At 53.8% G+C, this 67,531-nt stretch overlaps 5 protein-coding genes across 12 annotated transcripts; 2 read left to right on the top strand and 3 right to left on the bottom strand.

Moving 5' to 3' along the window:
* The first annotated feature begins 25,839 nt into the window (after window positions 1-25,839).
* On the top strand, window positions 25,840-31,425 carry ACHE (acetylcholinesterase (Yt blood group)). 2 transcript variants are annotated; one of them, XM_082670779.1, is made up of 5 exons: window positions 25,840-25,896; window positions 27,486-28,572; window positions 28,933-29,417; window positions 30,186-30,355; window positions 31,248-31,425. In XM_082670779.1, exons 2-5 carry the CDS (start codon window positions 27,508-27,510, stop codon window positions 31,367-31,369), a joined length of 1,842 nt encoding a protein of 613 aa, XP_082526905.1. In that variant the 5' UTR covers window positions 25,840-25,896; window positions 27,486-27,507; the 3' UTR covers window positions 31,370-31,425. The 2 variants fall into 2 exon arrangements, with proteins under 2 accessions (XP_082526905.1, XP_082526904.1); XM_082670778.1 differs by lacking the exon at window positions 31,248-31,425 and adding an exon at window positions 30,468-30,707.
* A 719-nt stretch (window positions 31,426-32,144) lies between these two features.
* Window positions 32,145-32,798, top strand: UFSP1 (UFM1 specific peptidase 1). The gene has a single exon (XM_082669454.1). The coding sequence runs from the start codon at window positions 32,262-32,264 to the stop codon at window positions 32,688-32,690; it is 429 nt and encodes a 142-aa protein (XP_082525580.1). The 5' UTR covers window positions 32,145-32,261; the 3' UTR covers window positions 32,691-32,798.
* An 88-nt stretch (window positions 32,799-32,886) lies between these two features.
* Window positions 32,887-46,585, bottom strand: SRRT (serrate, RNA effector molecule). 5 transcript variants are annotated; one of them, XM_082670594.1, is made up of 20 exons: window positions 46,353-46,585; window positions 45,941-46,080; window positions 40,634-40,762; window positions 40,226-40,372; window positions 39,779-39,967; window positions 37,764-37,933; window positions 37,448-37,632; window positions 37,163-37,261; window positions 36,964-37,081; window positions 36,610-36,767; window positions 36,212-36,273; window positions 36,021-36,099; window positions 35,533-35,721; window positions 35,012-35,185; window positions 34,759-34,912; window positions 34,410-34,603; window positions 34,057-34,213; window positions 33,422-33,523; window positions 33,183-33,309; window positions 32,887-33,081 (listed from the first exon to the last, which is right to left on the bottom strand). In XM_082670594.1, exons 2-20 carry the CDS (start codon window positions 46,060-46,062, stop codon window positions 33,006-33,008), a joined length of 2,631 nt encoding a protein of 876 aa, XP_082526720.1. In that variant the 5' UTR covers window positions 46,063-46,080; window positions 46,353-46,585; the 3' UTR covers window positions 32,887-33,005. The 5 variants fall into 5 exon arrangements, with proteins under 5 accessions (XP_082526720.1, XP_082526719.1, XP_082526723.1 ...); XM_082670593.1 differs by having other exon boundaries at window positions 46,427-46,585; XM_082670597.1 differs by having other exon boundaries at window positions 32,887-33,025; window positions 46,427-46,585.
* Window positions 46,586-47,683: 1,098 nt separating this feature from the next.
* Window positions 47,684-51,620, bottom strand: TRIP6 (thyroid hormone receptor interactor 6). Of its 3 annotated transcripts, none has more exons than XM_082669997.1 (9): window positions 51,386-51,620; window positions 50,968-51,095; window positions 50,753-50,878; window positions 50,070-50,456; window positions 49,662-49,755; window positions 49,375-49,544; window positions 48,449-48,627; window positions 48,055-48,175; window positions 47,684-47,940 (listed from the first exon to the last, which is right to left on the bottom strand). In XM_082669997.1, the coding sequence occupies exons 1-9, from the start codon at window positions 51,492-51,494 to the stop codon at window positions 47,809-47,811; spliced, it is 1,446 nt and encodes a 481-aa protein (XP_082526123.1). In that variant the 5' UTR covers window positions 51,495-51,620; the 3' UTR covers window positions 47,684-47,808. The 3 variants fall into 3 exon arrangements, with proteins under 3 accessions (XP_082526123.1, XP_082526125.1, XP_082526124.1); XM_082669999.1 differs by having other exon boundaries at window positions 50,968-51,045; window positions 51,386-51,423; XM_082669998.1 differs by lacking the exon at window positions 50,753-50,878.
* A 391-nt stretch (window positions 51,621-52,011) lies between these two features.
* On the bottom strand, window positions 52,012-61,428 carry SLC12A9 (solute carrier family 12 member 9). Its single transcript, XM_082671335.1, has 14 exons — window positions 61,334-61,428; window positions 60,365-60,587; window positions 60,073-60,207; window positions 59,471-59,602; window positions 58,750-59,058; window positions 57,752-57,859; window positions 57,519-57,630; window positions 56,791-56,948; window positions 56,600-56,682; window positions 56,294-56,418; window positions 55,955-56,147; window positions 55,576-55,750; window positions 55,206-55,352; window positions 52,012-53,265 (listed from the first exon to the last, which is right to left on the bottom strand). Exons 2-14 carry the CDS (start codon window positions 60,543-60,545, stop codon window positions 52,373-52,375), a joined length of 2,751 nt encoding a protein of 916 aa, XP_082527461.1. The 5' UTR covers window positions 60,546-60,587; window positions 61,334-61,428; the 3' UTR covers window positions 52,012-52,372.
* Window positions 61,429-67,531: the final 6,103 nt, after the last annotated feature.

Here is a 67,531-nt window from a genome sequence, read left to right as displayed (position 1 = left end):
GGTGGCGGGTGTCGTTGATGTGGGTGTCGTTACTGTATCTGTGGTAGCAGTCTTGGTTATTTGTGTTGTTGAGGTGATGGGCAATCCTGTTGTTTCCGAGGTGGCGGGTGTCGTTGATGTGGGTGTCGTTACTGTATCTGTGGTAGCAGTCTTGGTTATTTGTGTTGTTGAGGTGATGGGCAATCCTGTTGTTTCCGAGGTGGCGGGTGTCGTTGATGTGGGTGTCGTTACTGTATCTGTGGTAGCAGTCTTGGTTATTTGTGTTGTTGAGGTGATGGGCAATCCTGTTGTTTCCGAGGTGGCGGGTGTCGTTGATGTGGGTGTCGTTACTGTATCTGTGGTAGCAGTCTTGGTTATTTGTGTTGTTGAGGTGATGGGCAATCCTGTTGTTTCCGAGGTGGCGGGTGTCATTGATGTGGGTGTCGTTACTGTATCTGTGGTAGCAGTCTTGGTTATTTGTGTTGTTGAGGTGATGGGCAATCCTGTTGTTTCCGAGGTGGCGGGTGTCGTTGATGTGGGTGTCGTTACTGTATCTGTGGTAGCAGTCTTGGTTATTTGTGTTGTTGAGGTGATGGGCAATCCTGTTGTTTCCGAGGTGGCGGGTGTCGTTGATGTGGGTGTCGTTACTGTATCTGTGGTAGCAGTCTTGGTTATTTGTGTTGTTGAGGTGATGGGCAATCCTGTTGTTTCCGAGGTGGCGGGTGTCGTTGATGTGGGTGTCGTTACTGTATCTGTGGTAGCAGTCTTGGTTATTTGTGTTGTTGAGGTGATGGGCAATCCTGTTGTTTCCGAGGTGGCGGGTGTCGTTGATGTGGGTGTCGTTACTGTATCTGTGGTAGCAGTCTTGGTTATTTGTGTTGTTGAGGTGATGGGCAATCCTGTTGTTTCCGAGGTGGCGGGTGTCGTTGATGTGGGTGTCGTTACTGTATCTGTGGTAGCAGTCTTGGTTATTTGTGTTGTTGAGGTGATGGGCAATCCTGTTGTTTCCGAGGTGGCGGGTGTCGTTGATGTGGGTGTCGTTACTGTATCTGTGGTAGCAGTCTTGGTTATTTGTGTTGTTGAGGTGATGGGCAATCCTGTTGTTTCCGAGGTGGCGGGTGTCGTTGATGTGGGTGTCGTTACTGTATCTGTGGTAGCAGTCTTGGTTATTCGTGTTGTTGAGGTGACGGACAATCCTGTTGTTTCCGAGGTGGCGGGTGTCGTTGATGTGGGTGTCGTTACTGTATCTGTGGTAGCAGTCTTGGTTATTTGTGTTGTTGAGGTGACGGGCAATCCTGTCGTTTCCGAGGTGGCGGGTGTCGTTGATGTGGGTGTCGTTACTGTATCTGTGGTAGCAGTCTTGGTTATTTGTGTTGTTGAGGTGACGGGCAATCCTGTCGTTTCCGAGGTGGCGGGTGTCGTTGATGTGGGTGTCGTTACTGTATCTGTGGTAGCAGTCTTGGTTATTTGTGTTGTTGAGGTGACGGGCAATCCTGTTGTTTCTGAGGTGGCAGGTGTCGTTGATGTGGGTGTCGTTACTGTATCTGTGGTAGCAGTCTTGGTTATTTGTGTTGTTGAGGTGATGGGCAATACTGTTGTTTTCGAGGTGGCAACAGATACAACTTGTGTTGTAGGTGTTGTTAATATATCATTTGAAGTAGGTGATTGAGTGATAGCTGTGGATGTCTGAGAGGTACTGACCATGTCTGGAAATGAAGTGATGGTTGTAATCAAGGTGCTACGGGTGCTGAGTGTTGTTAACAAGGTTTTCCTAGTAGTTAGAGAAGGGGTAGTAGCAGAGGTAGACACAATTGTTGGGGTTGGAGACTGGGTTGTGTGGGTACTTGCAGCGGTAGGGATAGCCCTTTGTGTGGTACCAGTCACAGAGGAGATTGGAGTGTCTAGAGTTGTGTGGGTTGTTGGGACAAAGGAAGGGGGCGGGGTCATGGTTGTGGGAGATTTCCCTGGAGTGGTGGTACTGGGAGAATTGGTCACGGCTGAAGTGACTCTCTTGGTAGTTGTCACGGGATAAGTACTGGTAATGGTTGTCCGTGGCTTCTCTGTCACAGGAGTGGTGGTGTAAGAGCTGGTGAGGGACACTTGGGTCTGTGTCATGCAGGTGGTGGTGGGGTAAGTGGTAGTGATTACAAGGTTCGTTGGATTGATGCACTCTGTCGTGCCCATATAGACAATCACGGTTGGTGGAGTGGTCTCAACCTTGAAGACAAACTTGGACATGGGGATTGTTGAGGTGTTGGAATTGATTGGCGATTTGAGCAACGTTTCAGAAATGGATTTCAAGTGGGGGGAGGTGGTGATAGTCATAGGTATGTGTTCCCTACTATCTGGAGTGGGAGAAATTTCAGAGGTACTCAGTGGCCGCCTTGCTGGGCCTTGAGAGTGTGGGGAGTTGCTGAGAGCCGCGTGCAAAAGCGCATTAGAGGTGGATGTGGCCACGGCTGAAGCCCCTGTATTGGCGGTAGAACAGAGGAATTCATTGGTAGGTCGTTTTGTCGCCATAACACCACATACCCCATTTTCCAGATACATGCCACAGAGGTAGGACGTGCCACCAGTTCCTCCCGAATCAGAGGCAGTTTGGGGCTGGGGTCTTTCAAGGTTCTAAAGGCCAACATATGTCTTCCCCCCTGGGCAGCCTCTCCAAGGGGCATTGGGTTGGGGGCGCGCTTAATCCCTTGCCCACCTGTCTGAGTACTGACCTTGCAGCCCTGGGATGGCCGAGCTGAGCACGCAGGTTCAGCAGAAGGTCCCGTCTCCTCCCATCGGTACTCCCATTCCTTCTTCCTCACACACCCCAAAGTCCTTGTCCCTTCCGGTTCTCTGTGCCACCCCCGCCCCCTCTGGCCCACCTCTGCCCATCTCCCTGTGACCCACTGCTGTCTGGGCTGACTCTCCTCTTTAGAGAGAGAGAGAGAACCCAGCCAATCCTGGGCTGAGGGTGGGGACACATCATGGACTTTGGGAGACGAGGGGTCAGAGAGCAGAAAGTTGCAAAGAGAATAAAAAAGGGAAAAGCAGAGATTGAAGCTCAGACTTCATTGAGTTTGAGGACAAGGAGAGAGGATCACACACAGGCTGAGGAACAGGACAGAAAAGGAAATTTCCAGAAAGAGATACCTTGGCAGGCAGGCGTAAGTCCTGAAGACCTTAAGGTGTAGCAGTGAGTGTCAATAATAAAAATAGCTATATTTTCCATCACCTATTCTATTTCGGCCAAGGAATTAATTAGTTTACAAATATGAGCCCCTCCCTCTACAGATGTTGTCATCCCCATCTTACAGGTGATACAAGTGAGAGTCAAAGATCTCACAATGCTGAGGGTGACCGGCAGCCACGGCAGCTGCTGGCAGGAAGCACCCAGACCTCTGTCCACTCGGGGGCAGCTTTCTCAACTCAGACTCAGCACATCTTTGCTCTGAGAGCTGGGGTTTCACTACTCAGCTTAGCTGGGGTGTCAGGGAGATAGGGGAGGGGAACATGAAGGTTCCTGGCCCAGAGCCCTTATAGCCAGGAGGTGGCCCTGGAGATAAGTGAGAGGGTGGACCAGAGGACCTCTATGTTGGGAAGGTCTAAGGTTGGGGTTCAGGAGCAGACACTGGGGGGCAGAGGGAAGGGAAGGGAAGAGGAATTCCGAGGTTCCAAAGGGGTGGGAGAGAGAAAGGACCCCACACCAGGTGGTCTCAGAACCACCCTTTGGGAGCCATCAGGCTCTCCCCGCACAGCCCTGCCAATGACAGCTGTGCCCAGAAACATAGGCTAGGTCGGGGTGGGAGAGTTAGGGGCAGGACTGGAGGAGGGGGCACCGGGACCAAAGAGAGAGGAGGGGGCCCCAGGGGCAGAGCCAGGGACTCTCAGGAGGGCTGAACCGATGGAAGTAAAGGGAGGGATAGAATCCAGGGCGGACGAAGCATCAGTGCTGGGGAGCAGGGGCAACAAGAGGAAGGGGGCTCAGAAAACTGAGTCAAAGTGGGAAGAGCACTCTTTCAGAAACAGGTTATCCCACCCTTTTGATGCACGCGCGGACTCGGTCCCAGGTGTAGAGCAGCACCGCTGGACCCAGCTTCCCTCTCCTCCCCCTGCCTACAGCTCTCCCTGCACAAAGAGCTCTGAGAGGCCCCTCCTCAGCCTCCCCTTAGATCTCAGAGCCACCGCCCCACACACACACCCCTGTCCTGGAACATCAGGAGGGTCTCCCCAACCCTCCCCCACCTCGCTCCCTCACCTGTGGCCCCCAGGGAGACCTTGAGCATCCAGAGGAGGCAGAGGACCCTGAGCAGCTGCATGGGTCTGGTGCAGAGCAGGCTGGAAGCAGGACCAGCGCCAGCGCACGGGGTATAGCAGTGCAGAGCCAGCCAGCACGATGTGCGCAGTAGCACCCAGCTGGAAGTTATCTGCCCTGCTGGGTGTGAGGGCTGAGCATAGGTAGCTTTACCTTTGTACCGCCCTTTGCCCCGCTGTTCCCCCCTTCTCCCTGTATCTGGCACTGCTGCAGGAAGAAAGGACTTTCTAGAAGATAAGACAAGCCCAGGAAGTGTCAGCCCGGAAGAGCTCCACCCGCAGCCTGCCTGGCCCACTCACAGCAGTTCCCAGGACATTGCCCTGCTCTGCCCTTCCCTTGCCCCCAGCCAAGAACTAGAAAAACTGGACAGAGAATACGCTTGGCCAAGACCTTGGACGCTGGACTCTGGGGCCTCTCCTTAGTTTCATTCCCAGCTGCAGGGGGCGGGGAGAGATGAAAACTTGTTCTTCTTCACTCCCTCTGCCACTCACTCTTCCCCGTCTCCATCCTGCCCTTAGCATGACTCTGGGGCTATGACCCCACCACCAATACCAGGGAACAATGCAGAATTCCATCAGAAGTCATTTCAATATCTGAGGACTTGGGCCAGGTCCCAGAAAAGGAAACACAGATGGCTAGTGGAAACAATCAAACAAAATGACTAGCTTGGACCAGCAGATGAGCAAGTATTAGGAACTTTGATTCTATCCAGTGTTGGGAAAAGTGGAAAAATAAACACTCTTACCCAGCTGGTGGGAGTGTAAAGGGGTTGTGCTGGTTTAAAAAGGCAATTTGGGGACTTACCTTGTGGTCCAGTGGTTAAGACTCTGAGCTCCCAATGCAGGGGGCCCAGGTTCGAACCCTGGGCAGGGAACTAGATCCGGCATGGCACAACTAAGAGCCTGCATGCAGTAAACTAAATGGTCTACAGTCCACAACTAAAGATCCCACACGCCGCACCGAAGATCCCACGTGCCACAACTAAGACCTGGCACGGCCAAATAAATAAATTTTTTTTTTAAAGAAAGGCAATTTGGTGGCATCTGTTAAAATTTTAAATGCATGTTCGAGGACCCAGTAATTCCACCTTTCCGTCTCTGTGTTCAAGAAGCACTTCAAGGAGGCATTCATGAGAGTGTTTATTGCCATCCAGTTTGTCGCATTTCTGATAGAAATTGGAAACACCCCAAATTGCCCTCCATAGGAAACTAGAATGACTATGGACAAATCACACTATAGGCTACCACGTTCAAATAAAAAATAATGGTACCATCATGGCAAGACTCTTGGAACGTCTTGTTCAGTGAAACCGGTAGAAACAGCTTTCTTAAAACGCACACACGTATGTCTCCTATGAATACACACACACACACACACACACACACACACACACACACACACATACATACGTAAGTGCATTCAAACTTTGGAAGGAGGCCCACCTACTCCAATAACAGGGGTAAGTTTAGCTCAGAGAAGCATGAATGAATTAAGGTTGGGAATGATTGTCAGGCCACTTTGGCTGTATCTGTAGTTTTTCCTTTTTTCCTTTGACAAACATTATCTCCTTGACCAAACCCTAGCCTGGCTCCTCTGAGTCCCCCTTCTCACTAAGCCTCAACCCTGAACTATAAAGACTTGAACAGATACTACCATAGTTTCTAACCGCTCAAGGCCCCATCCCTATGATGACCCCAGCCCTCCTTAAAGTGCTTGCCTAAGAAAACTCAAGGCTGTCAGAAGACCTTACTCTTTGTTCCAGCCAACACCTGAAGACAGGGCTCCTGTCTCCTAGCCTTTATGGAGGGTAGGAGCCTAAATTTATAAGTGCCAGGTAGCAAATCGGGATGGGTTTCATGTGGACCACTCACCTCTTTTTGTAATTTTTCACTTTCCCAACACTGCTGAGCCCTTGCCTGACCTCTTGCCTACACCCTTACTCTCCCTTTAAAATGTCACTTCTGTGCAACTCGAAGTAGAGTTCACTTTATGCTGGACTCTTTTTCCTATGGCAATAGTATATTATGGATTAAAATCTGTCCTTACCCCTTTAATGTCTGGCTTTGTTTACCTTTGACAACTTGGAGACTATGTGATGTTTTTTTGTTTGTTTGTTTGGGGGTTTTTTTGCGGTACGCGGGCCTCTCACTGTTGCGGCCCCTCCCGCTGCGGAGCACAGGCTCCGGACGCGCAGGCTCAGCGGCCACGGCTCACGGGCCCAGCCGCTCCGCGGCATGTGGGATCTTCCCGGACCGGGGCACGAACCCGTGTCCCCTGCATCGGCAGGTGGACTCTCAACCACTGCGCCACCAGGGAAGCCCTATATGATGGTTTTTGAAGGTAATTAAAAAATAATTTAGAGGAGGATTCTGGGGAGGTTGTGGGCTAGGACACACCAGGAATCCATCTCCCCACCAAGACAACAATTGCATTAGCAGAATCTGTCTGATGTAACTATTTCAGAATTCTAGAGTCTGTTGAAGACTTGAAACTTCCAGGGGAAGACCTGGATGGTAAATTGCAAATTTCAGTTAATTTTGGTCAATTTTAGCACAGTAGCAGGTACCCATTCAACACCTCCAGCCACATAGCAGGTAGCTATGCATGTGTTCCAGGAGTTGCTTGCACATAGCTTGTGGTAGGCAAAAAGGACTATGTACAAATATCAGGGATCTATGTTCTAATTCACGGATTGCTGCTTCTGATCACATAAGTGCAGGAAAACAGGTAGATAGCCACTGTAGTTGCACCTCCCCCTCCATTCTTGCAAGAACTTCCCCCTCCATCTGAAATGACTTCTGGGTGATTTAAAGGGCCAACACCCCTCTCCCCCTTCATTTTTTGCCTTCTCCCCTTTTGGGATTCGGACATTAAAGACTAGGACATTCAGAAACTACTGCATATATGGAGAAAATTAGAAAGTGGCCATGCATGCCCAGGGGAAGGATTAAAAAAGACCTGAGAAGACCTTAATCTGCACATTATTCTGATCCTTGGCACAGACACAGACCACAATGATCAAAAAATAAACAAAAACAAAACAAAAAACCCGGCAGACTCTAGGGAAGGAGAATCTGATTTCCGGAGTTGCCACACTATCAGATTCAAATGTTTATTGTTCAACGAATAAGAAACAAAATGTTAGCAAACCAAATTCAACATTACATTAAAAGTACCACACACCATGATAAAGTGGGATTTATTCTAGGGATGCAAGAATGGTTCAATATCTGCAAATCAACATGATACACCACATTAACAAAATGAAAGATAAAAATCATATGGTCATCTCATTAGACGCAGGAAAAGCACTTGACAAAACTCAACAACTTAAGAGTTTTTAAAAACCTCTCAACAAGGGCTTCCCTGGTGGCGCAGTGGTTGAGAGTCCGCCTGCCGATGCAGGGGACACGGGTTCGTGCCCTGGTCCGGGAAGATCCCACATGCCGCGGAGCGGCTGGGCCCGTGACCCATGGCCGCTGAGCCTGCGCGTCCGGAGCCTGTGCTCCGCAGCGGGAGGGGCCACAACAGTGAGAGGCCCGCGTACCGCAAAAAAAAAAAAAGTTCATACTACCTGAAGCAATGTGCAGATTCAGTGCAATCCCTGTCAAAACCCCAACGATGTTTTCCACAAAATAGAACCAAAAGTTCTAAAATTTATAAGGAACTACACCAATCTGTTCTCTGTTTCAGTGAGCTTTGGTTTTGTTTTAGATTCCACATATAAGTGAGATCATACAGTACTTGTCATTTTCTGTCTGAGTTATTTCACTTAGCATAATGCCCTCGAGGTCCATCCACGTTGTTACAAATGTTGGGATTCCCTTCTTTGTATGGCTGAATAATATTAGATTGTGTATATATATACCACGTTTCCTTTTCCATTCATCCACTGATGGACATTCAGTTTCTTTCCATGTCTTGGCTATTGTAAATAATGCTGCAATGAATATGAGGGTGCAGGTACCTTTTCAAGTTAGTGGGTTTTTTTCCTTTGATAAATACCCAACAGTGGAAATGCTAGATCCACTAGATCCATTTACTATGGTAGACCTACTTTTGATTTTTTGAGGATCCTCCATACTGTTTTCCATAGTGATTGCACCAATTTACATTCCCACCAAGAGTGCACAGGGGATCCCTCTTCTCCACATCCTCTCCAACACTTGTTGTTTCTTGTCTTTTTGATAATAGCCATTATAGCAGGTGTGAAGTGGTATCTCATTGTGGTTCGGATTTGCATTTTCCTGATGGTAAGTGATGTTGAACACGTTTTCATGTACCTGTTGGCTATCTGTGTGTCTGTAGTATGTTTATGATACAGGAATGTCATGGGTAAAATGTTTTCAATATAGTTTTTGAAACTTCTGTTTCCATGTGAAATTTGTTCCTTGTGAAGTTTTTTCCATTAAGTAATATCCCCCTCCGTCAGCCCCGCTCATCTCTCCTTCCTTGTTTGTTTCACGTATCCATAGTGATTCCTAGGATAGAATCGAGTGCCTAGCTCACACTATTCAGGAATCTAAGATCATAAGATGCCATTTCAAGTGGCAGCCAGTTCTGTTCTTAACTTTCATTTTGACAGTTTTATTTTATTACCACCGTTTCTATAAATCCATTATAAGGTTTATGATTTAATGCAAACACTAGCCTGAGAAAAGAAAGTGTGGGGTGGGGGAGGGAGGGAGAGAACAAGAATTTGCCAGTTTCTGTGTGCAGTATGACTTGATATTATTGCTTTCTTATGAGGACTAACACCCTATTTAATTTAAGTATGGGATTTATCCTCTTAGGAGGAATGCTCACCTTAAGTTAGAGAAATGAATGCCACCATTTATAGATTTATGAGTTAAAAAAAAGACTCACAGGGCTTCCCTGGTGGCGCAGTGGTTGGGAGTCCGCCTGCCGATGCAGGGGACGCGGGTTCGTGCCCTGGTCCGGGAGGATCCCACACGCCGCGGAGCGGCTGGGCCCGTGAGCCATGGCCGCTGAGCCTGCGCGTCCGGGGCCTGTGCTCCGCAATGGGAGAGGCCACAGCAGTGAGAGGCCCGCGTACCGCAGAAACAAAAACAAAAACAAAACAAAAAATCAAAAAACTCACAGAAAGCTTGTACAGATATTTCTCACGTGGCAATAGATTTCTGAGGATTGCATATGAGGAAGACCAGGTCAGCTTGAGGACATGTCTGAAGGTTCAACAAAATGATATCAACTCAAGGAAACTGGATCTCGCTTTTCCCTGGCATTTATTTCTTCTTTTACTCAGTCTTCTTCCTAAAGTCTGTTATATTAGGAAGTTCTGTTAACACTAGTCTACCCCATACAGTCAGGCCAGGAACAACTATTGCTTTCCTATAAATACAGAGGGTGCTACTGGCCTGCTACTTATAATGCCAACAGAATACTGAACAGTAAACACTCACCTAAAACATGATTGAAGCTTTGGGCCACAGCTAATGGAACTGAAAGAACTATTTGTTGAGTTTCTCAGACCACAAGCTGTCACTCAGTTTTCACTTCCTGTTAGTTATACTCTTGCTGCTTCCAAGCTCTTGGTTTTTTGGGGTTTTTTTGGTTTTTTGGTTTTTTGTCTTTGTTTTCTGGTTGGAAAAGTTGCTTTTGTAAGAGTATGTATTTATAAGTACAAATTTGCTCTTAAGGTTTATTTGTTTTTGTTCATCTGTTTAAGAAATTAATGCACAAGTCTTCTTTTGGCTTTGGAGAACTTCAGTTCTTGCTGAGTTTCAATCCTGATATCTAGATCAACTTCCACCTCGAACCATGCTAGTAAATGTTTTTGGCTCCAAACCTTAGGAATGTTTTAGAAATTAAAACTGGTTTTTCCCTGTTGGTGACCTTAAAGACTATGCTTAGGAGTTTTAATAGTTCTATTCTCTAACTACAGTTTTAAGTAGCTACAGCATGACTTGTCTTGGTGAATTTGTTAAAGTGTGCATTTTATTCAAAAGTAAAATTTAAGACAAAACATATACTAAACACACAGATGTCTAGAAAACTTGGCTTGTGGTACATATGATGGATTACTAAATAACTGTTATAGGTAGCTTTTGTGTCACACTTTTCATTCCTGGGTATTGTTTTTACAATTCAGTTCCACTTTTATGATGTGAATGAATACCATATTTAAAAAATATTACTAGGCCAGTACCATTCTTATACTTTATACTACAGGAAATTTAATTTAATGAGTTTAAAATGAGTCCATTGTTGATGAGACTATAAAAAGCAAACTACTTCTTCTCAAGTTTACATGGAACATTCGCCAAGATAGACTACATCCTGGGCAATACAACACACCTGAACAAATTTAAAATAGAAATCTTACAATGTCTGCTCTCAGATGACAATGGAATTAAAGTAGAAATCACTAATAGAAAGATAACTGGAAAAACATCAAACTATGTGGAGATTAAACAACACACTCCTACATAACACAAGACAAAGAAGAAATCTCAAGAGAAACTTTAAAATATTTTGAACTAAATGAAAATGAAAACACAAATTTTCAAAATTTGTGGAATGCAGTGAAAGCAGTGCTTAGGTGGAAATGTATAGCATTGAATGCATATATTAGAAAAGAAGATCTAAAATTAGTCATCTAAGTTTCCACCTTAGGAAGCTAAAAAAAAAAAAAGAGCAAATTAAATCCAGAGTCAGAGGAAGAAAAGAAACAATAAGAATTAAAGAAGTCAATGAAATTGACAACAGGAAATCAAGAGAGAAAAATCAGGAATTCCCTCGTGGCACAGTGGTTAAGAATCCGCCTGCCAATGCAGGGGACACGGGTTCGATCCCTGGTCCAGGAAGATCCCACATGCTGCGGAGCAACTAAGCTCATGCGCCACAACTACTGAGCCTGCGCTCTAGAGCCCGCGAGCCACAACTACTGAAGATCGCACGCCCTAGGGCCCACGCGCCACAACTACTGGAGCCGGCATGTTGCAACTACTGAAGCCCTCACACCTAGAGCCCGTGCTCTGCAACAAGAGAAGCCACCACAATGAGAAGCCCGTGCACCACAACGAAGATTAGCGCCTGCTCACCACAACTAGAGAAAGCCCAGGCGCAGCAACGAAGACCCAACGCAGCCAAGGATATAAAAAATAAATTAAAATTTTTAAAAAGAGAGAAAAACCAATGTAACCAAAATCTAGTTCTTTGAAAAGATCAATCAAATCGATAAGACTCTAGCCTGGCTCACTAAGAAAAAAAGAGAAAGGACACAAGCTACTAACATAGAAACGAAAGAGGGGACATCACTACAGATCCCCTGGACATTAAAAAGATTATAAAGGAATACTAAGAACAACTCTATGCCCACAAATTTGATAACCCAGATGAAATGGACCAGTTTTCTTTTTGGTTCGAAAATTAACCCCCATACACGCAGGGCAAGGAGAGACTGAAGAAAGAGGCAGACCACTCCAGATTGGTAGGTGGCAGTTCTAATGAGCAAGGGAACTTACCAGGCTTGTGTTGGGCTGCTCACAAGATGAGTAGTTTTCTGCACCCACTTGCCAAATCTTAAAAGTTTCTATACAGGCCTTACCTGGGTTCAGTCACTGTCTAGATGGTCTCAACAGCATATTGCTCTCTCAAGGTTGCATCCTTGAAAACGGCTCCCACTTTGAGCACAGTGGGGAGAGTGTATATTCCAAGCACAGGTTGGGGGTGGGGTGGGTGAGGAGCTTCTGATTGTCCAGGTCCAGATCTTGGGTCAAAACACAAAGAACCCCATGATCTAAACCACTGATTTACTAAGTCCCCTAGGTTGGGGGGTCGGATCACTCAGGATGTTCACTTGTGTCTTCATGTGATTTAATAAGACGGCACACTGGCAGGCTCACTAGGTATGAACACACGATGTTCTGTTCGGATAATGGCACAGATGCCTCCTTGTAAGGCAGTAATAATGTTCAAGACCCTTCTTTTTTGGAGGACAGCCTTTCTCTTTAGAGATGTTTCAGCGTTCAGTAAGGACAAGCTTTGTTTGCTGTCACTTAAGCCTTGCTGGGTGAATTCAGTAAGGACTATAATGTCCTCCAGGACCATGGAGGGAACAAAGTCAGCAGCCAAATGATTCTATGTGTAGGAAACAGAACGTGCCCACCTGGTCTTGAGGGGAGGGAGGCTGGCAGCTTTAGGAACTTGACCTGGTTGTACATACCGTACAAGTTGGGTGGGGGAGGCAGCACTGTCAGATGGGCTGGGGGCCGGATATGCCAGACCAGGACCCCCACCTTCTCCCCTCAGTGGTGTGTGTTCCATTCCAGGTACTGAGAGTTTCAACAGGTCCAGCTTGTAGCAGGACAATGGGATCCCAGTGGAGACTGAGTAGTTGCTCCTCCCCCAAGGGTGTGAAGTAATTCACCCATCCTGGTGGGATATCTCATCGCAAATTCCAGTAGATAATGCCTTTCCCAGGCATGATGCCGCTTGGTATTCTCTACAGCATAGCACATTGATCCACGGTGACAGTCAGGGCAATGCCTGTCTCCCACCACTTTCACCCCTTTACCGTGTTGGGTGTCTTGACAGGGGTCCCCACTCTGGCATGTGGGGCATCGGGCCTTACTGGTTGATCATTTCAATATGTAAAATCATTTAAATGTATTAACTGATTAAACAGTACTTTAGTCCACCCAGCCAAGGTGGTTTTTACCTGTTAGTAATTTAATCTGCTACTTATTAAATATTAATTTCATTATTTTTACCAACCCTGCTACTTGCAGGTTATAGGGGAGATGGATCCTCCATTCAACGTTACGTTCTTTCGCCCAGTCTTCCACATCATGACCTTTGAAACGTGACTCCCGATCACTGTCTGTTCAACAAGGGTGTCCATACATGGCACTCAGCTTCTCTAATCCACTAATGGTGGCACCTGGTTTGCAAGGAGACAGGGAAAACTTGGGTTAAGCCAGACACAGTGTGCATACAAACCAGGGCAGGTTTAGAGCCCCCACTCGGAGGGAGAAGGCTGATATAATCATTTTGCCAATCCCTCACCAACTGGAATTCTAGTGGTGGCCCCAGACTCTTTTGGTGGTTGCCTTGGGTGTTGTTTAGAACTCTCAGGATATGCTGTTACTGCATTATCCAAGTCACTGTATTTCAAGGGCAATCCAGCATCCTTGATGATACACCACCCCACCTGCACTGAGGTGGCCACTCTTGCTGCTGTGGTACCCAATCTACTGTATCTACTGAAGTGTCAGTTGCTAGGGCTCATATCCAAGCTAGGGCATCAGCTTCATGATTGCCAGGGTGTGTCAATGCCTTAGGAGCTGGGATGTAGGAAACAGTGAGGACTGCCTCAGGCTCTTGCAGGTGAACCAAAATGTCCCTCCACACATCCTGACCCCATAAGTGCCCACTCATGAATCATCCACCCCTTGGCTTCCCCTTGCCCAAGCCACAGGGTTAATCTCTTTAGAGCAGCCCAGCACAAAGGGCTAACAACCAGGGCTCATGGTCACCAGTCAAACTACTCTGAGTTCCGGCCATTGGCGGCTGCGGTTTAGTCCCCGAGAGATCCACCTGGAGGAGCATGTGTACGCTGCTAGGAGCTGCTGCTCTGTGGGGGTATATGGGGTTTCTGCCCCCTTCCAGAGCTGGGACCAAAATCCTAGGGGCACTATCCCCTTCCCTTGTCTCTGCCCCAGTGTCTGACCCATGCCTTCTGGTGTCACAGACACATCTAACTCAAATGACCGCCCTACTCAGGCGATACCCAGAGCTACTTCACTAGTATTTTGCCTTCTCAAAACTGGTTTGCTGGGCTTCCCTGGTGGCGCAGTGGTTGAGAGTCCGCCTGCCGATGCAGGGGACACGGGTTCGTGCCCTGGTCCGGGAAGATCCCACATGCTGCAGAGCGGCTGGGCCCGTGAGCCATGGCTGCTGAGCCTGCACGTCCAGAGCCTGTGCTCCACAACTGGAGAGGCCACAACAGCGAGAGGCCCGCGTACCGCAAAAAAAAAAAAAAAAAAAGTAGTTTGCTGCTCGGATCCCCAGTCCCATGCGTACCTTTCTTTACCTGGAAGCATAGAGGTGGAGGCACTGTGCCAGGTGGGGAATAAAAGTCCTCTTAAAACCCCCAAATCCCTGCAAAGCCTCACATCTCCTTTATATTCTTAGGGGTTGTATAGGCTTGCATCTTACCCAACACAGCTTCTGGGACAACACGCCTCTCACTCGACCGAACGACTCCAAAACCTTACAGCTGTGCTTGGGCCTTGAATTTTCTGTGGGTTCACTGCCCAACTCCCTCACAGGTGTTCCAACAAAGCCTGCAGAGTGTCCTGCACCGGAGGCAAGTCTCCACATGTTAACATTAACCATCCATGTAATGGGCCCATTTTACTGGGGTGGGGAAGGAGAACAGGGACAGGTTTGGGGCTACCATCCCATGACATATGTGCAGGTAGCCTCGGGGAGCACTTGAAAGGTTCCCTGTTGTCCCTCCCAGGTGAAGACAAATTGATCTTGTGACTCAGTGGCCAGGGGAGAACTGATAAAGGCATTTGATAAGTACTCATTTACCACGTGTACTGGACTCCTGTACAGTGCATACTGTCCATGCTACTGTCCATGCACTCCCGGGACCATGGCCAAGGTGTCTAGGATGGTGGTGATGTGAGGCTCAGCCCCACAGATGGGAAGCGCTACCTTGTTCAATTCTCGGTTGTCCAGCGTCATCCACGTGAACTATCTGGCTTTTTTACCAGGCATCCTGGGTGGCTGAAAGCACTATGGGCGGGGCGTAAAATACCCAGGCAGTGCGGTTTATGGACATCTTCTCCTATCTCCTTATGCCCCCCCTCCCCAGGCAACTCCCAATGCAGGGGGCATGGGTTCGATCCCTGGCAGGGGACCTAAGATCCCGCATGCCTCACAGTGTGGCCAAAAAAAAAAAATTTTTTTTTCTTTAAATAAATATCTTGTGCCACAACTGGGCTCAGCATGGCTATCCCATCCCACTCCAGGTGGTGGGGGCAGACGAGAGCATCTTAACTCATTCCTGCAGTGAATGTGGCTCAATCAGGGCCTTCAAAGACAGGGGCATAGACTGCCTGTCTCATTCCCAACTCCCTAAGAATTTGTTGTACCTCATCTATACATTTCCAGGGTCCCATATGCCCAGTCATTGGGCAAGCCTCCCCGCAGGAGAGAATAAGCCAATCTATAAGGGAGTGAGGACCTGGACCCTCCCGCCAAGCCCAGCACCACGCAGGCGCTGTCGAAGGGTAGAGTGTCTGATGTTGTTCATCTTCTCTGCTTCCTGCCCAGTCAAAGAAACCATAGCTGCTCATATCCCACGGCTGCACCAACCGTGCCTGGTAACTTTCCCTGGCCTTTGGCTGGAATTTAGCACCTATATCCATAAGCTCAGCGGGTGTGTATTCTTTCATCATGAACCTTTCCTGGATTGGGGGCTCCTGTCCCTAACCCTGGCCGGGGTTGCTGTGGCTGTGCTTTTGTTTTCCTTTGTATGTGATTGGAGTCATAGTTACACAACTTTGTGAATCTACTAAAAACTACTGAATTGTACACTTTAAAAAGGTGAATTGGGTAGTACCTCTCAATAAATAAATGTTTTTAAAAACTAGTGAAGATTGGGTAGGGGTGGGGGTGAGGAAAAAACTAGAAAATATTGTTCTCATGAGCCTTTTATGAAAATAAAAAATACTAAAATAAAAAAGTCAGCCAACCAAGAGATGAGTGGACAAACTACTAACTCTGATCACTGAATCTCTCTAACTGATGAAGTAAAACTAAAAACAATATGAGGATTATAGTTAAAAGATAATGAATACATTATAAAATCTAACGACGTAAAAATACGTATTGTTCATTGGGAGGGAAAAGGAAGTTCAGGTATGATTTCCTTACCTTCTGCAGGTGGAGACTTACACACATCATTGAAAACTGATTAACCAGTAAGGAGCTTATAAAACTACTGAACAGTACAAAGGTAAATATTAAGAAAGATAATAAGATAAACAACAAGGTACTACTGTATAGCACAAGGAACTACATTCAATATCTTGAAAACGAATGTGAAAAAGACTATATGTATGACTGAATCACTTTGCTATACACCAGACTCAACACTGTAAATCAACTACACTAAAAAATTAAAAACAAAAAGATAATAAGTACAAACAAAGGGAGTGAAGGACGGGAAGGCAGAAGAAGAAAAGTATATTGATCTAATTATTGCTCACAGCAGGGAATTCATTCCTAAAGAAACAGAATTACAGCTACTGTATAAGTTACATATTCTATAACAGTAACCATAGTAAAATAATTTAATATTCCAAATTATCAGAAGAAACGAACACAAAAGAAAGAAGAGCCCAAACAATAAAAGTGTTTTTAAGTTATAAAGCGTGGGGTGGGGGGGGAATGTGAGGAAAAAAAAAAAAAGCTGTCATATAAAGAAAATGAATTAAGCTCACTTACTTTTTAAAAAGACTTTAACAAAAAGGAAAACCCAACTCTACTGCATACAAAAGACACATCCCAAAGTGATTCAGAAACTTTTTTAATATTTTAATTATATTAGAGTGTAGTTGATTTACAATGTTGTGTTAGTTTCAGGTATACAGCAAAGTGATTCAATTATAAATACATATACTTATATCATTCTTTTTTAGATTCTTTTCTTGATTCAGAAACTTTTGATGGCCAAAAGTTTCCTAGGCAAATGCAAACAAGAAAGTGAAGGTCATAATATTGAGTTGTTCTTTTTGTATTATAATAGTGTTCTTTTATTCCTTACTTCCTTTCTATAAATTTTTATTATCTTTCTTTGGAAGATCTGCCAAGGCATCCGAGGCTCACAGTTTTGGCAATCTGTGTGCCAGCAATTAGAGCACAGTGTTCTGAAAATAGCAAAGATCCGGTATGTGGATTCACAGACATAGCTGCAATACAAAGGGAAAGAGGAAAAATCCAAGGACTGAACTATATCCTGGTTTCAGTCCTTACATTAAAATTACATTGAGGTATAATATTGTACAACTTCATCTTTAACCTTATTTGCCACGCCTTAGAATCTTTTCTAACTAAAAATGAAACAGAAATCCCACAGAAGAATATTGTTTGGTGTTGCTCTGGTAACCCATGCAATTTGTGTGCAGGCCTATAAATTATTAATCTGAATTTATAATTTTATATTTCAAGATGCCTCCACCTATCACTCATCTCAGATTAAATGAAACCGAAAATAAACATGCAAAGCTTCCCCATCCAAACTGAGATCATAGAGTAACTCATAAAGTATATAAAGTATCAAATCCAAACATTTTAATGTTGTACTGTGTGCATTCCCCAATTATAGTGTATAATTCCTACTATACTTCTCATTTTTGTTGAAAAATGCAGTAAGTATCCATTTTAAAATATACCAAAAAGGGCTTCCCTGGTGGCGCAGTGGTTGAGAGTCCGCCTGCCAATGCAGGGGACACAGGTTTGTGCCCCTGTCCGGGAAGATCTCACATGCCGCGGAGCGGCTGGGCCCGTGAGCCATGGCCACTGAACCTGTGCGTCCGGAGCCTGTGCTCTGCAACGGGAGAGGCCACAACAGTGAGAGGCCCGCGTACCGCAAACAAACAAACAAATTATCATACAGTAAAATTGACTTTTTGGTGTACAATGCAATGAATTTTAACACTGGTCTAGATTCACGCAGCCACCACTACAATCAGAACACAAAACAATTCTCCCAGTCCAGAAACCTCCCTCCGTGCTCTCTTTGCTGTCACAACCTCTTCCCACCCCTAACTTCTGAAAACTCCTGATCTGTCCACTATCCCTGAGCTTTGTGAGAACGTCACATAAATGGATCTTTTGAGATTGGCTTCTTCCTCTCAGCATAATGCCTTTGAGATTCATCCAAGTTATTGGTGTATCAATAGCAGTTCTTTCATTTTTATCGCTGACTTAGTCCATGGTATGGATATACCAGTTTATTTACTCATTCACCGCTGGAGGGCCATTTGGATTGTTTCCAGTGTGTGACATTTCTGCATGAACTGAAAATTTCACTTTGCTAGTGCAAACACCCAAGAGAGGGCTTGATGGGTCATATGGTGAGTGGATATTTACTTGGTAAGAAACTACCAAACTTCTCCAGAGCGGCTGCACCATCGAGCACTCCCGGCAGCAAGGTACATTTGCTCACCGGTCCCATCAGCACTTTACCCAGTGTCAGTGCTTTTTGAAGTTTAGCCATTCTCATAGGCGTGTAATGGTGTTTCACTGGGGTTTCAATTTGCATTTCCTTAATGACTAGCAGTGAGGAACATCTTTTGATATTCTTATTTACCATTTATATATCCTCTTTGGTGAAGTATCTGTTCAAGTCTTATTCACTTTTCAGTTGAGTTCTTTGTTTTCTTACAGTTGAATTTTGAGAGTTTTTTTATAAATTCTGAATACAAGTCCCTTTTCAGACGTGTGATTTGCAAATATGTTCTCCCAGTCTGTAGTTTATTTCATTCTCTTAGCAGTGTCTCTCACAGAGCAAAAGTTTTTAATTTTGACAAAATCCAATTTATCCATTTGTTTCCTTCTATAGACGGTGCTTTGGGTACCACAAAAGACACTTTCTAATGGCAGGGTGTACAATTCACAATGAAGATATGAAAGTTATGAACATCTGTGCACCAATTTGCAAAGCATCAACATTTTTTGAGCTACACTTATACAAAATATAAGAAGAAACAGACGGAAGCATGTAATAGAAAACTAATTCATTTCTCTTAGCCCAGGATAAATCAAGTGGGCCAAAAAAGAAATGAATGTAGAAAGGGTTTAATAGAATATAAAAAGCCTGAATAACATACTAAGGCAAATCCGACTGATCTATATAATGAATACTGTATGCTGAAAACAGAGAACAGATCTCTTTTGCAGGTGCCAATGGAACATTCTAATGCAGACTTTACCATGCATTAGACCAAAGGAAGAAAACACATCCCCAAAAGAATTATACAGTATTTCATCAGTGGTCAGGGAAGAGTCAGAGAGATGGGGCCTGGGGTTGCACTGGGCTGTGGGTCCTGAGAGCGACTCAGAAAGCACTAACCTCCCCATGCCCTCAGGCCCTGTCCAGGCTGAGGAGGGTGGCATCCTGCTGTAGGGAGAGGCCTCTGGGTGTGGGAGTGGAGTGGAGTGGAGGTGTGAGGTCCCAAATTGTGAGGAGGAAGCATCCCTGGAAACTGCAGAGACCATCACCTGTCCTTCTCCCCCAGAGTTTATCCTGCTTCTGCTCTTGCCCCTCAGAACGCTGGGGCAATACCCTAGCACCTCTCACCCGGACCCCGTCATCTTAATGGTCCAAGATAGCTAGAAGGTCTGACAGGCAGAATCCCAGGAGGGAGAGAGCAACGGAGGGAGGGAGGGAGGGACAGTAGGCAGGAAGGGAGGAGGGGAGAGTGGGAGGCAAGTAGGAAGCTGTCCCTGGAAGCGGGGCACCCACCCCCATCCCTTTTCATTTCTCAGACTCTAGGAGTTAACTTTCTGGAAGTCACAGAAGAGGTGACTGGCTCTGAAGCACAACACCATCTCAGGACAGAGTTCCTGTCCAAAATCCAGGGCCTCCACTTACCAGCTGATGAAAGTAAGAAAAAGCTTAACCTCTCTGTGTGTCAGTTTCAGTTTCCTGACTGTTAACGTGTAAGGATTACAGGGTGTATCCCTTTGGAATGTTGTGAGTGAGAATGAAATAGGGTGATGCTTTGCCACATGATCAGTCCAGCAGCTGGCAAACAAGCCCCCAGTAAATGCTAATGTGGAAGTAACGCTGAGTCTGGGCTACTCACCAACCCCACTCTGGCGTCCCCATGTTGTAGGCATTCACCTTGGGTCTACAGCTGTCCACAGGACCACTGGCCACGCGGCTAACCATGCAGTCAGCCCCAGACAGGCCCTGCTGGCCTCTGCACCACTCCTGGATCCAATGCCTGGTGTCCCTGGACCACAGCCAGGTTCATTCAAGGAACCTCTGCTTTGGGATGGCTCTCATTGGCTGGCTGATACCTGCAGGGCAGCCAGGAGCAGCTGGGAACATTTACAGGAGCTCCCTGGGTGTCATAGATAGTATTTAGTTCAACCTTGCCAGCTGTTCCCAAGAAGTCATCCAAGGTACACTGCTAACCTTTAAACCAAAACCATCATCAGAGTTGGCTGGGGCCTGTGTGAAACCAGGATCCGAGCGAGCAACAGTTCAGCGCTCCAGGATCCCTCAGGTGGGTGCTGGGTCACACTCCTGGATCCTGAGTTCCTTCAGGGTTCTGACACAGAGCAGATAAATGATAACACAGGGCTAAGTGCACTCACTGTGAATTAAATTACACTTTTCATTTCTTTCAGAACCATTACAGCTTATGGATGGAAACCAACCCCAGAAGGGTCCTGATTAATCAGTCCGGGTCACAGGGATATGAAACCCCCGCTCCACCCTGTCCTCAGCTAGAAAAGGGGAGAAAATAAAGGATGTTTGATGAACTGCATGGGAAAAACTGTGAACTGGTTAAATATTTAACAGAACTGTGAAAATAAAATTAGACTATCCAGAGACTGGCTTAAAAATGTGTGAAATACTCAAAACTAGCAAAAGAGGGGAAAGGTAAAAACAGGATGGACGGATGAGTCCAAGGAGGAATCATATGAAATGATGAAACTTGGATCAAGTATGAATGTTAGGCCAACCTTCAGGAGGGGTCACAGGGAGGGGTGGGGAGAGGGGAGGAAAGCCTCTCGCATGGCTCAGGCTCCCAACTCTGCAGATCAACAACCTGGCTTAACGTGGATTGTAGCAGGGGTCACATCAGGCGCCCTCCAGCCCTAGGTGGGGGCAGTCCTGCAGAATATCCTTGGCCCTCACCCTTCCACCCCCAGAGCGCTCACCCCCCCCCCCCCACGCCTAGTCGGTCCCTCCTCCGGGAGCGCGCGCAACGGAGACGCTCGGCGCTACCTGCAGCGGCAGAGCCGGGGCCCGGCCAGGCCCACGCCCAGCGCCCTCCAGCGGATGACCACCTCGCAGCGCCCGAGAACCAGTGCGTGTCCGTGGAGAAGCAGCTGGGGACAGCAGAGGTCCCAAGTCACAGAAATCGCAGGGTGGGGACGTTCACGAAAGAAAGGGGGTGGGCGGGATTCCCTGGCGGTCCAGTGCTTAGGCCTCCGCGCTTTCACTGCGGTGAGCCCGGGGTTCAATCCCTGGTTGGCAAACTAAGATACCGCAAGCCGCAGGGTGCGGCCGGAAAAAAAAGAAAAGAAAAAAAAGGAGCGGGGAAGGCGGGTACCGGGGTGGGGGACATCATCCCTGAATTGAAACATTTTAGAAGTGTGTTTCAGTCTTGCACTGATGAGGCAAAGGAAGCCTTCATGCGGTTTGGCAAACGTCTGCTATCCCCAGTATCTGCCCCACCTTCTTCCTTAGTATTAGGACAGCCAAGGTTTAGATGAGTAACCTGTCATCCAGAACTTCCTGTATAGCCAGTTATGACTTTAGGATTAAGTTCTGACCAGTGGGATAGAAACTGAAGTGCTGTGTCTGTGATTTCCAAGAAATGTCCTTAAAGGGAGGAGTGATGCCCTTCTTCAGTCCTTCCTCCTTCCTGCTGGCTGGGAATGTAGATGTGATGGCTGAGGCTCCAGCAACCATATTACACCATGCAGTGGAAGCTACATACTGAAGACAGTTAAGTAACAAAATTCTCTGTAAAGGAACGAGGTCCCCGATATCAAGGGCACCCTGCCAACCCTGCATGGCCTACTTATGGGTCCCTTTTATCTAAGAGAGAAATACATTTCCATTACATTTCATTCAAGCCATTACTGTGTGGTTTTCTGTCTCACATAGCTGAACTGAATCCTAACCAATAAACAGAGGAGATAAGAATCCTTTTTGTTGGCAGAGGTAGGCAAGGACTGTAATGGAAGTAGGGGTTCCCCGTGTTAGCAAAGGTGGGAGACAGAGATGCAAGGAAAGTATCAATAGAATTGGCAGCACTGGTGATAGAAGTCAGATTGATTACTGGATAAACAGACATGGTGAAGGAAGAAATGGATCAAGGATATCTCTGTAGTGGCAGCTGTGTAGGGTGGGGTCACAGAGGACATTGGGGAGGTTAACATGTTGGACTATGTAGGGACAGGTGTCATGGCTAGACAGGTGAGGTCCCTGTGTTGACAAAGGTTGGAGAGAGGCTAAAGGTAAAAAGAGGAATTGTTCCTGGAAGTTCTATCCATTTTAAAGAACGAGTTCAAGTCCCTGTCCATCTCCCTTGGTGGCCAGAGGCGTCCCTGTTAGTTCTTGTATCCGCTGACTGCCCACAGCACCTCCCGCTGACCCACACAGCCTGTTGATCCAGAGGAGGTCAGTTTGGCCTGACTGTGAGGGCAACTCATCCAGCATTTCTCCTCATGTAGTCCTCAGACCACCCTCATGGGACTGCCCTGACGACCTGTTAAAAACACAGACTTAAGAACTCCACTCAATACCAGATGGATCAGCCCCTCTAAACAGCCCCATGATTCTGACGTATACTCAAGTCCAATCCACCTTTTTTTTTTTTTTTTTTTTTTGCAGTACGCGGGCCTCTCACTGCTGTGGCCTCTCCCGTTGCGGAGCACAGGCTCCGGACGCGCAGGCTCAGCGGCCATGGCTCACGGGCCCAGCCGCTCCGCGGCATGCGGGATCCTCCCGGACCGGGGCACGAACCCGTGTCCCCTGCATCGGCAGGCGGACTCCCAAACACTGCACCACCAGAGGAGCCCCACCTTTTTATATGTCAGGAAACAGAGGCCCAGACAACGAGTATGGCCCCTCCAGAGGTCTCCCTGCCCGTCAGCAGAACACTGAGAACCCAGTCCAGGGCTTGCTCCAATGCCCTGTGGATCTCCCAACACCTGCACCCTTTATCTTGGCTCTCTCCAGTGGTCAGCTGCTAATTTTAAAACTCTCTGAGATGGGGACACAATCTGCATGATCTCCTCCATGCTCACAATCCTGGGACAAACTGCCGGCTGAGGACACACCGTGTCTCCTCGGCGCATCTCCCAGAGCTGTGTGCAGCTGCAGAGCCCTGGCCTCCTTCTGCAGCACCTCCCGAGCAGGCACAGGGCCTGCATGCCCTAGGACTCCACGCAGACTTGCAGATGCTTCTGGCTGGACATTCAACTGACCCCTCCCTGACCCAGGGCCTGGGGAAGCACAGTAGGGGCTCCAAGATCAGAATACCCTCCCCAGATCCCAACCTAACCCCCTACCGGGCCTGCCTGCCCTTCCTCCCATCTCCCTAGTGCAGCCCTGCCCCTGCCTTCCCCATGCCTGCGGAAGGCGGAGAAGGGTATTGACATAACTGGCTGCATCCCCTTTCTGCCCCAGAATCTGAAGCATCTTCATGTGCAACTTCCCCTTCCCTCTCCTACTGGCTGACCTTCCATATTCCACCCCCAGCTCCACCGCACCCCACCCCCGCCAAAATAAAGTTCTGACTGGCTTCGGAAGACTCCACAAATCTAGAAAAAAGGTACAGATGAACCAGTTTGCAAGGCACAGAGACACAGATGTAGAGAACAAAGGTACGGACACCAAGGGAGGAAAGCGGGGGTGGGGGTGGGGGGATGAATTGAGAGATTGGGATTGACATGTATACACCAACATGTATAAAACAGAGAATAAGAACCTGCTGCATAAAAAACTAAATTAAATTGAATTAAAAAAAAAGAAATCTCCACAACCAGCCTTGCCCTTACCTGCCATGGATTCCCCCACAGGTACTGCCCCACTGATGCCATTTCCAAGCGCAGGAGCCAGCACTCACCTCTCCGAGGAGGTCTCTGCTGGGCCAACTCCTAGAACATGCCCTGTCTTTTCACCTTCTAAGCTATCACTAGTTCATGACAACCCCAGGCTATAAGCTGTCCCTGACCTCGCTATCTCCGTGGTCCGGGCCTAGGACTTCATGACTACAGCAGTCAGGTGAGGCGACCGCGTGGCACAGCCCGTTCAGGAGAGTGACAAGGAGGCAAGCCCCCATCACCCCCAAGACCTTTATGGGCCATCCCAGTTTCCAAGGCTGGAGCGGCTGCCTTCGGCGCCACCTGGCGGCCGCCGCCAGAAAGCGGAGAGTGGACCCAGCGCGGGCCGGTTCCCGCGGGACGGGTGGGTAGGCTGGAGGGGGGTCGCCCACCTTATAGAGCCGAGACCAAGCGGCCCAGGGCCTGGCACGTCTCTGGATTCCCGCGGATCCCGCGGTCCTCGCGAGACCCCGAGACCCGGTGCCACCCGGCCCCTAGCGGCGGCGGACGGCCTCGTCGGACGCTGCGGGGCGCTCGGCGGCCGAGTGAGCGTGCGCGCACGCGCCCGCCCCACGCATCGCCCCGCACCGCCGCGCGCTCGCACGCACGCACACCCCGACGCTCGCCCGCGCCGGGCGGTCTCCCACGCGGTGAGCTGGTAGCAAGCTCCCGAGCCAGCTACCCCGGGAGAGGAAGGCGCTTACGCGCGGCGAGCTAGAGCGGGCACACCAAGACCCATTTTTTCCCACCTCACTTCGCGCGCGTGGGGACGCCGCCGTGGCCGCACCGTCCTCATGGGTGACCCCCTCAGGGCGGGACCTGGGGGTCCGTGCGGCCCAGGCCCTTCCGACCAGGCTGCGCGAGCCCAGACCAGGCCGCTCCCACCGGCCGGCCGCGGCGGCCAATGAGAGCCTGGCGTGGTGATGTCATGCCCCGACCGGATCCTGGTGACGAGAAGTCCGAGGTCACCCGTCAGGGAACCAGCGCACACCCACCCGCGGGGGTTCCGGAAGTTTCCACTGCGGCGGCGGCCTCACCCCGCAGCCTCGCGCGTGCCACCACGTTGGCCTTCCTTGTCTGGTGTCCCGGAGTCACCTCTCCCTCCCCCCGGGGGTCTCCTCCCTCTTCGGGGGTCCCCTTCGTGTCCCCTCGTGATCTCATGTTCACATCCTCATTCTCACAGGTGTCACCTTTTCTCCACCGGTGCCACTCGGGCCCCTGAGGGGGTCCTCAACCGCATTTTCACGTACCGGTCCTCCCATGCCACCCCTGCTCTGTCGTGGCCAGGGACGCTCATTTATTCGGCCCCCAGCCCCGACTTGTCAATGTGTCCAAGTGTGTCCGTCCGTCTGTGAATGTCGGTCACTGCGTTTGTCTCTGGCTGACACTGCATGAGACTGTCCGTCTGCATGTGTCTGTCTCCGCGGGCTTCTGTCCTTCTATCTGTCCCTGTGGGTGTCTGCTCCGCCGCTGAGGGTCTTTCTGTCGTGTCTGTCACTGCGTGTCTGTCCGTCTGTCGGCGTCTGTCACTGGAGTGCGTCTGGGCCCCGGGGTCTCTGGGTCTGGGCTCCGAGAGAGGGAGAGGGAGAGGAGGTGGCAGCCCGGGGAGGCGGGGAGGGGCGGGGGCGGAGACAGTGGGCGGGGGCGGGCGGGGGCGCCGAGCGGCCCGGAGGGGGTGTGTGCGGGGGGCCGGAGGCGGCGGCTGTCAGAGTCGGCTCAGCCTGCGCTGGGGAACATCGGCCGCCTCCAGCTCCCGGCGCGGCCCGGCCCGGCCGCCTCAGGTGAGTCTCCCGCCCCGCCCAGGACCCTCCTCCGGCCCGCGGCCCATTCCGCATCCTGGGAACGGTGCGCGCCCCGAGGGACCCAGGCTCCCAGACAGGACGCCCACCGCGCCCCGGGGCCTGCCCAGCGACGCCCCCCGACGCCCCACACTCACCCTTAACTCTTCCCTCACCGCCGCATACTTAACGATTGCCCGCGCGGGAGACAGCATCCCGCAGGGCCAGCTGCCGCCTCTGCTCTCGAATTCCTGTGGGGACCCCCGAGCGCCGCTGCCCCTGCTCGCCCCCAAGTCTGGGGCCACTGGAAGATGCCCCCTGCTTGGGGGCGGAATCCAAGCTGCGCAGGTTCCTGGAGCCCGGCTGGGCCCTCCGGGATCCCGCGACCCCAGCGCCCCTGCGCAGCTCCCAGCCGAAGCCCCCTCCCAGGCCCAGGCGTCCCCCTCCCGCGGGGACTCCGTCTCTATTTTAGGGGAAGGGGAGGCTTAGCGGAAGCCCCGAGTTATAATTAGCCCCACTCGGGTTTCCTAGTTAATCTCCATCACCACCACCCCAGCTCAGGGCGGCGAGGGCTGGGTGAGGGGTGACCGGCGGGAGAGGGGGGAGTTCCGACCCGGGGAATTTTGATCCCTTGGCTGGAGATGCCGGAACCGCAGCAGCTGCTGCCCCAAAATAGCGCCCCTGCCCCTTCAGCCGGGGATCTCCGGAGCTCCGAGAACGCAGGCGTCCCGCCTCGCCCTTCAGACCCCTTGGCAATGCCCGCGAGCCCCCAGACCCCCGCCCCAAGTTCCCGGCTCCTGGACTCGGGGCGGGGAGCGCCGTCCTTTTCTCAGTCTTTACTGCCCCCCGCTGGCGGCAGCGTGCACCGCAGCATCGGATGGATGGGGGACTCGAGTCCTGTGGGGCCAGGGCTAGCGAGCCTGTTGGCTGAGGCTAGGCGAGGGGGGTGCGCAGTTGACGGGCATTCGCGGGTACCAACGCGCTGTGTCAGACAGTGGATGAGGCGGGGCTGGGTGGGGCAGGGTGTGGAGTAGGCAGGATTTGGGGTACCCCGGGAACTGCGACTCCCACACCCTGAATGCCCAACCCACACCCTCCCAGGGTACGGCCCTGGCCAACTGCATGAGAGGCTGAGCCTTCACGCCACCTCAAGCTCCCCCGTCGGCGCCTCCCGTCAGTGAGGGCCCCGCCCCTGTCGGGTGGACTGTGCGTGGCCTTCGGCCTCTGGTGCTGGTGCCCCGCACTGCTCAAACTGGGCCCAAGGCAGTCCACCCAGCTGGGGGAAGGAAGTGAGGGCGGTGGGTCTTCTGCGGGGCAGGGGAGGGTATTGCTTGGCAGGTCTGTCTCTGTTCCCTGCATTTGTCCGTCTGGGTGTATGTGTGTGTGCCTGATCTCTGTCCCCTCTTGCTTCTCCCTGTCTGTGTCCTTGTCTCTGCCTGTCTCCCTCCCTCCCTCCATTTCTCTCCTTTCTGCCAACCTGCCCCACCTCCTCTGCAGCTCAGTGATAACCCCTGGGCAAGAGTGTTACCTAATCATCTCCTCCCTCCTGGCAGCTTTGAGCCTTCACCCTCTGCCTTTCTTTCTCCCAGCAGACGCCTGCCTGCCCTGGCAGCCATGAGGCCCCCGTGGTGTCCCCTGCACACGCCCTCCCTGGCTTCCCCGCTCCTTCTCCTCCTCTTCCTCCTGGGAGGAGGGGCAGAGGCTGAGGGCCCAGAGGACCCAGAGCTGCTGGTGACTGTGCGTGGGGGCCGGCTACGGGGCTTCCGCCTAATGGCCCCTGGGGGCCCTGTCTCTGCTTTTCTGGGCATCCCCTTCGCAGAGCCACCTGTGGGCCCCCGTCGCTTTCTGCCACCAGAGCCCAAGCGGCCCTGGCCAGGGGTGCTGAATGCCACAGCCTTCCAAAGAGTCTGCTACCAATATGTAGACACCTTGTACCCCGGCTTTGAGGGCACCGAGATGTGGAACCCCAACCGTGAGCTGAGCGAGGACTGCCTCTACCTCAATGTGTGGACACCGTACCCCCGGCCTGCGTCCCCCACCCCTGTCCTCGTCTGGATCTACGGGGGTGGCTTCTACAGCGGGGCCTCCTCCCTGGACGTGTATGATGGTCGCTTCCTGGCCCAGGCCGAGGGGACTGTGCTGGTGTCCATGAACTACCGGGTGGGAGCCTTTGGCTTCTTGGCCCTGCCGGGGAGCCGGGAAGCCCCAGGCAATGTGGGTCTACTGGATCAGAGGCTGGCACTGCAGTGGGTGCAGGAGAACGTAGCAGCCTTCGGGGGGGATCCAACGTCAGTGACTCTGTTTGGGGAAAGCGCAGGTGCCGCCTCCGTGGGCATGCACCTGCTGTCCCCACCCAGCCGGGGCCTGTTCCACAGGGCCGTGCTGCAGAGCGGGGCACCCAATGGGCCCTGGGCCACAGTGGGTGTGGGAGAGGCCCGCCGCAGGGCCACGCTGCTGGCCCGCCTCGTGGGCTGTCCGCCTGGTGGGGCTGGTGGCAATGACACAGACCTGGTGGCCTGCCTGCGGACACGGCCGTCTCAGGATCTGGTGGACCACGAGTGGCATGTGCTGCCTCAGGAAAGCGTCTTCCGCTTCTCCTTCGTGCCTGTGGTGGATGGAGACTTCCTCAGTGACACGCCTGAAGCCCTCATCAATGCCGGAGACTTCCATGGCCTGCAGGTGACTAGTGGCTGGAGGGGGTGGAGCTGCTTCCTCTAGGCCTGTTCTTCACCTGCCCCTCCCCGTGGGGACCCAGGCATGAGGGGTCCTCAAAACCCACTCCCAAAGGCCCAGGCTTCTGGGCCCCATGGCCCACTCCTCTCCCCTGAGGGCTCAATCCCAGGGTGGTCCGTGGGACAGAGAGGAAAGGAAATGTGGGTGTATTTTCTCTTTCTCTCTTTCCCTTCCCCCATCTCGAACTCTCTTCCTCCCTGGTCCTGGGTCTATAACTGTTCACCTCTCTGGCTCTTTGTCCATCTGTTTCTGTCTGCCTGTCTGTCTGTGCTTCCCCTCCCCCATCCCTCCGTCCTGTCCCCTCAGGTGCTGGTGGGTGTGGTGAAGGATGAGGGATCCTATTTTCTGGTTTACGGGGCCCCAGGCTTCAGCAAAGACAACGAGTCTCTCATCAGCCGGGCCCAGTTCCTGGCCGGGGTGCGGGTCGGGGTCCCCCAGGCAAGTGACCTGGCTGCCGAGGCTGTGGTCCTGCATTACACAGACTGGCTGCACCCTGAGGACCCGGCACGCCTGAGGGAGGCCATGAGTGATGTGGTGGGCGACCACAACGTCGTGTGCCCCGTAGCCCAGCTGGCTGGGCGACTGGCCGCCCAAGGCGCTCGCGTCTATGCCTACATCTTTGAACACCGTGCATCCACGCTCTCCTGGCCCCTCTGGATGGGGGTGCCCCACGGCTACGAGATCGAGTTTATCTTCGGGCTCCCCCTGGAACCCTCGCTAAACTACACTGTCGAGGAGAGAACCTTTGCCCAACGACTGATGAGATACTGGGCCAACTTCGCCCGCACAGGGTCAGCGGGGCTGAGGGGAGGAGGGCCTCCAGGAGCCAGGGAGGCAAGGGGCGGGGGGGAACAGACAGAGAGGGAGGGAGACAAGCAGAAAGGGCGGGGGGGGGGGCGAGTTCACAAAGGAAAGGAGACAAAGGGGGAGAGAGAGAATGACAAAGGAGACCCCAAGAGAAGGGAAGGAGGGAGGAAGGCAAGGTGGCAGATCCTGATGAGACAAGGACAGAGCTGAGGGAGGCAAAGAGAAGAGACAGACAAGGAGAGACAGACAAAGGAGTTACCAGAGCAGTTAGGAGTGTGGATTGTAGAACTGGATCAATTGGACCAGTGATGATTTTTTTAGCTGTGACACACACGAATGCACACACACGCACACAGTTTACCTGTCTGAAGAAGGGGACCATAAATATCCCATCATATGGGTGTCCGCAGAAGTAAACATGATGTTTGTAGAGATAGGAGTGGGCCTGAGTATATAGTAAGGGCTCAGTAAGTCATAGCAATTTTTTAAATGGGAGAAACAAAGATGGAGCAGAAAAATTGAGGGAAAAAAAGGAACAACAGAAAGAGGGAGGGCAGGAGGAAGGGGAAGACTCCGGAGGACGGAGCATATTGGAAAAGAGAAAGGATGAAGGAGAATGTGGGAGGGAGGAGACGGGGCTCTCCCTGGAGCCTAAGAGGGAACGGCATGGGTCAGGAAGCAGCCTGCCTCCTCCTACTCTCCATCTCCATTCCCCAGCCCCCAGGGGCTGAGCTTTCCCTTTCCTTCCGCAGGGACCCCAATGACCCCCGAGACCCCAAAGCCCCGCAGTGGCCACCATACACGGCGGGAGCGCAGCAGTACGTGAGCCTGAACCTGCGGCCACTAGAGGTGCGGCGGGGGCTGCGCGCCCAGGCCTGCGCCTTCTGGAACCGCTTCCTACCCAAATTGCTCAGCGCCACCGGTACGCAGGGGCCAGCGGGCAGGGACTGGGAGGAGGCGGGGGAGAAAAGGGGCGCGGAGAGAGAGAGGGAACTGGGAGCCGGCCGGGTGTAACCCCTCTCTTCTCCCCCCAGCCTCGGAGGCCCCCTGCACCTGCTCAGGCCCCGCCCACGGGGAGGCTGCCCCGAGGCCCAGGCCCGGCCTCCCCCTGTCCCTCCTCCTCCTCCTCTTCCTCCTCCTCTCCCGGCTCCTGCGGCTGTGACCACGGCCTCTTCCCCCTCCGGCCTCAGGGGGCCCCTCCTCTAATGAGTGGTCTGACTGTGGGGAAGGGCTCCACTCAGGGATCTCCGACCCAGCGCTCCCTGCCTCCTCAAACCGAGAAACTCAAACTGGACAGGGCTGGGGGCAGGGGGGGTGGGGGGGTGGGGGGAGGACACCTACGACCCATCTCAGGGATCCACACGCCTTTATTGTTTAAATGGAAATGAAAAAGCCAATTTTCTTTTTTTATAAAATTATTATTTGGAGCCTGAGCTTGGTGTTGGGGTGGGAGGGAGGCCCTAGGGCTAGATAGCACCCCCCAGTGGGGCTATAACCGCCAACCATTTCTGTCTCTTCTCTTTTCCCCACCAACCCACGGATCCTCCTCCTCTGATCCCTTCTGTCCCCCTGTCTTCCGGTCATTTTCTCCCCCTCCCTCCTCCTTCCCGCCATCCTTCTCTGGCCCCGCCTCTACCCTCGTCCTTCCCCTGGTCTTCCGTCTGTTGCATGTTCTCCTGATCCTCTTTCCACCACCCAACGTGGTCTCCTACATTCTCCGTGTGCCCTCCCTGAACTCACGTACCCCTCCATGTCCGTTCCCGTCCTTCCCCATGTCCTCCCCCCCACCCACTTGCCGGGCACCCTGGCCGCAGACACGCTGGACGAGGCTGAGCGCCAGTGGAAGGCTGAGTTCCACCGCTGGAGCTCCTACATGGTGCACTGGAAGAACCAGTTTGACCATTACAGCAAGCAGGATCGCTGCTCAGATCTGTGACCCAGGAGGGACCCCCTCGTCCCGCTGCCCTGCCCGCTCCGCCCGGCCCCTCAGCTGTATATACTATTTATTTAAGGGTTGGGATATAACACAGAGGATCCCTAGACCCTGCCCACCCACCCCCGACTTTCCCCTGGGGCTCCCCGCCCTCTGCATGCCTCGGGCCGAGCCCCCTCCCCCGCGGTGCCTTCGCCCCTCTGGGCTGCCAATAAACTGTTACAGCCACAGGAGTGTGCGCGCCTGGGGAGCCCGGGTCCGGGCAGAATGCCTCAACCACTGGGATTGAATGAATGGAGGGATGGGTGCTAAATCTGAGGGGTGGGGTGATGGGCGCCCGCGCCACGCCCCCGCCGCTGCGGCGAGTACCTTTCGCCCGGCGAGGTGGAGCTCACGCCTGCGCAGTGAGGACGGCGGCGCGGACGCGGCGGTGCATTGTGGGAGCCCCGCGCGGCAGCTTGGTGGTGGTTGCCGCGAGCCGCGCCACGCGCTTAAACCTGGGGCCAGGCGAGAGCGACCGCAGGGACTGTACGCCCGCAGTTAGCCCAAGACTCGGGGCTGAGAGGAAGCGCTAGACCCCAGAGTTCTCCCTGGAGTTCGCTCCGCGCCGCCTGGAGAACGGATCTGCCCGGCCCGGCGACCGCCGCTCCCGCCCACCGCCCTGGAGCCGCTGAAGGACGTCCACCTGGGCCTGGCCCCGCCCGGCCGCGGTGGCGGCCGCGCTCGCCTGGCCCTCCTCTCGGGCCATTACATTTACTATCATTACGGCTGCGACGGCGTGGACGACCGGGGCTGGGGCTGCGGCTACCGCACTCTGCAAACGCTGTGCTCGTGGCCAGAGGGCCGGCCGGCGGGCGTACCCGAACTGGCTGCAGTGCAGGCGGCCCTGGAGGACATGGGCGACAAGCCCCCCGGGTTCCGGGGCTCTCGGAGCTGGATCGGCTGTGTAGAGGCCAGCCTCTGCCTTGACCACTTCGGGGGTCCCCAAGGGCGCCTATGTCACGTGCCCCGTGGAGCAGGGCTTCAGGGGGAACTGGAGAGGCTCTATTCCCACTTCGCAGGGGGCGGGGGACCTGTAATGGTTGGAGGGGATGCGGATGCCCGGTCAAAGGCCTTGCTGGGAGTGTGCCTGGGGCCAGGCACGGAAGCCTACGTCCTGGTATTGGACCCTCACTGCTGGGGTGCCCCGAAAAACCCCAGTGAACTACAGGCTGCTGGCTGGGTGGGCTGGCGAGAGGTGAGCACAGCCTTTGACCCCAACTCCTTCTACAACCTGTGCTTGACCAGCTGTAACTCAAAAAAGCAGCTGCCCACCCTGGACTGAGGCTTCTCTAGCGCCATACCCGTTGATCTAACCCATCTCAAAGGCAGAGGCTGCCTGATGTCAGACCCTCAGGAAGCCCCAGCAGAGCCTGGGATCTTTGGTGTCAATAAAGTGGCAAGGCCCAGCCAACCATGGCCCCAGCTAATTTTTGGGAGCATCTGGGGAAGTATATTACATATATACATTAAGCCAGGAGTCACCACGCAAGTGTTTTTATTGGCAGTAGGGCTGAACGTACAAAAACTTCTCAGAGCTGGATGGGACGAGGCAGTCACAAGTATAGATGATGACCAGGAGTGAGGAAACGTGTATGACTCAAAAGAAATCCACATCATCTGGAGCATCCAGGTCACGGTATTCCACAATGGCCCGTGGGTCTCCACGGACCATCCTGTGAGATTAGAAAGAGGTAAGAGGGGGTGAGATTTGAGGGTCCCTGAAAGGGAGTTTGAAGAGGGCCAAGAAAACTTAGACATCTTAGCCCAGTCTCACCTGTTCCGGGGTTTCCCAGGATAACCTCCTTGGCCTCGGAAGGCATCATAGTTCCCTCGGCCAGCACCATAGGGAGCATGGGGATATGGAGGCCCTCCTGTGGGCACTGCAGGGCGAACAGCACCAGCTATGAAAAAGATCAGTGTTGAGTTGAAAAACTGTGACCTCAACTACATCCTAGCTAAGTTTTCTTTCTCCCAGCCCCAGTCCAGGTCCTTTCAACTCCCTCTTACACTTACCTCCATAGCCCAAGATGGGGGGCCGGGGCTGACCATAGGGCATCAGGCCCTGGGGAGTCTGGTGTGGGTAGGGGAGTCCCGGGGTCAGACCTGGGGGGAGTACAATACAGACAGGGACATGAATTACTGCGGGGGGGGAGGGGGGCAGGGCAGTGGCGGGAGATGGACAGCTGGCTTTTTAGTAATATGGCCTGAGAGTGAGGTAGAAACTTCACAGGATACAACAAGTTAAAGAGAACCAGGAGGGGCTTCCGTGGTGGTGCAGCGGTTAAGAATCCGCCTGCCAATGCAGGGGACACGGGTTTGAGCCCTGGTCCTGGAAGATCCCACATGCCTCGGAGCAACTAAGCCCGTGCGCCACAACTACTGAGTCTGCGCTCTACAGAGCTCGCAAGCCACAACTACTGAAGCCCGCGTGCCTAGAGCCCATGCTCCACAACAAAAGAAGCCACTGCAATGAATGAGAAGCCCACGCACCGCAACAAAGAGTAGTCCCCGCTCGCCGCAACTAGAGAAAGCCCGCGCGCAGCGACGAAGACCCAACGCAGCCAAAAATAAATAAATAAATAAAACCAGGAGTCTTTGAACAGTCAAGGGAGAGGGAATGGGGCAGACCCTCATGGATCGTATCTTACTCTGGGCAGGGCCAGGTGGCTGAGCTGGCTTTATCTCAGGCAGAGCTGGTCGCTTGGCATCAGTGAGAAAGTTGTTAAAAAATGCAACCTCCTTCTTTACTTCCTCAATTTTCTCTGCATGCTTGTTGAAGATATGTTTGCGTACAAACTCAGGGCCCTGGGTGAATAGAGGAGGGGGTGAGAACTGAGTCAGCAATGAGGGTTCCCTAGCTCCCCAGACCCAACCTGCAAGGACACTCCACCTTCCCTCTGTCTCATCCCAATGAGCAGTTCCTCCCCAGGCTCTGAGGAGGCTTCCCGGCTGAACCCTCTCCTCCCACAGTCCTAACACACAAATGTCTAACATCCCAGACCTTGAATTTCTTGCCACTGAGAGGGCACAGCCACTTATCCTTGCCCAGTTCCTGGGTGTTGGAGGTCACAAACTTTTCCACTTCCTGCTCAGGGTCTTTGCGACCCATCTTCTGGGCCTCTTCCTCTGAAAGAGATTCCCGCACACTCAGCAGCGGAGTCAGCTTCTCCTCAAATGTCTTCTGCCATTCTAGCACTGTGGTTTTGGAACAGACGGAGAGCAGGTTGGAGAAGGGAGCCCGGAGGCGGGGATCAGAGGAGAGGGTGGCAGAGCATTGCTACCAGAGCAGAACTAAGGCCAGAGGCAGCTGGGAGAGAGGGAAACCAGGAGTGGGAAAGCTGGGAGGTCACCTTCTCCGTGACTGATGCGGTTGGGCGGCATGGGCCCCCGAACATGGATGATGCCACAGCGGTTGGGCATCTCATCCTCATTGGGGTACTCGCACGTGTTATAATAATCCAGGGAATGCACGATGCGCAAATAAAGGAGGAGTTTGTCCAAAACCTAAGAGAAATGAGAAGCTGAGAGTTCCCCATACACTTGCCCCTTTACCGCCCCGAGCCAGGCTCTCCCACGCCCCACACACCCTGCACCCACTGGCACCTTGATCAGCTTCTCATCCCGCTCCACGTTGATCTCTGCAGGGTTCCCTTCCTTAGGAGGCTCCTCAGGAGGGGCCCCCCCACTGCTCCCCAGCAGCTCCTCCTCCTCAGCGCTCACTTCCTCAATCAGGTAGTCAGTGATATTCTTCAAGATGGGGTTCTGCGAGGGCAGACTCTGGTAGGGTGAGAGAGGTAGAGCAGACAAAACTCCTCAGGGTAGCCTAGGAACCTTCTCATTTGAAAAGGCAATGTGGGGCAGAAAGGAGTTCAGGGCTCGGCTGGGCTGTTACATTTGCCTCATTATTTGTCTTAATTTGTGTACGTGTTCTGCCCTAGCCGATAAGTAATCACTAATACCAATCTGTTTTGATGGAAGCTGGAGATGCTGCTCAGGAGGAGAGGGGCAAATACGGGGGTGGGTACAAGGGGGTCAGTGCTACAGACCAGGTAAGGCCAGAGGTGCCCACAGCAGATGAGGGGGAACCAGCGGCTTTTTAACAAGTTCCACGAGGAGTCACTAACCGCTGGCAGAGGCGGCGTCCCAGGCTCAGAGGCCCAGAGCTGGGTCCTGTCATCCAGCGTGTGGATCAGCTTGGCCGCCAGCTTGATGTCGTTGCGCACTATCTGCTTGTGCTGGGTGATGCCGTTGATGTTGCGGACACGACGGGTCAGGTCTCTGTTCACACCAGGGCTCAGCTCACACTCCCGGAGCTGGAGGGAACAGAAGGCTCACCAACACTTGCCAAAGAAGAGCCACTCAAAGACTGGCCCGACCGAGCACGCTAGCGATCAGACTGAGCTCCCTAAGGACAGGGACCGGGGTATCTTGTTCACAGGAACAGTCTCAGAGCCAAACCGAGAGACAACTGCATACAATTCACGTGAGCAGACTAAATGGATGAAATAAGGAGCAGATGGATGAAGCCATCAATGAACGAAGGGATCAGAGACTGTGTGGAGCAGGGGGAGCCCCGCCTTCCCTCCCTCAACAGCCCCACTCCCAGACTCACTCGGATATTCTGCAGGTTCCAACAGATCTCTTTAATGTTAACGCTGCGGTCAAAGGTCACCCAGCCACGACGGAAAAACCTAAACAAGAAAATGTCAGCATAATCCTGGGATGGACGTGATGTTGGCCACCAATCTTCCCCTGCACCTTTTCCCCGAGGTATCCAGGGTCACACCTCCCTCCATTCCTTACCTCCTCTCAGGCTGGGGCTCCGATAATGCCACGCGCATAAAGCCGGGGTATCTTTTACAAAGCTGGAAAAGCAGAAACAGAAGCCCCACTTGTGATTCAAGGATTCACTTCTTCCTCCAATCCCCATGTCCTCAGAACCCTGGGGAACTGCCTTTTCATCCTTCCTTGGACTAGGAAGAAACAATTAAGGGCTTAAGAATAACAGCACTTGAAAGCAAACCATGCAACCAGGGCCAGCCTCTCTGAAGGGCGTGGGCCCATGGGAAGGAGGCCTCCCCATCAGAGAAACAGAGATGTAGGTCAGAAGCAGTGCCAGGTTATCTTCTCGCTGTCGCCCCCACCCGAAGGAATGGAGCCTGGGTGTCACCCCTGCCCCCAGTACCATTCTTCCCACTCACAGAAATGATCTCAGCCCGGGAGATGTTGGGCGCGATGTTGCGCATGAAGAGAGAACAAGTCTTATGCAGCGGTCGGGGTTTACATTCCAGCCCAGGAGCGTCCTTAGGCTTCTCCCTCTCTTCTTCCTTGGGCTTCTCCTTTTCCTTGAGTGCTTCCTCTATGCAGGAAGTGGTGGGAGTTGGTGAAAATTTATTGTCAATTGAGGAGGGAAGGATAGAGAAGCTGTCAAACCTCCCCGCATCAGTCCCTCCCAAAAGGCCACCCTCCCATCAATTTCACAAACCTCTCACCTCCCCCCGCCACACCGGTCAGTATGAAGAGACTGGACCAGAAACAAAGAGAATAAAACCTACCAGCCTCCTCCTTCTCCTCCTCGGCCTGGCCACTCTCCGACTCCGACTCCGACTCGGACACACTGCCTTCGTCAAAGCTGTCATCACCACTATGCTTCCTATTCCGCTTCTTGCTGCTCTGTAAGAGCCACAGCAAGGGGAGATGAGTCAGGTACCAGGACCCAGCCCCGACACCGACCCTGCGCAAAGGAGAGCCCACCTTTTTGGCTTCTTTCTCAGAGTCTTCTTTCTTCTCTTCCTTGTCCCCATCACCCTCGGATTTCTTGGTTTTGTCATCACTAGAACTGTCGTTTTCGGCCTACAGGTAGAGACAAATCACCAGGGATGCTGGTCTCCCCTTCAGCCTTTGTCAGAGGGCCCCGCCCACCCTCCACAGCTGAGCCCACAAGTTCGCCTCTCCCCCACCGGAGACACGACCCCTGAGGCAGCCGCATTCTCCTGCCCAGGCGGCACAGGCAGCACCCAGAAGCCCCGGCACTCAGACCTGTTTGCCATCCTCTTTCTTGTCATCCTTCTCATTGGTCTTGCGTTCTCCATCGCCCGGGCCTGGTCCAACCCGGCCTTCCTCTTTCTTGCTGGGCTCCCCAGGCTTCCCTGCCTGTTCCTCCTCCTCCTCCTGCTCCAGGATGCGTAGGTCATTCTCTGTACCTCCTTCCATCTTAATCACAGCTACCAACAAAGGGAGCAGAGGTCACCATCCAAGGGCCCTGGCCTTCAGCCTCTGGCTCTCTGTCCATCTATTTCCATTTTCAACCAAGACCTTGGTGACCAGACAATCCCACCCCTCCCAATCCACCCACCTGCATCCAGCATCTTGACAATGGCATCAGCTTTGTCTATGTCCAGCAGAAGATTATCAAACCAGCCACTCTCCATGAGGGACAGGAATACCCTCAGTCGGTTTTGCAGGGCCCCCCGGGCCTCCTGCCGACGCTTCCCCACCTCATCTGGGTGGTACTTAGACCGAAACCTGGGAAGGAAGTGGGGAGGGAAGAGGCCAAACAGTCACTGGAGGCCAGAGCCAGGACATGGGGAGGGGCCCAGGAAAATCAGGGGAAAGCCCCCATCCTCTCAAACCCACAAAAGATCATAAAAGCAGAGATGAGGGGAGAGGGGTGCACTAGAACCACCCAATCCCCCCAAAAGGAACCAGAGGTTATGCTCTGAGAAGATCTAGGGAAGAGCCAGGAACTAAGAGCTCTGGATCTGGAAAGAGCATGACTACAGGGGGAGCCAGGGCTGGAGGCAGACTGACTGCCCTGAGTATCTGGGAAACACGAATTTTAAAAAGTGTAGTTTCCCAAAGCTTCCCAGAGGAACTCTAAGGAAATAGTAGGCCCCAAAGAACCTCCCTCTCCTTGCCAACCCCAAACTAGAGTCATTAAAAGGATTGCTCCCACCAGCTCCCTCCATCCCTTGGTGGAAGACAGGGAAACCTGAAATCACCAGAAAGGAAAAGCCAAAAAAGGCAGGATACCTTTCTCCCCCCTTGGGAAGATAAGCAGATGGTGAAGGGACAGGGAAAGAGCAAAGGGAGAAACTGAAGTGCCCTTATAACCTCAGGTACTGCCCACAGGGATCGAGAGAGGACAGGGTGGGGCGTTAGGATAGATCATGAAAAAGGAAACACTTAAATTAGGACCCTGGGCAGGGGGGCAGGAGTGGGGGGGAGGGACAGAAGAAATCAGGCTATGCAAAAAAGAAAGGAGAAAGTGAGAGAAAGTCCCAGAAGTCAAAAACAAAAAGGAAAACTAAAGACCAAACAGACTAGGGGGAGAAAAAAAAAACAGGAGAAAGAAGCGTTAGGCAGGAGCAAGAACAAGGACGGAGAAAGAAGGAAAGGTTCACGAGAGAGTGAGACAAAGACACAGATTAGGAAGAAAGAGGAGACGGTGACAGAACAGAACCACGAGTTGAGCGTAAGAGGAAAGGAAAGCCGCAGGCGTCACCTCCAGGATCTTTACCTTGGCCGCTTGGTCAAACAGAGCTCAAGATTTAACTAGCCGCGCCCAGGGCCCATGCTGGCTGGTGGGCCACCGGCTGGCTCCTGGCTGGGGCGCCCGGCCCGGATGCCCCACCCCCGCGGGACTCCGCGGAGGCGGCCCTGACTGACTAGCTGCCTGAGCAATCACATTCAGCTAAACCGCTGCATTGTGCACAGCAGTGCCCTGCCTGTCTGCCTGGCCGGGGCAGCGCCGTCAGCCCAGGGGCTCATGTATGGGCTGGGTATGGTGGGGGTGGAGGTGGGTTTGCTCCGAGCTCCGTCGATGAGCGGGTGTAGTTCCCAGTTCTGGCTCTTTTCAAGGAGGAGGAGCAGAAAGAGGATGAGGAGGAGGAGGAGCAGGAAGGGGGGAAAAGATGGTTGATTAAAATTAAAACATCCACAAAAGGAAAAAAATTAAAATTCTTTTTCTGTCAAACGACACTGAGATCTTTGCTTTTCTTGTCTGGATTCACTCGTTGCTTTTGGGAGGATGCCATGGCCAAACAGGGTCCCGGCGATCAGGGATGACAGTGACCCAGTATCAGCGAGTGGGAAGCAGTCTGCTGCCCCAAGGGAACAGGTGGCTCTGGCCAGCTGCCTGGAGGCGTCTCACTCACTGAGGACAGTGGGGAAGGGAGATGGCGTGGGGGCCGTGGTGGACGTGGAAGTGAGGAGGAGAACCCATCAGCCAGTGCTGTGACGCTTCCCATCCCCCACCCCCAGGAAGTTCTGGATTGGGGAAAATGGGAAGAGGACAGGGCTGCAGGCTCCGCTGGCGGGGCCAGGGGAAACATGCCAGGGAAAAGACAGCAGGAGAGGAGGGGCACTCACCACTCCTCATCTTTATGAGCCAGGAAGAAATCCTGCATCTGCTGCCTCCGGAAATCCAGCTTGTAGTCGTTATAGCGCTTAACTGCCTCTGTCTCATCCACAGAGTCATCCAAAGACAGGAGAAACTCCTTGAAGGTCTTCATCACAGGTGGCGGCACACCCAAGTCGATCTCTGCTATGCTGCCCAGCCTGAGGGGGGGGCCCGGTCAGGAAGTCTTGGTTGTGGGGGAAGAGGGTGGGGGGATGGCGGGCCGAGGTAGCCAGCTGCCCCCTTCCTTCGCCCACCAGGAACATGACCCCAGGCGCCAGCTGCGGCCACCCCCACGGGCACGCCAGTGTGCCTGACCCACTTCTCCTGGCTCCAGCCGTGGTCTTCAGCAGCCCCAATCCATCCCCCAGGCCTACCGACTCCCTTCTCCCAAGAACCCCAGAACCGCAGGTCTTTACCTGGCCTGGATAGGCAGAACATGGTGCTGCATGATGTGGACGTCTGGATGAACCCAGGGCTGAGGGGGGCCATAAGCTGGGCCCCCACCCCCCCCAGCATAGGGCATCTCATAGCCACTGTGGTATGGGTCAGAGCTGTGCTCATCCCTGAGGGTGGGGGACACAAAAGTCAGACAGAGAAGGCCATCATGTCTCCTGAGCGCAAAGGCAGATGGGACAGAGGGAGGGGCACACCTGCCATGTGGTCTCTCACCCAAGGGTTTAGAGGAACCAAAAAAGATGGGTTTATGGGAACTTTGAGAAAAGGAAATGACCAAGAAAGTTCTCAGCAGAAGTGAGGGAAGACAGCTGAGGCCCAGGTAGAACCGAGGCTGAGAAGAGAAGACAGAGAAACCGTGGCCATCTCACCAGTCTCGCCTCATGCGCTTCTGCGGGGGGCTGAGCTCGTGTCGGGGAGGAGAGAAGCGCTCTCGCCGATTCCTGTCATAGTCGCGATATTCACCCCGACTGCGGCGCTCCCGGCCACGGTCCCACTCTCTGGAGACAAGAACAAGTAGCAGTAAGTAAGACACAGTTGGATATCCCAAGATCACACTCTTGGACAGGCCCTTCCCATCATATTTGAGACACGAGACTAAAAGCCTGAAATTATAAAACTTCCCTCTAAGAGGAAAAAACTCTTGTCTACTTCCATCACTTCAGCCATTTCCCACAAACTGATGGCCTGCCAACTCCTCCAGCCTGGCCTTTTTCCTGAGCTTCAGACCAACATCAACAACCCCTCCTAGACGGCCACTATCACCTCAAAATCAACATGTCAGAATCGAGCCTATTATTTCTATCACTATGGGCCCAAACTTGCTTCCCCTCTCCTGTTTCCCACTCTCAGTTGCACCAACAGTATCGCCAGGTATCCAGTTATCAAGTGTCACCCTCACCACTAATTTGTTGCTGGCTTGTTAATCCTCTGCCTCAAATGAAAGCTGCCCCACAAACTCTGCCCTAGTCCACGTGCCCCGGTCCTGGCCATTTCTCCTTTAAGTGCAGCCTTGGTTTGTCTTCCCTACCTCTGGTCTCTCCCTTTCCTCCACTCCAAGGTCAAAGTGATCTTTCTCAAACACAAATCCAATCATGCCATGCCCTTGCTTAAATGCCAGTACAAAATACTATTCAAAACCTTCCCTGGCTTCCCTGGTGGCACAGTGGTTAAGAATATGCCTGCCAATGCAGGGGACAGGGGTTTGAGCCCTGGTCCAGGAAGATCCCACATGCCATGGAGCAACTAAGGCCATGTCTCACAACTACTGAGCCTGTGTTCTAGAGCCCACGAGCCACAACTACTGAAGCCCGTGTGCCTAGAGACCGTGCTCCGCAACAAGAGAAGCCACCGCAATGAGGAGCCTGCGCAACGCAATGAAGAGTAGCCCCCGCTTGCCACAACTAGAGAAGCCCACATGTAGCAACAAAGACCCAACGCAGCCAAAAATAAATAAATAAATAAATAAAATTTATTAAAAAAAAAAAAAACCTTGGTTCCTGGCTGTCATTCCAGGTTCTCTACCCGTTACCAGCCAACCCCATCTCCATCGAACAGAATAAAAAAGAAAATCCTCTGCTATAACCCAGTGGTTTTCAAACTGTTCAGTCTTGGGACCCCCTTTACACTCTTAAAAATTACTGAAGATTGAAGAGCTTTTGCTTATGTGCATGAGAGCTCTCAATACTTAACTGTATTCATAATTAGAACAGAAAAAAAACCTAATAATTTTGAAGTTATATAATAACATAAACTACCCATTTATACATTTTTATAAAAAATGGCTATTTTACAAAAAAATTTAGTGAGAAAAGTTGCATCGTTATTTCATTTACAAATCTGTTCAAGGTCTGGCTTAATAGAGGCAGCTGGATTCTCATAGTATATACTTCTCCATTCAACCTATTATGATACGCTGTTTGGTTGAAAAATAAGAAGATCTGGCCTCACAGTGATATGTAGTTGGAAAAGGGAACACTTTAATAACCTTTTCAGATAGCTGGGGATATTCTTTGCTTTTGATACTACCCAAAACTTGGCAAGAGATAGCTGCTTAAAGGCTAGCTGCAATGTTGAATCTGAAACTAAATCAATGAACATTTTGTACTCTATATTAAAATTCATTATTCTACCTTGCTCTTTGAAAAGATCTTCACACATCTCATTACACGGTATCAAAATATCATAATCTTTAGTATCACTCCCTATCTCACCAGAAAAGTCTTTAAAGTAATAGGAAGCTGTCAAGCTGACACTGGTAGATACAAGTTTTCCAAAATTTTAGTTTACACTGGGAAGTTCCACTTCCTCACTGGCAACAAAACTGACAATTTTCCTTAAAGTAACAAGTTCTCTTAACTTTTTTCAAAATGTCTACCAAATACCCAGATATGAATAAGCACTGTTTGATAGCCTTTCAATCAGGTAACAAACCTGAAGCGGGGCGGGGGGGGCATGAGGACTGTTAGTTCAGCTCACAACTCAATCCCACAAATGCTCCTCCTCAAGGTAACCACCACACTACATGCAGAAGTGCTTTATGCATCCTTCCTATCATCACATGTATTGAAAACCATAGTCAGCCTTCCCTGGTGGCGCAGTGGTTAAGAACCCGCCTGCCAATGCAGGGGACACGGGTTCAAGCCCTGGTCCAGGAAGATCCCACATGTCGCGGAGCAGCTAAGCCCGTGCGCCACAACTACTGAGCCTGCGCTCTACGGCCCTCGTGTCACAACTACTGAGCCCACACACCACAACTACTGAAGCCTGCGTGCCTTGAGCCCGTGCTCTGCAACGAGAAGCCACCACAATTAGAAGCACGCACACCGCAACGAAGAGTAGCCCTCGCTCTCCGCAACCTGAGAAAGCCCACATGCAGCAGCGAAGACCCAATGCAGCCAAAACTAAATTAATTAACTTAAAAAAAAAACAACATGTAGTCAAGAATCCAATTTAATAAAGTTTAAAATTCTTATTGCTTCATTAATGACATGAAGTGAAACTTTTTTTTAACTGTCTGGTGCCACTGCCTTGATCTGTGCTAAGGCACCAGCAGTTTTACCCACCACTGCTATAGTACCAGATGCCAGTACAGTGAAACAACAATACTGTCTATCTTAATATTACTATGAAAATAGTTGTAAGCTAACAACAAATGCTGGAGAGGGTGTGGAGAAAAGGGGACCCTCCTACACTGTTGGTGGGAAGGTAAGTTGGCGCAGCCACTATGGAAACAGTATGGAGAGTCCTCAAAAAACTAAAAATAGTTGCCATGTGATGCAGCAATCCCACTCCTGGGCATGTATCTGGACAAAACTATAATTCAAAAAGATACACGCACTCCTATGTTCACAGCAGCACTATTCACAATAGCCAAGACGTGGAAACCACTTAAATGTCCACCAACAAATGAATGAATAAACAAGATGTGGTAAATATATGCAATGGAATACTACTTAGCCATAAAAAAGAATGAGATAATGCCATTTGTAACAACATGGATGAAACTAGAGATTATACTAAGTCAAGTAAGTCAGAAAAAGAAAGATAAATACCATATGATATCACTTATACGTGGAATCTAAACTATGACACAAATGAACTGTTATAAAACAGAAACAGACTCATAGAGAAGAGACTTGTGGTTGCCGGGGGGCGGGGGAGGAATGCGGTGGGAGTTTGGCTTAGCAGATGCAAACTATTTTCTATAGAATGGATAAACAACAAGGTCCTACTGTATAGCACAGGGAACTATATTCACCATTCTGCAATACACCATAATGAAAAAGAATTTTTAAAAAATAATAAAAATTAAAAAGAAAATAAAAAATAGTTGTAAGCTTAGGGGCTTCCCTGGTGGCGCAGTGGTTAAGAATCCGCCTGCCAATGCAGGGGACACGGGTTCGAGCCCTGGTCCGGGAAGATCCCACATGCTGCAGAGCAACTAAGTCCGTGCTCCACAACTACTGAGCCTGCGCTCTAGAGCCCGCAAGCCATAACTACTGAGCCCGTGAGCCACAACTACTGAAGCCCGCACGCCTAGAGCCCGTGCTCCGCAACAAGAGAAGCCACCACAATGAGAAGCCTGCGCACCGCAACCAAGAATAGCCCCCGCTCGCCGCAACTAGAGAAAGCCTGTGTGCAGCAACAAAGACCCAATGCAGCCAAAAATAAATAAAATAAATTTAAAAAAAAATAGTTGTAAGCTCAAAGACCTCTTAGGGATTTTGAGAACCACTACTCTAAAAAAACTAGAACATGTGCTTTTTTCTGTGCACAACATTATGCCCCCAACTCCAAGGTGCACACTCCACCTGTGTCTGAGGAATCCCCACTCATCTTTCCAAGCCTTGCTAGGTGTCCCTTTCGTGTCGCTCTCCCCTACAACACCTCCACCACTTGTCCCCTCCCTCAGATCTGTTCCCTCAACATTTCACATCTTCATCATGACCTCTCATATATACTCATTTGCAAAATACACCCAAGGCCATTTTGCCCCACACTCCAAGCCCCAGACTGTAAACTCCTTAAGGGCAATAACTATACCTTAGCCAGCTTCAGAATTAAGAACACCTTTTGTTGTCGTCTGACATTCTTAGAAGATACTAAACAAAACAAAGTGCCACATAAAGTCTCCACAGTGAAGAGATATACTGACTGAAGGATTTACTGAACTCACTTTTCAAAACAACACTGAATGAATAAATGCTATTGCAATAAGCCACCTCAAACTTTTTCCCTGATAACCTGTTTCCAAATCAAGCCTGCGCCATCAGCTCACCGATTAGATATTTATGATGTCCCTTAGATAAAAGTCTTCCACAGTTCCTTTAAATATCAGCTGTTTCTCTTTTTTTTAATAAATTTATTTATTTAATTTTTGGGTCTTTGTGGCTACGCGTAGGCTTTCTTTAGTTGCACTGCGCAGGCTTCTCATTACGGTGGCTTCTCTTGTTGCGTAGCACGGGCTCTAGGTGCTCGGGCTTCAGTAGTTGCGGCACGCGGGCTCAGTAGTTGTGGCTCGCGGCCTCCAGAGCGCAGGCTCAGTAGTTGTGGTGCATGGGCTTAGTTGCTCCTCGGCATGTGGGATCTTCCCGGACCAGGGCTCGAACCTGTGTACCTTACACTGGCAGGCGGATTCCCAACCACTGTGCCACCAGGGAAGCCCCTATCAGCTGTTTCTTAACAGAAACACCTCAACTATAATTAACTCAAGAACATCCCAAAAAGCTAATCACTAGCTGAGTCAAACCTAATCAATTAACCCAACCATCACTATTCAAAGAACTCTTTCAGTTTTTAGGTTAGACTATTACAAGAAATTTACATATCCTGCTAGGGTACTTGTCTGACAACCTCTCCAGTCAAGTCAATTCTGTAATACTACTTTTTTTGAATCAACATTTTTGGGGTATAATTTACAAACAATAAAACACACACAAAAACACTGGTTTTTCATACTTAAACTCTTACCTTTATTGCTTTGATCTGCTGGACATTTCAAAAATCAAGCCACAGCTAGCTCCTTGGCCAAGAGCAAATAGGCTGAACCACATGAAACGGTCAAGTATGAGCGATTTCATATGGTTCGCTCTAATAAAACCTTAAGGGAAATGCAACGAGACTTGAATGCAAGAGAATAAGACGGGGGACAAAATTAAGAAAAAGCAGTGTCTTACCGATCATTCCAATCATCCCCTCGACGTCTTTCATCTCTTTCCCGGGAACGGTCATAGTCGCTGCGCTCTCTTCTAAACTTGTCCCTGCGCCTTCGATCATACTCGTCATCACTGTCACCCATGGCGCGGAAAGAAGGGGCCTGGAGCCCGGACAGGAATAATCGGGGTGTTGAACAATGACGACAGGAGCAAAGGATTCCCCCCCACCCCTTGAGGCAGCACGCCCGCCTCCCTCCGCAAAGGCCAACCTTCCGCTGTCCCCGCCAGCCTAAGCCCTCGGCCCCGGGAGCTGTAGGGATCCGACTCTCCACTCTCCCCCAGGGGCCTCCACGCCCACCTCCCCGCCCACCCGCAGGCCCCTGTCCCAGCTGCCGGCCACAGCCCGGCTCTCCAGGCCCCTCCCCTCCCCCACCAGGGAGCGGTGGTGGCCGTTCGTCTCGCGCTCAGGCCAGCAGATTCTCCCGGTGACCTGGGCCCGCCCCTTGCCTCGGGCGCGCGACGGGGATTGCGAGTGTGAGAGGGAGACACGGGGCTCTCAGCGACGGGGCCGAGTAGACGCGAACAAAGTGGGACAGCAGAAGATGGGCGGTCGGCTCGCGCCGCCCGAGCTGCGCCTGCGTCACCCGCAGAACGGCGCCTCGGCTTACAAACTACAACCCGCCGTGCCTGATCTGGAACCAACTCAAAGAAGCAAAGGCGGGGAGCACCGGGGACTGATGGGAAGGGGCGGGGAGCCGGAAGTCTCGCGCTCTTTCCAGGACGAGAACTGCGGGCGAGAGGAACTACGGGAGCGGAGCGGGACCAAGCGTAGCTTCGGGAGGGAGATAGAACCCTCAGGGCGTGAGGGGAAGTTTCCTCCCGCCGAGGTCGAAGGTCGCGCTTTCCCGGATGTGCCCGGGGTCTGAAACAGTTCGCGTCCAGCCGCTTTCTCCCCAGCTTTGATCACGGTGCCTCCGGACCTCATCGGGAGTGGTTCCCCCTTCTTCTTGCGCAGGGCACGGGTTTGGGGAGTGAGGGCGTTTAGCGGATACGGCAACCATTTTAAAGCATTTTCTACCATTTTGTCGTCCCATCAGAGAACCAGCCTTTGTTGGTGCCTCAGCACGTGCTACCTGCAAAATCCATTGTTCCTGCTCTTCTTCCAGAAAGGCACCCCATCTTTAAGCAAAAGTGGCAAACCCCAACCAGTACTTTGATGAGATCGGTTATAGGTTTAGGGCCTGACCACCAAGCAGGATCTGGGTTGCCCCAGATTAAATGCACCGCCCCCCCGCCTTGTTCAGTGAGTTGAGTGTGAAGACTTGTTTAGAATAGGAAATGCTGCCTCCCTTGCACATGCTGCAGCCCTGCTCCCAGCGCTGAGAGGAGGGGTGTCTTTACAGAAACTACATTAAAAAGAGTGTACAGTGGAGTTGCAAAAAAAACTGGCCCAGGACTAAGAAGACCCGTCTGAACTTGCTTCTGCCATTTGGGAGCGATCGATGTAAGCTGAAGAAGTCACTTTTTGTTTTGGGGGGTTTTTTTTTGGCCGTGCTGCTCAGCATGAGGGAATCTTAGTTCCCAGACCAGGGATCAAAACTGTGCCCCCTGCAGTGGAAGCTCAGCTTCCTAACCACTGGACCACCAGGGAAGTCCCAGGAAGTCACTTCTTAGCCAAAAACGCAGGCAGTCACAACAACCGTGCTTGTGTTGTTCTGCTGTGAGAATCAGATAAGAAAACAGACTTCAAAGTGTTTTACAGACTCTCGAGGGATTATTATTTCATGATTGGAGGAAGAGGAGACAGCATTTGGTGACAAAGTTATAAAGGTAGATGTCGGGGAGGGTGGTTGATGGGAAGGGAACACAGCAGGTGCTCCTGGGGAGACTCAGCAGTCGGTGGTGACGGTGGCTGAGAGCTCCTGGATGCGCCAGGCACTGCAAGCCTTGCACAAGATGTGCCCATCCAGCGGGTAGCAGCCCTGACACTCACCCTCAGACGAGAGCAGCAGCCCACACTCCTGTTCGGAAAGAAGCAACAGCTCTCCATCAGGCCTGGACCCCTGAGTTCCTTCTCCCTCGTGCTCAGCACCCCAGACCCCAAAAACCCTTCTTCCCTTGCCCAGCCCTCCTACCTCACACTTGTAACAGCCAATGTGAAAACTGCGATCCAGAGCTACGATTCGCACGGTCTCCTCCTGACCTGGCTCAGGCATGATGGCCCCACCACACACTGAGCATCTTGGGGCAAACTTCCTGGGGTGGAAGGGAACCAAGGAGGCTGTCAAGCCCCAGGGTTAGAGGGAACTAACAACAGAGCCCAGAGAAGGTGGGATGCAGGAGGGAACGGGAGAGGCCAGAGGTAGGTAGGGTCTTGGATCTTAGGGAAAGAGAGTGATTTTAATGAGAAGGAGGCATGGCCAGGGATGTGAAACAGGAGCGGCTGGTACCGGGATATGAAGGAGAGATGAGGAAGGTGGGTAAGGCCAGGCCAGACATCTTGAGACAAAAGGCGGGGACCCCGCTGACCTGTGGAAGTCCTCAATGCAGTGGATCTGGCTGGTGGCATCCACAGTGAAAGGGATGCCATCGAGGCCGCGGTGGCACACCACACAGGTGAAGCAGCCAGGGTGGTAGGCCTTCCCCATAGCCCGCAGAATCCGGTCCAGGATGGGCTGGGAGCACGTGGAGCACTTCTCCAGGGTGGCCTGTCGGGAAGGAGGGCAGGAAGGTCGGGGGCTGGGGACACCCACGGCAGCCCTTACAGGCATCCTGCCAGCCTACCCATCTGTTTCTGTAGCCCCCTGCATGTGATTCAGTGAAAGGTGGCCTTGAACAGATCTGAGTGCAAGCCCCCGCACTGCAGCTTCCTGGACAAATTATTTAACCTCCCTGAGCTTCAGTTTCCTTCAGTAGTAATATCTGCCTCACATTCCCTTAAATCTAAAATAAATGCCTCGGGACTTCCTGGTGGTCCAGTGGTTAAGAATCCTCCTTCCAATACAGGGGACGCGGGTTCGATCCCTGGTCGGGGAACTAAGATCCCACATGCCGTGGGGCAACTAAGCCCATGCGCCACAACTAGAGAGCCGGCGTGCCGCAAACTACAGAGCCCACGCACCCTGGAGCCCGAGAGCCACAATTGGAGGAGAGAAAACCCGTGCACAACAACGAAGAGCCTGTGTGCTGCAGCGAAAGATCCCATGTGCCGCAACTAAGACCCGATGCTGCCAAAAGAATCTTTAATTTAAAATAAAATAAAATAAATGCCTCACACGTATGAGGGAATATCAGCCTTCCTCTCCAGCAGCCCGTGTATTGCTACTGACTTCATTCATCTCCTCTTGTGTATCGGTTTTAGTTCCCCTGCTTCAAGCCCTATTCCTCTCTGGGGCTTGGATATCGAGTTCCCATCTCAGACTGGAAACCTCCCCCCGCCAGCCCCAACCACTCACCACATAGCAGCTCTCACAATATGCCCTCCTCTCCACGGCGTAGAAATGCTGGCCCCGGAGCTGGGCCCGGCACGTAGAACACACAAAGCAGCCAACGTGAAAGACGCGGTCCAGGGCCACGACCCCGGCCCCATCCCCAACCACATCTTCTCCGCAGCCACCACACCGGCCTGGGGACGGGCAGGGACAGGGTCAATCTGCACAGGCCGGGAAGTTGGATCCACGGGCCTTCTGACTCTCCAGCCCCATCTCCCCTTTCCCGCCCCACCCGGGGTCAGCTCACCCACCGAAGTACTCCCCGCTGGGTGGGTGGTTCATGTCGTGCACCAGCTTCTTGGTCAGCCTCTCCAGCTCCTCCTCGGGAGGCTGGCTCAGGGGGACCTGGGCGGTGAGAATCAGGGGCTTGCCCCTACCTCTAGCTCCTGATGCTGTCACTGAGGGTGACCGGGCAATTCTACCCAGAGAGTTCATCGGAGAACATCCCAGCTCAGGGGCCAGGGGTGCCCCTGCAGGAGCCAGGGTGCAGATCTAGACCCCTTCCTCCTTTATTTCCTGACCTGCCCCCACCCGCAGAGGATCCAGAGCTCCAGTGCCGCAGACCTCTGACAACCGGGACGTGAAACCCCACCCACACCCCACCTGGTCAGCGTCCAGTTGTCTTTGAGGACCCCAAATCCCAGTGCCCAGGGGCTTACCTGGGACCCGTACCCGCCTCCTCTTCCTCCGGCAGAGCTGGAGACCCCAGCAGCCTCTTCTTTGCCCCCCGGCCCTGGCTCGCGGTGGCTCCTATAGCCGGCCCCCCAGACTTCACCTCGGCCTGGGAGAGGAAAGTGGGGCCCCGGGAGGGGCCCTGAGGCCTGAGAGGCCCCCCGCCTGGGGGGGCCACAGCCCCTCACTGGTTGTGCCACCTTCACTTGCACAGGGAAGGCAGGGCCGGCGGGGGTGCTGGCCGTAGCATAGGAGGCTGGAGTGGGGCCCCCATAGGGGGATGCTGGGAGCGGCGGGGGAGGAACACCCCCTCCATTCGGCTTCAGGGAGCCTGAGCCTGAGCGGTAGGCAGGGGGCTGAGGGGGCTCGTAAGCCTGGGGAGAAACGCAGACCAGAAGGAGTGAGCTGGGCCCATTCTAGGACACACATCTGTAAAACCCCCTACCCCATGTGGCACCCAGGCAAGCACTGGTTTTGACAAGGGGCCTCCCTCAAGTGGTTGACAACCTAGTGAGTCTTGGTGACCCAGCTTCCTCCACGCTGGTGTGGGCATCACTCACACAGAGGGGGAGAGCGAGTGAGAGTTCAGAGTAGGGACCAGGCTTGGGAGGGGAGGGGGAGGGGCACGGGACAAGGACCGGAAGGGACAGGGGCAGGACAGGGGAGTCACCTGCCGGTCAGGCCGCCTTGGGGCGTGACCTCGACCCCCGTCCAACTCAGCCAGCATGCTGGTCAGGGAATCTATCTCAGCATCCAGACTTCCCGGGCGCAAGCCCCCCCTGTCTGCGGGGAGCCCCTGGGGATGGAGCAAAAGCAGGGAGAAAGCAAATCACACGGTCTCTTCTCCTGCCCTAAGCCCCCCCACCCCCCAATCCCCGTGCTCACCTGCGAGCGCTGGGTTGCTCCATGGCACCCCACCCAGGCCAGCCCCCGATCCTCCGGTCCCCCAGGGGCCTGGTAACACTGCTCAGATGGGAGGGGGCAAAAATTGACCCTGGGGTGGGGCTGGAGTGCTGGGTTGAGGGAAGAGAGAGTGAAGGTGGGGTTGGGGAAGGAGAGGGTGACACTTGTGGACGCCGCCGTCTTGGGTCCCTCTTCTCCCCTCCCCCACGCCCCCACCCCCGCACCTGGGGTCCGCGGACGGGGCAGGAGGCAGGGAGGGCCGCGAGGGGGCAGGGGCGGCGAGGTCCAGCCGGGCTTGGGAAGGGGCGGCAGTGGCGGGCTCAGCGGGAGGCAGCAGCCACAGGACAGAGGTGAGCGCTGGTGGCCCGGTGGCCTCCTCGGCCGCACTGGGCTGCCTTACCTGCTCCGTGGGCCGCCGGCGGCCCCGAGGCGCCTCGGGGGAGCCCTCTCCCCTGAGGGGCTCTGGCAGGCTCCGGCTGCTTCGGAGTGAGCCAGGTGGGCCCGGACATGGCCTGGAAAGGGGGACCCCAGACAGCGGTCAGGGCCCCACGGAGCCCCGGGCCTCTGACTTTGATCCCTTCTTCTGTCCCACACCTCGCTTGGGACTCCAGGAAAGAAACTTTTTCTGGCTTCTTTTTTCCCCTTCCTCCCTAATTTTGGGTACGGCCACGCCCCCGGTGACGTCACCGCATTCCTGGGGGAGGGTCACGTGGCCCCCTAGGCCCTAAACTGCCGTCCCTCCCCGAGTCGGGCCCCCTCCTGCGAGCAGGGAGGGCTTTCCTCGGGAGCCTGAGTCTGGGGGCTGCGGGCAGCCTCCATCTCCACCAGCTTCCCCCAGGCCCGGAGCCCCGGGTCCCGCACGTGGCCCCCTCGCCGCTGGGACGCTCCAGCGCCCCTCTTTCCCCATCCCCCATACAGATTTCTCCCTCTTTCCGTCCCAGCTACCCGCCCCCTCCAGAAACGCCCGGCCAACGCGTAGTGTTTTGATCTTTTATTCACGTTCGGCAGTTAGAAAAATAAAACAGAACAAAAACATCAAAACCCCAGTGGTCGGGGAGTCTGTTGGGCGAGGTGGGGAGACTGAGGTAGCCTAGAGTCACAAGCGGAGACCCAGCCCCCGTCAAGGCACGGCTCAAGGGAGGGAGTGCAGTGGGGGAGGGAGCCCTCCCCCGTGGTGGCGGGGACAGCTGCCCTGCGTTAGTTAGTGCACCGGGGCCCCTCTCCTAGAGACCAAGAGATGACAGAGACCAGGATCCCCTAATACCTCCACCAGGGTCCAAGTCCCACGTGCCAGGCGGGTGGAAGGCGGCCCTTCCCCTCCTCACCCCATAATCAAGGTGGGCCACCCGATTACGATTACCTAGACACTCTCTACTTGGAACGGGCATCAGAGATCAGTGCAAGTGACAGGGGTGACGCCATGAATGAGCAGCGTGGGGCCCAGATCGCGGCTCAGAACTTCCAGCAGCGCCAGGTAGCGAGGATAGCGAGCAGGGTCAGCAGGTGGCCGGGGCAGGTACAGGAAGGTCAGGGCGGTGGCGGGCCCCTCCTCGCCATCCCCACCCTCAGGGCCACCAGGCCCCCCTCCTCCGCCGCGCCCCTGCTGGGCCCGAACCAGGGCGTTGGCGCTACATGCCAGGGCCTCTGCCTCGGCGTCTCCCCGCCTGCCGTTCACAAAGTCCCCTTCCTCCTCCTCCTCAGGCTCCTGGGACGACGCAGACCCCTCGCCCCACACCACCTCCTGCACCTGGGCCCGGATCCTCAGCTGGCTCAGCAGTGCCCGCAGCCGCCCCTCGGCTGCCCCTGGCGCCTCGCGAGGCCCCAGGCACAAGAAGATCCGCAGGCGGGCACTGTGCCAAGCAGGCACCATGCCCAAGATGGTTGCCATCTGCAGCAGGAAGAGGCCGCAGACATCCACGTAGCCGGGCCCGCCCCGGGGCCGCAGCAGGTTGAGGGGCCACACGTCCACGTGATGCAGCTGAGAGGTGCCCCCAGATCCCCGGCTTAGCCGCTCGGGGGGCAGGGCTCCACAGGCCCGGGCCAGAACCACATTCTTGTTCATCTTCAGGGCGTCTGCCACTGTAGCCACGTAGTCCTGGGGACTGAGAGCCCGGGGGCTTCCTGGAGCCCGGGGTGGAGGGAACAGGGTGCTCAGGGCTGGGGACCCGCCCTCCTGGATGCCATCCGCAGGCTCAGAGAAAGCTGGGTCCGTCAGGAAGTGGTCCTGGGGTGCAGCATCGTCGTAGAAACCCAGGACCAGCGTGTTGGGCTTCATGCCACCTGGGGTAGGCAGGAAGGAACCCACAAGAGTCAGACTCATGGCTGAGTTCACATTATGCTAATAGGTGTCCACTCCCACCCGCTGACAGCAGCGTGTGTCAGCCATCAGGTGTGACATGCGCGTTATGCTCGGCCTCTCACGGCAACATAATGCACGTTTGCATAACGACTTTTAGTTTTCCCAAACACTTTCACATGCATTTATTTGATTTATCTCCATGACTAATCTCCCCCATTTAAATAGGCAAAGTTCGCCTTAGGAGTCTTGTAACTAAGAAGCGCTTCCGTTCAGGGGCAGTAGGATGTATTCACTCTGGCCTTCAACACCTTTTTCATGATAGGAGATACAAGTCTGACTCCACTGGCAGACGGGACCCCCTGATGAGTCAAGCTCCTGGCCTCAATCCCCAGGGAAACAGCGCTCAGACCCTGCTAGGGGAGGATGAGAACTCAGGGCTGGGGCTGCACAATCTGTTTCTATGACTGCAAAGCCCTAACGACAGCGTGTCCAAAGCACTGTCCCCTGTGAGCCACCATCTGCACGCTGACTGGAGCCCCCAGCCTGTTGAAAGCACTTGGTGTTTTAACTCATCTGATCCTTGAAGCAACAGTATGAGGTAGGGACTATTACTCACCCCCCTTTACAGATAAGGAACCTGAGACCCAGAGAGGTGAAGTCACTTGCCCCAAGGCTCATGGCTGATAGACACTGGGGCCAGCAAGTGAACACGATGTACCCAGCACCAGAGCCCATTCTCTGAGCCACTAAGCTGGTGTTGCACCAACCACAAAGTCCCCAGTCCCTGCTGACAGCTCCTGGGTTTTAGTATCTGAACAACGAATACGGAATCGGATAATTTCCCCTGTACCAGGGCTGAGTTTACAGGAAGACTCAGACCTCCTCCAAGACCCCTTCTCACGGGACAAAAGGTATACTCAACATCTGCCAGTATATCAAATTCTCCATGCTGGGGGATTAACCACTTAAAGGAAACCTTTTCCTTTTCATTTGAATCATTTTCTGCAGGATGAATTGCGTGAAAGGAGTGGTCTCTTGGTCCAGAGACCAAGGGTCTCTCCCCAACAAAAGGTGGGGCTGAGGAGAGACGAGCCCTCAGACGCTCCAGGTTCTAGCTGACAACGCTTGATAACACCCCTAAAACACCTTGGCAGGTGGGAACTCCAACTGATCTTGCAAATTAAACTAGTCACACCTCCTCCTGAGCATTTCCCGGGGTTCTGATTGACACCGACCAGGGCAATGTCCAACACTTGAACTTTAGCCAGATTGTAAGTGGAGCAGGAAGCATGCGTTCAGAGACGGCACAGACGCCAGTCCCGGGGTTGAGAAAGATGGAGGCGCTGAGCAGGGATCTGGAGGAAGCTGGTGAGCTGGGCCGGAGGCCTTGGCACAAAGACACAGTCACGGAGCTGCGACTGTTCCACTCCATGCGACAGCGTCAGACCCACACACCCCTGGCATCCTTCGTAGTCTCTGGGAGCCACGTTACACGGCCCCCTACTTCTCTGCTGCTCGCAAGGCCCAGCTGAGATACCATCTCATCACAAAACCTCTGCCGGCCACATTGGTGACAGTGGTCTTCCTCTCTCTGAACTCTGGTGGTTAGAAAGCATCTACCCTAGATCTGATGGGGCAGCCCCACCTCAAATACTTCTCCCACTGCCCCCTGAAAGACGACGTGTTCTGCAGAGCCTGTGCCCCAAGCGTGGGTCAGAAAGAAAACAAACAAACGGTGTCGCTCCATCTCTAGTCCTTAAGGCATCACCTCGGAGACCTTATCACACACTGTCTTTTATCTTTGAGAACCGAGTCCTGTCTGCACTAGATTGTGGGTTCCTTTTGGAGTTTGCAGTCTGTGGTTGACTCTCTGGGGGAGGGGAGCAGAGATTGAGAGGGGCCACGGAGTGGAGCAACTCACCAAGACCTGAGATCCGCAGCAGGTGCTGAGCCCCCTGGCGCACGGAGGGCGAGAGGGTGAGGTCCACGAAGGCCTTCACTTGGGCCCGGTCCACCAGGCTCAGCCACGCCCCGTACTGCGGCTGCACGGGGTCCGAGGGCAGGGAGTCTGCGGAGGAGGCAGGCAGCCCATGTGGGCCAGATTCACGTACTTTCTCCTAGAGTCCAAGTCCACGTGGGCAGAAAAGAAAGGTCTGGGCAGGGGTATGGCTGGTAGGGAGGGTCATCTGGGAAGAAGCACGAGGCTTCTGGGGCACAAAGAACACAAAGAGCTTCCGGGAAGGGGAGGGAGAGAGAGGTCAGGGTGGAGGGGTGAGTGGAGGGCAACTGACCGAGGTCTCCCAGGGTGACATGGCCCAGCACATAGAGGCCCCCTTTCTTGAGCTGGTTGGCCAACCGCAGCAGAGGCAGCGCGCCCCGGGGGTTCCCCACCAGCAGCAGCAGCTGAGGCCGCCAGAACTTCACGTGGTCCTTCCGGACGTCCAGCCGGAGCAGGTACTTCCGCACCTGGGGACCAGGTGAGGTGACAGGAGGAAGGGCTCCGGGGCGCGGCGCCCATTCACCACCTGGGCCGGAACCAGCGGCAGGCAGCCGGGGGCAGCGGCAGGCAGCCGGGGGAAGAGGAGGCCTCCTCCGGGCGTTCCCGTCCCAGCCCCCCTCCCCTCCCCCCTCCCCTCCCCCTCCCCTCCCCCCTCTCCCCGCTCCCCCCACCTGATGGAAAAGCAGGGCCTGGCTGACGTAACCCCAGCTGCTGGGGCCTCCTCGAGCCGTGAGCAGGGCAGAAAGCAGGCCCATGAGAAGCAGGGAGCCGCCAGCGGCCCCGGGGCTGATGAGGAACATCATGAGCAGGCAGGAGGCCACCCCCAGCAAGCACGTGTGCCAGGAGAAGAGGCTGAAGGTGGGGCTGGGGGCCGACACGGAAGGAAGGAGGCTCGGGGCTGCCCCGACGGTGAGCCGCCCCACTCCATCCCCAGCCTCCGCCCGCCTGGTCCCCGGCCTCCCCATTCCTCCCTCCCTTTCTCTGGGGACACAGGCATCTCCTTCGCTCACCGGAAGTTGGGGGCCGAGGCCCACTCGAGGCTCAGGCAGGACAGGTCCACGGCAGCATAGGCCACCAAGTAGAAGACAGTGACCACAGCGGCCAGCGTGTTCAGCTTCCCAGCCAGGAGCACCAGCTGGACAAGGACCAAGAGGCTGGGCGTTCATCCACGCGCCCCGCTCCCCATCAAACGCCAACACATACTGCCTTTTCAGGCACGTCTCCCAGTGCGCGTCTGACCCTTCCTGGTCCCGCGAGTGTAACGGGGTGGGGGGGCTTACGGTGAGAGTGAGGGTAGCTTGAAGAGGAAAGCTTACCTGCACTAGGCCCCAAGAATACAGCACGGCTCCCCAGGGGTTCCCCCCTTGGGATATAACCTTAGCTGGCGCCAGGATCACTCCTGTGCAAACGGAAATGCAGCAGACACATCAGCCTGGGCCAAGGGGGGGACCAAGACAGACACGGGAGGGTGCGCTCAGAGCCGGGCACGAGGCAGGGGACAGCGCACCAAAGAGGTTGTCCTGGGCCAGGGCGTGGAGGATGCGGGAGGCGCCGATGAGGGAGCTCATGGAGGCTGAGAGCGACGTGGCATAGATACCGGTCAGCACCAGCGGGGGCCACAGGCTGATGGCTTGGAAGAACCCGTAGTCCTCCTGCAGCAGGATCCTACAGGGAAGGAAAGGAGGAGGATGCAGATAATAAACGTGCCTCCATCCTAGGGGCCTGGTGAGAACAGTTCTCACAACACTGGCTGAGGTTAAGCACTGGGTATTCTGAGCTGACCCCAGCCCCGATCTCAAGGACCGTATTAACAGATCAAGTGTGCCCAGGGGTTAGACTTGGCATTCACTGGTTGTCGTTGGGCCGCTTTGGATTTAATCACAGGGTGGACATTCCCAACAGTACGTGCACAAGAAGCCAAATATTTATGGAAATACGAGTTGACTAGAAAGCTCTTCCCCACCCCACCCCCAAGCCAAGTACTTACAATAGTACCAGGCACAAAGCAAATGCTGCCTTCCGGTTGGCTGTTACCGTGTAGCCAGCCCTCCACATCCAGGGCAGCAGCTCTAACTCTCTCCCAGTGGGAGGAACAGGCCCCATTTTCTCCACACCGCCCAACAGCTTGGGTATCTGCCCCCACCCCGCCCTGGCCCGTGCTTCCCTGGGCGATCCAGGTGTGACAATGCCTCCATCCACCCCCTCAAGGACCAGGCTCACCCCCGCCCCAGGCACCTGTCGCAGGTGAAGCTGGAGAGGAAGAAAAGCAGGATGTAGATGAAGAAAGTATAGGCAACGGCAACAATCGTGCCCAGAGGAATGGCCCGGCTGGGATCCTTCAGCTCCCCTGGAGGGCAGGGAGCAGAGGGAGCGAGGTCAACCCTCCACCACGCCCTGTATCCCTGACGCCGCAGTGCCCTGTAGGGGCACAAGGTGGCAAGGCAGCCCCCTGCCCCAAGGACCCTCACCTGACATGTTGGCCCCAGCCATGATGCCTGTGCAGCCGTTAAAAAGGACGGCAAAGACGCTAGCAAAGGTCATCGTGGCCCCCGTGGTGTAGTCCTTGGCGTAGCCAGCTGAGGAGAGGGGAATCGTTCCCAGGGAGGAGAGGGGATCAGCATCCGTCCTAGGGATCCGGGCGTTTTGGCCCTGCTACCCTCTCCTCACGTTCTAAACCTGCCCCCACTGCCTCTCCACCAGCCTCACCAGCTCACCGAGACCCCAGCCCTGACCCGTCTCTGGCCCTGGCTCAGCTGACCTCATCACCTCCTTCTCCCCACACTTCTCCGTTCCTCCCTCCAGGCCTTCATCCACGCTCTTTCCTCAGACGCCTTCCCTCCACCTCCTGTCTGAATTTCCCAACCCCGCTCACGCCACCTCTAGCTCCACCGGCCCGCGCCCTCCCCGGCCCAAACCCAGGTCTCCCTCCTCTGGACTCCTCTGTGCTTCTTGTCTACTTGAATTACACTCGGTCCTATTATGCAGTTTGTTTCCTGAATGTACATCTTATCTCTCCAACTAAACAAGTTCCTCTAAGGTAGGGACTGTCTCGTGGTCACTCTCGTGCCCAGCTGGGTCAAACAGACAGCGGCCAATACACGCCCAACAGATCTTAATCAACCTGTACTGCTCCAGGTCCAGACCTCCCGCCCCTGATTTTCTCTGACATCTCTTCTCATCCAGGGATTCCAAGCCACACACACACGCACACACACACACATACACACACACACACACACCCGCCCCTCGCCCTGAGAACCCCAGGGCTCCTGCACCCAGCTCACCGCTTATCCAGGGATTCCAAGCCCCCCCCCCCCCGCACACACACACACGCCCGCCCCTCGCCCAGAGAACCCCAGGTCTCCTGCACCCAGCTCACCGCCCATCCAGGGATTCCAAGCCCCGCCCACACACACACGCCCCGCCCCTCGCCCCGAGACCCCCAGAGCTCCTGCACCCAGCTCACCGCCCAGATTGGCCTTCAGGGTGCTGCTGTTGAAGCCGGTGAAGTGGCCAACCTGGGGCGGCAGGGAGGAGCCGTTGGGGCCAGGCCTAGGGGTCAAGGGGATGTCCCTGGGCCTCACAGCCACAAAGCTGACCAGCACAGAGGCCAGGGAGCCAGAGACCAGCAGGAATGTGAGGAAGGAGGCGCGGGCGTAGAGGCCGGCCCCCAGGGTGCAGACCCCGCCCACCAGGCCCAGCAGCAAGGAGCCGTAGAGCAGGTTCCAGCCGTAGCCCTGCGGTAGGGTGCGGAGCCCGCTGGACCCCGTGGCATCTGTAGAGAGGAAGGAACAGAGTTAGAAAGCCAGCCCCCAAGGAGGGACCCCAACCGTGACTCAGAGCAGGAAGGGACCCCATCTTTGGCCCACCAGTCCTCAGAGAGGCCATCTTTCCCACTCCCCCGCCCAACTGTACCCCAGCATCCTAGCCCTGCCTGGTGGGTACCACCAATCTTGCTCTGTCAATTTTAGGAGTGTTAATCTGGCCTCCCTGACTAGATGGGAAGCTCCTCACAGGCCAGGACATTCTCTCGGATGTCTGGATGTCTGCACGAGGCTGGGCACAGAGCAGGAGCTCAAGAAAGTTGAGCATCTCTCCTGGAGAGGGCTTCTCTCCCTGCCATGATCCCAGAATCCCAGACCCGGCAAATCCTCAGAGCTGCCCAGACCAGCGTGGGGAGCACAGACCAGCCCCGAAGACATCAAGCATGGCCTCCACCAGCCCCAGCAGGGAGACAGCACAGCCACAGACGTTAGCCAGGTAGAACATGAGGCCGATGCTGCCCCCGACCTCAGGCCCCAGGGTGCGACTGATCATGACTGAAAGTGGAAGCAGGGGGTGAGCGTTAAGGGAAAAGAAAGTGAACTGGAGCGTGAGGAAGGGCCCGGCACGAAGCACCATACAGCTGGCCCTCCAGGCCTCCTCTCCCTGAACACACGGGACTGTGCCCAGAGGCAGTGCGTCCCACTGCAGCCACTTCCAAGCCACGTGGCTTTGCCCAAGTCACTAACGCTCTTGAATGTCCTCGTCCATAAGATGAATACTACCTAACTGACAGGACGGTCAAGTAGAACCAAAATGGCAGCTGGGAAGACACCTGGTGAACTGGAATGTGGCACTACCGAGTCAGGTCGTGTTTGCCCCCTTCCCCATACCAACCTGTCTGCTGGACATTCATTAGAACTTGTCCCCTCTTGTCCTACCCCCCAGGGGATGCAGGGAGGGGCCCTCTCCTACCCCCTATAAGGCAGAAGAGCCCAGACCCCTGTCCACCGAGGTTGGAGGATACAGTAGGCTCCGCCCCCTCGCACAGCTCCATTGGTAGCGATGGCACAGACGGAGAGGACAGTGAGTGCCAGGATGAGGTAGGCAACCAGGAGCATGGCCAAAGCCTGCAGCAGTCCAGCGTGGCCCACCACGAACCCTGCGACAGGAGTGGCAAAGCAGGTGAGACGGCAGCTCACCCATCGCACCCCCCACCCCACCCCAAGCCCTTCATCCACCCGCGTCTCCCAGGGCCCTTCCCCAACCTCATCCCAGTCCCACCCCACTGCACCCCCAAGTAAACCCCTGCCACTCACCAATCCTCAAGAAGACAACTATACTGAACATGGACAGGACCGTGGGTACCACCACACCCAGGAAGGTGGAGAGCTTCCGGGCAGGCGCCCCTCCAGGACCCCCGGCTCCACTGGCAGGGAAGGAAACCCCCTCCTCCCCCAGGAGCCGGTAGGCCAGCAGAGGAGAGTTCTCATTGGCCATGGTCGACAGCGGGCAGAGGAAGCCGCCAATGGGTTATGAAGCCTGCAAAGAGTTTGCTGAGTGGAAGGCAGCTCCGTGGAGCCCCCCACAAAACACCTCTAACCAAACACCCAGAAGCTTCCCCAAAAAGGAAACACACACACAGACACACTCACGTTCACCAACAACTCAAAGAGTTAGTGGAGGGCAGACTGGTCCCGGCCACTGCCGCAACAATGGCAGACTCTTAAGCCTCAGCAGTGGGTACCATGGCCCCTCCCAGCTCCTGAGGCCACCCCTTCCCCCGTATCCCTGAGACTAGGGATGGCAGTGGCTCTGGAAAGGTGCAAAGATCCTCCGCCTTCTTAACTAGCAGCGCAAGAGGAAGCAAATCCTCCAGAAGGGAAGTGAGTGATGGGCAGGAGGCCCTCCTCACCCCATCCTCCGGAGTCCTGAGCCGCCCCCCAAGATCCTCCATGCAATCACCTCATCCCCGGGCGATAAGAAACTTCCGAATCTTCCAAAGCCCCACCCTCCATCAACACTCTCCCTCAACCCATCTCAAACAGCCTCCTCTTTCCTTAATCTCACCAGATTCCTCCCACCCACACAGGCGTCCCCCAAACTCCACCGCCCCAACAACTCCTCGACGACCAAAACAAAAACACCGTCCGGCGACACAAGGTGGTCTTCCTCCCCGCACCGGTTCCTGCCCACTTTCTCCCGGGGCGGGTTGGAGGGGGCCGAGATTCGCTCCTCCCCGGCCAGGCGCACCCTCACCGCCCAGGTGTGGCAGGGCGTTCACTTACCCACCGGAGGATGCAGCCGCTCAGGAGTGATCCCCGAGAGCCGGAGGGTCCGCTACTGGCGGAGGGGGCAAGGGTGCCGGAAAGACAGCTGTGGCTACCGGGATGCCAGGCCTCGAGCCTGACCCACCCCCAGCACACAAGCGCCCCATTGGTCCCCGGGCTCGGCCCCGCCCCGTGGGCGAGCCCGGGGAAGCCCCGCCCCACCCAGCTCTCGCTGCCTGCGAGGCTCCCGCCCCACGTGCGACCCGGGTGCTGCTCGGGGTCGCCACTCGGACGAGCGTCTCCGGCAGGGTGTGGGCCACGGCTCCCACTGCGCCTATCACCCTGGTGCAAACAGGCCCCCGCCGCGCGGGCGGGACCCCACTCGGAGCTCGGAGGCGTCCGGAGGAGACACTGCTGAAAGGGGCGTGTCGTGACGGCGGAAGGCCTCCGGCAGGTGGGCGGGGCCACAACACCTGGCCCAGGTGCGCCACCCGGAACGCGGGGCCCTACTCCTCCAGCCTCTCGGATCCTTGCAAAGCCCACCAGGTCCTGGCCTCAGCCCTCGCCCCTGCGGCGCCCTCCCCTCGCGCCCTGTCCAGCCCACTGGCTGCTCTCCTCTCTTCCGCCACCAGAGGGAGCCATTGGCCGCCGATCCGGGCGAGCCCGGGAGGCGCAAGCTGCCGTAGGTCGGACTGGTCCTCCGCCCGCTTTCGCGCCTCCCCGCAACGTTGTCCCCTCCAGACTTTTGAACCTCTGAGAGTTAGGACCCACTCCTCACTCTACAGGTGCCATCAACGTCGGCACCACCTGGCAACGTTTCCTCATCTGTAAAATGGGGATTAACTAGACCCTCCCGGTTAAGGTTGCTGTGAGTGTTCAATAAACTAATAGGCACTTGAGAACAATACCGAAATGTTCAACAACTTATTTGCATACGGTACTACATGAAATATGCATAACCACTTTGTGAGGTAGATCCCGCTATGATTTCCATTTTTCACATTAGCAAATTGAAGCTTGGAGAATTTCAGTAATAATTTCCTAACTTCATAGAGTCCTTCATGGTTACACTGTCATTTGAGCCTCAGGAAATGAACACCGCTTTTCCTGCCACTGGCCTTTGGCTGTAAATTATCTGCAACCTTTCCCTAGGAGAGGAAGGGGCTCAAAGCAGCACAAATGTGGCTTTGCCAGGAAGAGGTCTCATGAGCAGTTAATCTGGCATTTTCAGTGGTCATCTCTGCTACCCACAACACGGAGCTTGGCTCCTGGGTCTCTCCAACATCCCTCCTGTCACAATTTTTGGTGATTTCAACATCCACATGGATGAGACTTCCAACACCCTGGGCTGGCAGGTGCTTAAACTCCACTTCTGCATAGATCTCACCCTCCATCCCACCCAATGGTGATGCCTAGACTTTGTCATTACCAGTAATGTACCCTCTCCTCTTTTCATTCACCACTTCTAGTTATGCCTGTTGAGGAAAAAAAAATAATCTGACACTTGCTAAAACAGTAAAGAAGACTTTATTCAGAGCTATTGAAATAGGTGTCAAGACTCACAGTAGGGGAGAGAGAACGGGCTCAACTCCAAATACAGCAAAAACAGCTGGGGATTTAGAGCCCACAAGCAGAATGAGGGGGTCAGTGAATGTAAAATTACTAGGAGGAAGCACCAAGCATTGGGGGATTCTAGCTAAAGGGACTTAACAGGATCCTTGCTGAAGGCAGGCCAGGGTGATCAGATATGAAGGGTGGGTGGGTTCTCTCTAAACTGAGCTAGGAAGGCCCAGCAAGGATGGGGGCTAAGGTCGAAGCCTAGTCCAGAAGAAGGTTCAGAGGAAACTGACTGAAGTTTGGTCAAGGGTAGGGTCTTTGTCATGCCCTGACCCGAACACTCCTCCACCTCACTGGTGCCTCAATCCATCGATCCTGCCCTCTGCCCACTGTCCCCCACTCACTTCCCTTCTTCCCCAGCTTAAAGTTCACGGTCACTGAAAAGCACTCCCTTGCCCCTCTCTCACTTTATTACACCTCCTGGCAAAATCACAGCCCTGGTAAATGCAACTATCCTCCCGTTCAGTCTCCTTTGCTGGTTCTTCCTCATCTCTTGTCTCAGCTGTGGAGCACTCCTAGGTGTTGGAGCCACAGCCAAGAGGCCACTGTGGACTGGAGGCTCCACTGAGCACGGGAAGCTCAGTCCACAGACATCTTTTCACCACTCACACCCACTCCCTTGGTGATCGCATCCAATCCTCTAGTTTTAAATACCATCTCTATAACAGTGCCTTAAGGGTGTATCTACAGCCCAGATCTCTACTCTGAACTTCAGACTTCCAAGAACATACTAACATCTCTGCTCGCACATCAAACGGGCAACTCAAACTTGGCATATCCAAAATCCAACGCCTGAACATACCCCCACAACCTACGCCTCTTGTGCTTGTCCCACTTGCCCAGGTGCTTAGGTCAAAAACCTTGGGGTTGTGCTTGAAAACTCTCTTACACCCCACATCCAACCCATCAGCAATTCCTTTGGCCTCTACTTTTTTTTTTTTTGGCCTCTACTTTTAAAATACAACCAGTATCCAACCCCAATTTACCACCCTAGTCCAAGCCACCATCATCTCTTGCCTGCATTATTGCGACAGCTCCCTGACTGGTGGCCCCCTAACTGGTGTGTCTGCTTCTGTTCTGGCCCCTACATTCTATTCTCAACAGATTAGAGTGATGCTATTAAAGGAAGTATCCATTCATGACACTTCCCTTTTCAAAACTGTCCAGTGGTTTCCCATTTTCCTCAGAGTAAAAATCAAAGTCCCTTAAGGTAACCATACTTACCTTCTGATTCACCGACTACAGTCCAGCTACCAGGTTATGCCTGCTGCCTTAGCATAAGTATTAACAGCATATCCTTCGCTCAGAAGTGACCCAGAGCGGTCTACATATTACATGGGCACCCTACGCATGAAGCCCTACCCGATCTGCATCCTGCCCTCACCTCTGCTCATCTCCTGATCTTACCCCACAACGACCTCTGGGCTGTGTCCAAGAACGCCCTGTGGGCACACAGGGCATGAGCCCCCTTTGTCTTCTGAACTCAAATATTATCTTCTTAGTGAAATCTTCTCTGCCAGTCCCATTTAAATATTGAACTACACCTTCCTTCCCATCCCACTTTCCTATTTTTTTTTCTCCATAGCTCTTAACACTAATACATGTCGTTTACTTGTGCATCTTGTTCATTGTCTATTCCCAACAGAAAATTAAGCTCCACGAAACAGGAACTTGTCTTTTCTTCGCTGCTCTAGCTCCGGTACTTCTAACAGCCCCTGGCACTCGAGGGGACCTCAGGAACCATTCCCTGACGGTTCTGGGAACCATCGCGGACCTGACGGCTTGCTCCTCACGTGACTGCATTGGCCCCGCCCCGCCCACTGTGAAGGGAATATGGCGGCGCCCAGGGTAGCCTCAGAGAGAGGGCAACCAAAGAGAGGGCGCCTGCTTGCTAGAGCGTCCACGCCGCCGCCTAGTCTGCGGGCGCGTCCTGAGAAAGCGTGAATTCTTAGGCGAAGTGCTGGTCCTCCTCCCCACCATTTTTAAAAGAAAAAGGAATCAGCTAATCCTCAGAAACTGCCTGGGCTGACCTGCCTACCGTCTCCCCACCGCTTGGGATTCTCGGGATTCGAGGCGTGTAGGACGAGGTTGTGGGATTCAGTATCTAGATTTTTCTCCCCTCGTGTTGGCTCCCACTTATTAGGTCACCTCGGGGTGTCCCTCCAGCCTCCAGTTCTAGGAATCCCCGAACACACACCCGGACCGCCCCTCGGAGATAGGACGTCCAATCCCCGCCCCCGGGTGCCCAACTCCGAGTTCAGGCCCTAAATGCCAATTCCCCGGCGATCGAGCCTCCCTACCCCCGCCGTGAGCTCCCCAGGATTAAGTCTCGTGAATCCGGACCCCCCCCTCCCCCAGGCCCCAGGGGCAGATGAGCCCTTGGCCACCGCCCCTACAGTTTCCTGCAGACCCAGCAAACAAAAGGCTCGGGAAGAGAGGCGAGGCTGAGCAGGGCGCCCTTCCTGCAGGAACAGCTGATGGAGCAAAATGACCCAGGAGGGAGAGGAGGGGATGGATGAAATTCCAGGGTTCCTGGAGGACCGCAGCGGGAGGCCAGACTCCTGGATCCTGGGGAGGGAGGGAGGGAGTACAGGAAAGCGGCGGTGGAGGGCCCAGGCCGGACCCCGGAGTTCGCTGGGCTCTACCAGCTCCCAACCGCCCTGGTTGGGGGGGGGGGTGTCAACACTGGATTTCAGGTGAGCTCTCAGGCCCCCACGCTGGAATGGTGGGGGCTGGGAGAGGCCTGAAGGGCTGCGTCATCTCCCCTGGGCCCAGCCTACCGCCCCCTGGCCCGACCTGCTACCCTCGGTGCAGGCCCCACCCTGGCCTGGCTTCCTGCTCCTCCCCAGGCACGAAGCTTTCCCTGCCAAGCTCCACGAACTAGCCCGGGGGCTTCTGGTCCCATCAGGACCTCGGTAGCCTAGCCCCCAGCCACGAATAGTCCTTATATTCCCGCCTAGAGCCATTGCCCCTGCCCCCATCCCTGTCAAGGATACAATGGTAAGGGAAGGGCCCTGTCCAGTGGGTGGGGGGGGATGCTGGCATGGAGGGGGGGGCTTGGCCTCATATCCTGTCAGGCTGCCAAGGGAAGAGAGGAAACAAAAGACTTCCCCCTGCTGGGACAATGAGCCTCCCATTACTTCTCCCCCCCCCTCCCTCCCGCACTACCCACCCCCAGCCCTCCCTTTAAGCTCTGGTCCCCAGCCCCCTTGCCTCCGTTCTCTCTACCTCCTTGCCTTCTGGTAGCCTTGGCCTCTGTGGTGAGCTCTGCCCTTCCCCCGCCCTCCTTCTTATCAGCTCGCACTGATGCTTTCTCCCAGTCTTGGCAGTTTCGGTCCTCTGCCACTCCATCAGTGCTCAGGGTCCTTCCTCTTCCCCATCACCAAGATTGGGGGCTGGCTGAGCCAGGCTCTGGTGACTGTTAGGGGCCAAATCACACCCCTTTAATGTCTAGTGGGAAGTAGGGGCTCCACAAGAGAAAGGGTCCAAGGCTGAGGGAGGGAAGTGCCCGGCCTGGCCTGGGTGAGCGAGGAAGGAGGAAAAGGACACGTGTGTCCTACAGGTCCTTGGAGGTGGGGCTGGAAGGCTGTCCTGTATGCTGAGTGCGGCGTCAGGCCCACCTGCTGGCTACTAGCTGAGTGCATTGCACAGGTCACTTAACCTTCCGAGCCTGTCTCATTTTTAAAGTGGATACCATGATAACGCCCATCCGCTTACGGGGTTCCTATGATGATTTAAATTCGATAATGCTTGTTTAGAACAAAAAAAGGTGAAGTAGTAAAGCTTTCCTCAGTCTTCCCAATCTCTACAGCCTCCCCCACACCCCCATTCCCACTCCCCGCAGTTTCCATCGCCATCATACGCCAATAACTCCCAAACTGGTATCTCCAGCCAAAAACCTGTCTCTGAGCTGCAGACCCATTGAGCTCAGATCTAGCTCACTTCTGGCCCCGCCTGGATGGTGCACAGGGATCTGAAACGCAACATGCCCATCATCTTCCGGCCCGTTTCACTAGCTCCCACCAAGCTGCCCAGTCCCTCACCGTCCCAGCCAGGCTCCAGGTCCTGCCCACTCTAGCTCCTTGGCGTCTTTTGAATCCTCCCCCCTCCCCCCACCACACTCATCCATGTCAGTTCAAGTCCTCACTGTCATTTGGAGAACTGCATTTGGTTTCTCTGCCTTCAACCTTGATCACTTTCAATCTATTCTCCAAAGTTGTACAAGTGGGAACAAATCTGACGATGTTTCTTCTTTGCCAAAAACCCTTCGGTTTCAGGTCTCCAGCTCACCCATCGTCACTATCCCTGCACCCCACACCTTGGCGATGTGAACGCTGGCAGCTTGAGGACAATCTCACCACATCCATGCTTTTGTACTTGCTGTTCCTTCTGCCTTGAAAGCAACCTTTCCCACCAGTCTCCTCCAGGACTCATAGCATCATCTTCTCCAGAAAGCTCACCTTGAACCTGCAGGCTGGATTCGTGTGCTTCCTCTGTGATCCCATAGGACCCTCTGCCTGCCACCCTTTATGCTCAACACGTCGCCTCCTGTGTTCTGTTGAGGTTTTATGGCAATTTCTACCCCTGGGCTGTCAAGTC

Source organism: Grampus griseus (genome assembly GCF_964374135.1).
Source record: "Grampus griseus genome assembly, chromosome: 14".
NCBI classification, from domain to species: Eukaryota; Metazoa; Chordata; class Mammalia; order Artiodactyla; family Delphinidae; genus Grampus; species Grampus griseus.
The sequence above is the reverse complement of the archived record's forward strand: the minus strand, read 5'-3'. Positions and strand labels throughout refer to the sequence as shown.

What these genes read in the sequence shown, in the direction of transcription:
- SLC12A9 (XM_082671335.1), bottom strand. Translation starts at nt 60,545, where the DNA reads ATGGCCAATGAGAACTCTCCTCTGCTGGCCTACCGGCTCCTGGGGGAG. An exon ending in CCTGAAGGCCAATCTGGGCG is followed by an intron (nt 57,860 to 58,749) that starts GTGAGCTGGGTG and finishes CCCTCTCCTCAG; the next exon opens with CTGGCTACGCCAAGGACTAC. An exon ending in TCCAGCTTCACCTGCGACAG is followed by an intron (nt 56,949 to 57,518) that starts GTGCCTGGGGCG and finishes CCTTCCCTGTAG; the next exon opens with GATCCTGCTGCAGGAGGACT.
- ACHE (XM_082670778.1), top strand. Translation starts at nt 27,508, where the DNA reads ATGAGGCCCCCGTGGTGTCCCCTGCACACGCCCTCCCTGGCTTCCCCG. An exon ending in GAGACTTCCATGGCCTGCAG is followed by an intron (nt 28,573 to 28,932) that starts GTGACTAGTGGC and finishes CTGTCCCCTCAG; the next exon opens with GTGCTGGTGGGTGTGGTGAA. An exon ending in CAAATTGCTCAGCGCCACCG is followed by an intron (nt 30,356 to 30,467) that starts GTACGCAGGGGC and finishes TTCTCCCCCCAG; the next exon opens with CCTCGGAGGCCCCCTGCACC.
- SRRT (XM_082670594.1), bottom strand. Translation starts at nt 46,062, where the DNA reads ATGGGTGACAGTGATGACGAGTATGATCGAAGGCGCAGGGACAAGTTT. An exon ending in GCTCATAAAGATGAGGAGTG is followed by an intron (nt 37,934 to 39,778) that starts GTGAGTGCCCCT and finishes CTTCCTTCCCAG; the next exon opens with GTTTCGGTCTAAGTACCACC. An exon ending in TGTCAAGATGCTGGATGCAG is followed by an intron (nt 37,633 to 37,763) that starts GTGGGTGGATTG and finishes CTTTGTTGGTAG; the next exon opens with CTGTGATTAAGATGGAAGGA.
- TRIP6 (XM_082669997.1), bottom strand. Translation starts at nt 51,494, where the DNA reads ATGTCCGGGCCCACCTGGCTCACTCCGAAGCAGCCGGAGCCTGCCAGA. An exon ending in GCCGGCGGCCCACGGAGCAG is followed by an intron (nt 51,096 to 51,385) that starts GTAAGGCAGCCC and finishes CCCTCAACCCAG; the next exon opens with CACTCCAGCCCCACCCCAGG. An exon ending in ATTGTGAGAGCTGCTATGTG is followed by an intron (nt 48,628 to 49,374) that starts GTGAGTGGTTGG and finishes CCTTCCCGACAG; the next exon opens with GCCACCCTGGAGAAGTGCTC.
- UFSP1 (XM_082669454.1), top strand. Translation starts at nt 32,262, where the DNA reads ATGGGCGACAAGCCCCCCGGGTTCCGGGGCTCTCGGAGCTGGATCGGC.